This window comes from Peromyscus californicus, unplaced genomic scaffold, assembly GCF_007827085.1.
Source record: "Peromyscus californicus insignis strain IS unplaced genomic scaffold, ASM782708v3 Scaffold_3__1_contigs__length_106647218, whole genome shotgun sequence".
Lineage (NCBI taxonomy): Eukaryota > Metazoa > Chordata > Mammalia > Rodentia > Cricetidae > Peromyscus > Peromyscus californicus.
The window spans coordinates 104532065-104604153 of record NW_026294551.1 but is presented as its reverse complement, the minus strand read 5'-3'; the positions used below and the strand labels follow the sequence as shown (position 1 = coordinate 104604153).

At 42.6% G+C, this 72089-nt stretch overlaps 1 long non-coding RNA gene across 1 annotated transcript in view; it reads right to left on the bottom strand.

Moving 5' to 3' along the window:
* Positions 1-70034: 70034 nt before the first annotated feature.
* Positions 70035-72089, bottom strand: part of LOC128121934 (uncharacterized) — a 5873-nt gene continuing 3818 nt past the window's right edge. The window contains exon 2 of the long non-coding RNA XR_008222292.1: positions 70035-72089. This exon is cut by the window's right edge and continues 1891 nt beyond it. This is a non-coding gene — a long non-coding RNA (uncharacterized LOC128121934).

The following is a 72089-nucleotide window of genomic DNA, read 5'->3' as shown; positions in this document are numbered from 1 at the left end:
CACCTGAGGTTTCTCCGCAATGCTGGGGCATCATCTTCAGCCTATAGGCTTAACATATCTGACAGACTCATTTGTGAAGTAGGATGTACACAAGGTCAACAGTTCAACCTCACATTGGGTGAGAGCAGTCCATGTACCAGAAACACCTGAATTCCACTAGTGTCATGTCATGATTCAGGATTTTAAATTCTGGAAATTGTTGTTGGTTTTTTAATTCAGCTGTCCATTCTTCTTGGCTGTGTATATATGGCTTCAACTCAGCATCCCATTCTTCTCCACATCCCTCTATCAAATGCCAGTCTACTATTGAGAGGCATGAGCTTAGTTACTCTTCAAGAATATTGTCCTGGCCTCAGAAGATGCCTTTTGATAAAGCCATAACCACACTTGTTTTGGCAAGAATCAGTAGTCCTTTGTTTCATGTCCTGTCTGTCCATTTTGTCAGCAGTTGATTCGAGGACACTTTGCTGTCCAGTGGCTAACTTTTGCCACAATGAAAGTTAACTCCATATGCAGTTTCTTCAATGCCCATATTTTCTCTGAAGTAGATTGGTACTGCCAGGAGCCAACATGTCTCATAATCATAACAAAAAAGAAAAATTTTCTAAGTTATTAAAACATTTTAAATGCCATATTCTGTAGATCTCTGAAGGGTTTGAAGATGACCTTTCTAAAATATATCTGCTCAGTTTTTAAAACATATCTAATATGACTACAAGTTCTATTGTAATATCTAACTACTAACTCTCATTTCTTTATATCCTAATAGTTGGTAATAATAACATTCAAGGATCAGAAAATTGCATTGTTAAATGAACGGTATAAGTACAATTAGAAATATACATATAGCATTTTCTAACAATATCAATTTCAATATATATAATTTTTATACAATATAAAACAATCCAATCCAATGTAAAATATTTAAAACTAGTAACTGTCTTTTTCTTCTTCTTTCTTTCTCTTTTTTTTTAAACAAGAACCTTAAATCTAATCTCCTTTGCTTAGCTTTTTTCCTAACCCTTGACAACAACTTGTAACCAACCCCCTAAACAATGAAAATTATCCCAGACCCAAAACCCATTAAAAAGACCAAAAAACCACCCACCCCACACCACATCTTTGGGAATGTGGGCGCCGTATTCTTAAAATTGCTTCCTGCTGGGTATGGGCGAAGTTATCTTTATCCTGAAAGAAAAATTTTAGGTTAATTGTCAAATTCTAGGAAAGGTAACTATATCCTTCATTATCCAGTATGTGTATAATGCCAAAGTTCAGGGTTTATCTCAAGTCCTTATTCAAGTAGTCTTTGAGACTGGATCATCTCAGCTAGTCATCTCAAAATTGCTCTGAGCACCTTATAGTTCAAAGCTGATCTGTAGATGATGTTTGTCAGTTTAGTGATGTTATTATTGTTCACGTGGAATTGTTGTTGTTGTGGGGCCCCAACTTCTTCCTGGAGACTTCAGTTGATGTTAGACCTGGCCATGATTTCCTGCAGAAAACTGATAAGAGACTCGAACACAAAGACATATATATGCAGCTAATTGAAGCCTTTTTTCTAGAATTGATTAGTACTATATATGACCATTCATATCTTAATAAAGTTTAAAATGTATATATATCTATATATCTATATATATTAATCTTGTAAATTTTGATATAAAATTTATACTTTAAGAAAAGTTTTAAAGAATCAGAATTGAATCAAAGAGTTGAGATTAGTATTTGGTAAAAATATCCATTCCAATATAATATCTTCCCTCTGCATTAATATTCCTGTAGGAGAATGCCTAGAAGGTAAAATAACCAAAATGCAATCCAGCTTTGGATCAATACGATCCACGTGCCCTTCATGTACTTTCTTTTCTACCAAGGCCAATTCTTTCTCAGCTTCAGGTGATAATTCTCTTGGACTATTTAAGTCCTTGTCACCTTCCAAGGTTTTGAACAAATGCAGTTCATCATTTTTTACCCCAACAATAGTTCATAGATGAGAAATATCTCCAAATAATCTTTGAAAGTCATTAAGAGTCTGTAGTCTATCTCTCCTAATTTGCACCTTTTGGGGTCTAATTTTTTGTAGCTCTATTTTATATCCTAAATAATTAATAGAATCTCCTCTTTGTATCTTTTCAGGAGCAATTTGTAATCCCCAGCAAGGCAAAATTTTCTTTACTTCTTCAAACATTCTTTCTAAAGTATCTGCATTTGAGTCAGCTAGTAAAATATCATCCATATAATGATAAATTATAGATTTAGGAAATTTTTTACGCATCACTTCCAATGGCTGTTGTACAAAATATTGGCACAGTGTTGGGCTATTCAACATTCCTTGTGGGAGGACCCTCCACTGAAATCTTTTAACCGGTTGAGAATTATTATAAGTAGGCACTGTGAAAGCAAATCTTTCTCTGTCTTTTTCTTGTAAGGGTATTGAAAAGAAACAATCTTTTAAATCAATAACTATGAGAGGCCATCCTTTTGGTAACAGAGTAGGCAAAGGAATTCCAGATTGTAGAGAGCCCATTGGCTGAATTACTTTGTTAATTGCTCTAAGGTCTGTTACCATTCTCCATTTACCAGATTTCTTCTTAATAACAAATACAGGAGAATTCCAAGGGCTGGTTGATTCCTCTATATGCTAAGCATTTAACTGTTCTACCAGCTCTTCTAAAGCCTGACGTTTCTCTGTTGTTAAAGGCCATTGCTGGACCCATACAGGCTTGTCTGTTAACCTTTTATTTATTTATTTATTTTTTTTTGGTTTTTCGAGACAGGGTTTCTCTGTGTAGCTTTGCGCCTTTCCTGGAACTCTCTTTGGAGACCAGGCTGGCCTCGAACTCACAGAGATCCGCCTGGCTCTGCCTCCCGAGTGCTGGGATTAAAGGCGTGCGCCACCACCGCCCGGCTGTTAACCATTTTAAAGGTAGAGCTATTGGTGTTTTTGGAAGATCATCAGTTGTTGTGCCCTGTTCTTGTATAATATGGATGGCTGGTGACCACTCAGAATAATGCCTTCTAATATTTCTCTTAGAAACATGTGCTAGTTTATGATTTGTTTCTGAGATTGGAGGAATGTTAATCTGAGTATTCCATTGTTGCAGCAAGTCTCGACCCCACAGGTTCATAGCTATGTTAGCCACATATGGTTTTAATTTTCCTCTCTGTCCTTCTGGACCTATACATTCAAGCCATCTTGCACTCTGTTTCACTTGAGATAATGTCCCAATTCCTAACAGTTGAATGTTTACCTCCTGAAGAGGCCAAGTTGGATGCCAAAATTCTGGTGCAATTATGGTAACAACTGTGAGAAAGAAGGAAGTACCCCATATCCCAAAACTTATAAGTCAGAACTTGTGTGACTGTGCCCTGTTCCTCAGCCTATGGTAGGTCAGTCATTGGGAGGTTGGCCTCTCCTCCAGGTATTAGGAGACCTCTAGTATTGAGTCTGTCCTGGCTCTGTGACGAGAATTAGAGTGACTGATTGGCAGGTAGATCTAGGATGACATTAGAAGAACTTAACATTTTGAAACTTTGAAATGCTGGAGTGAGCAAGCAAGCTACCCATTACCCTGTCACCCCTTGCCTCAAAATACATCCCACCTCTAGATCCTTAGAAGTAAGTGACAGTTATGAAGATGTGTACTTTCCCCTCACACACTGGCATTTCCTTGAAACCAATTGAAAATAAAATTGCAACAGGAAAATAAAAAGGACTCTGTATAATTTCAAATCAAATCTTGGCAATATCAAAAATTATAGGCAAGCTTTATGATCATTAATATCATGATAATAACTACAATAGTGACAGATAACATTGATTGAACTATATATGCATCACCCTGCTTTGTGTACTGATTTTCCAGTGTGAATTATAAAACAATGGAAACTCATTTCTTCAGGTTCTGGAGATTGGGAGCTCCAGCAAGGCATTGGTGTGGTTGAGTCCTGGCAAAAGCTCTCGTCTGTATTGCTGATCTGGCATAGAAGAGGGAACTACATGTTCTCTCTTTCTTTTTCTCTCTCTCAAGATTTAGCTTTGTTATTCTTATTTCTGTGTTATGTATGTGTGAATACCAAAGATGTGCAGATGCTCTCACAGGCCAAAAAAAGGGCACCAAATACCCTGGAACTATAGTTGCAGGTTATTGCCTGATCCAGATGCTGGCACTTGAACTCTGGTCTTCTGCAAGAGCAGTGTGAGCTGCCAACAGCTGAGCCATCTCTATGGTCCTGAAACAGTATCCTCCTACAAGGGGGGACTGCATCCTCATGAGGTAATGGAGTCATACTACTCACTCCTCACAAGCCCCATCTTTTAAATCTATCACCTTGAGTGTGGGAGTAAGCTTTCAACCTCTGCATTTGGGAACATGCATACATTCAAGCTATAGTAGGTAGGGACCATTATCATTCTCCAGCACAGATGAAATTGAACTACTTTTGAAATATCACAAAGCAAGAAATAGAAAAACCAGGTATAAAATCCAGTCTTAGTGTTCCCAGAGTTGGTTTTTACCACCACCACTACCACCACCACCACCACCACCACCACCACCACCACCACCACCACCACCACCACAGTCACTACCACCATCACATCATCATCATCACTATCATCTATCTTCTTCATTATCACCATCATCATCATCATCACTGTCATCTATCTTCTTCTTCATCATCACTATCTTCTATCTTCATCATCATCACCATCATCTATCTTTATCATCATCACTGCGATTCTCAACCACTCCCCTTCATCAGTGTCAAAACTATAGCTTGACTTCTTCACATATCTGACATGAATTGGATTGAACATGAATAAAGCACTTTGTCAGAAGTCAAAGCTACAAGTCAAAGCTCACTAACAAAGACCTCTGTGCCCTACAGAAGCACCCTCCCTCAGCTGTGTTCTAACTTTTTGATGAGTGGCTTAATATCATGGCAACATTAACCCAAGCTTTCCCTTTTCTTTAATTTCCCCTTGCCTGATGGAATTTGAAATCAAGTGAGTAACAATTTGTGCTTATTATCTAAAGCCCCTCCCTTCAAAGTAGAACCCACATGATGTCCAATGCCTTTAACTATGCTGATTTAATTAGATCCTTTTGGCACCAGCTCTGGAGACCTGTCTTTCCTGTCAGACTTTTAAACTGTTCTCCCATCCTGAGATCTCCCAAACTGAGCTGCAAAGTAGCTCAGATGACACCAAGTTCTGGGGATGAGCCCTTTAGCTGTTTCTTTTATGGGACTCATTTGACAACTTATGCAGACATCAAAGCCTTGTGCAAGCCTGACTGGGGATGAGGGTTATAAGCATCCCTTCTATTCTCTTTTCAGGGTCTGTGGGACTTCCTGGAAGTCCCTGTATTGTTTCTATGCATCAATGGTTATTAAGAGTGCTCAGGTCTGCTTGCTCTTTTTTTAACCCCAGACTATGGGCCTTTTAGCTCCCCACCCCCAGCTTTCCTTCCTTCCCTTGATTCCCATTAATACTTCATATTTCCAGAGAAATTCTTCCCAAACATTTACAGTAAGTTTTTGATAGAGAAATCTGCTTATCTTATGCTACCTTCTTCCTTTTCTTCCTTCTCCTGTCCCTTTTTATTCTCTCCCTCTCTGCCATGAATCTTTCTTTTGGCATGTATTTATGTATGGATGCATGTATGTATGTATGTATGTATGTATGTATTTGGTGCACACATATATGTATGTTCAAATGTGTATGAACCTGTACCTTTGTATTAGCACACATGTGTGCACATGTGTGTAGAGCATAGGCTGCCATTAAGTCTCTTCCTCCATGATTCTTCATCTTATATTTTGTGGTAGAATCTCTCATTTCAACCCCAAACTCACAGATTTGGTCTGTCTTGCTAGCCAGACTGCTCAATTTACCTACTGTCCCCTTTATGTCCTTTTGGGACTCTCCAGATTCAAAACACCACCAATCAGGGCCCTCCCAGTCTGCCCATATGGTGCAGAAGTATAAGCAGGCTACCCATGCTCCCCTTTAGAGATCCTCTTCATTTAGATAACACCATGGCTGCCTGAAAGGGATTATTTTCACCTTGCAGCCCCATCTCCCACATTTTGAGACTCACCAGTTCTCAACCTACTTCCCACAAGGGGCTCTTGCCAACATGAATGGCTAGTAGATCTCCCCTACCACAGCCCTGCCAGCTGCCTGACATGGACCTACAGGCACACACACACACACACACACACACATACACACACACACACACACACACACACACACACACACACACACACACACACGCTTGCCCTATCTAGCCTTAAAACCCAGGACACTGCTACAGAAAACTTGTTCCAAGCTACTTGATCAAACTACTAAAGGCAACCTGAGTATAACTGAAAAGCAAAAAGATATGGGTAAAGGCTGTAGTCCCAAATACTAGACAAACAGAGAAAATTGGCATCCCAATTCTTCTATGAATTAGCCCTCCCTTCCTAAACACTGTAAACATCTCTGTTGAAATTCTAGATGTACAAATTCTAACACAGAAATAAAACAACATAAAAAAACACAATAGTACATCTCTGAAAAATACAAATCAAAGTTAATGAAATTGACATGAAAGAACTTCCAGACAAAGAATTCAAAAGAATGATTATGGCCATGGTCAAACAACTCAAAGAAGACAGAAACAAAAAGATAAATGAAATAAGAAAGCCAAGCCAAGACATGAAAATAAAGTATGAATTTTAAAGAAAACTCAAATTGAAAATTGTTAGAAATGAAATATGCAATGTTAATTAAAAACCACAGTGGGAAACTTCCCCAAAAGAATGGGTTGTATCAAAAAAAAAGAGTCAGGGGTAGAAGACAGAGGAGATCTGGATCAATCAAAGGCCAACAAGAAGTCTAAAATATATATAGGAACAGAATTCAGGAAAGTTCTAGGATATTCTGACAAATTATGGGTCTAGAAAAAGAAGGAGAAAACCATAGTGAAGGCATAGAGGCTATCTCCAGTAAAATCATAGAAGAAAATTTCCCAAACCTAGAGAAAGAGATGCCCATCCAGGTACAAAAGCCCACAGAACACCAAATAAACTTGAACAGAAAGAAAAATGTCCAAAAAGTACTATAGTTAAAACATTAAAAATGTAAGTTATAGAAAGGTCTATTTAACAAGAGAACTTTGGACAAATTAGTAGATTTTCTTTATATCAACAACAAACATATGAAAAAAGGAGATCATAGACACACTCCCTTCACAACAGCCTCAAAAAATTATCTAAGAATAAACCTAACCGAGAAAGTGAAGAACTTCTACAATGAAAAATTTTAAACCTCTGAAGAAAGGGATAAAGAGAGACACTAGAAAATGTGGAGACAACCCATGCTGATGGATTGGTAGAATACACCTTGTGAAAATGACCATTCTACTAAAAGACTGTTTACAATCCCAATCAAAACACCTATCTCATTTTTCACAAAAATAGAAAAAAGCCATTTTAAATTCATAAGGAACCACAAAGGATCACAGGTAGCCAAAACAATCCTGAACAAAAAGAATAATGCTGGAGGATTATAATTCCAGAGATACATTATAGAGCCATAGTATTAAAAGCCACAAGTAATGGCACAAAACAGACATAAAGATCAATGGAATATAACTGAAGACCCAAACATGAGCACATGTAACTTCAGCCACTTAATATTTGACAAATATGCTAAAGCAAACACTGGGGGAAAAAAAAGAAAACGTTTTTAACAAACGGTGCTGGGAAAACTGGATGGCCACGTGTAGAAGAATGAGATTAAACCCAAGTCTGTCACCTTGCATGAAATCTAATTCCAAATAAATAAAAAACCCAAATGAGAAATCTGAAACCACTAGAAGGAGACATAGGCAGTGCCCTACATGATACAGGTATAGGAAAGAACTTGCTGAATAGGACTCCATTTGCCCAAGAACTGAGGTCAACAATCAACAAGTGGGACTTCACAGAACCAAACGCACCTGCATGATTAAAGAACTAGTCACTGGGTACAGAGGAAACCCACAGAATGAGAGAATCTTTGCTAGCTATAGCTGACAGAGGGTTAGTATCCAGGATATACAAAGAATTCTAAAATCAAAGTAAAAAAATCAAATTACCTATTTGAAAAGTAGGCCTGGGGCTTGAATAGCAAGTTCTCAAAAGAAGAAAAAAATGACTAAGACATTTAAAAAAATATTGATCATCTCTAGAAATGAGGGAAATGCAGATCAAAACACCTTTGACATTTCATCTTACCCAAGTCAGAATGGCAGGATCAGTGGAACGGATGCAGGAAAAAGAGAACCCTCATTCACTCTTGGTGGGACTGCAAACTGGTACAGCCTCTATGGAAATCAGCATGGAGAATTCTCAAAAATGAATCCACCAAATGATGCAGCATTTGACATCCTGCTCCACAGATACTCGGCCGTGCTCATTGCTGCTGTAAACACAATAGCTAGGATGTGGAAACAATCCAAACGTCCTGCAACTGACAAATGAGTAATGAAAACATGGTCCCTACACAGTGTGGAATGCTATTCAGTTGTAAAGAAAAATGAAATCATGAACCTTGCAGGGAAATGCATGGAATTAGAAGAGATCATATTGAGTGAGGGACTCAGACATAGAAAGACAAGTGTCACATGCTCTCTCTTATTTGGGGCTCCTAGTTCCAAATCTTCAGATGTGGGTACATAACCTATAGTAACTTAAGAAAACAGAAAAGTAAAATGTGACCCTTGCCAGGATGGGGGGTTTGGGAAGCAATAGGGAAGTGGATTGCAGGGTATAAGAATCTGATCATGGAGATGAGAGAAGGGGCCTTAGGGAGGGAAGTAAATACAGGAGAAGGTGCAGAGAGGGTAAAGGCAAATGCAGAACACAAGTGTTCTGATAGGGAAAATGGGGAAAGGGGGTGCTCCTTAGGGAGTTGGGGAGGAGATAGGCACAGCAGAAGGAGGGCCTGGGATAAAATATCAATACAGATACCTGAAAAATCCACAAGGAATTTCACATCATGCACCCCAATTGAGCTCATTGTCCAGTTCCCCTATATCCTCCCCTCACCCCTGCAGTGCCCCCCAAAAGAAAACTAAAAACAAAACAATACAGCAAACAAACAAACAAAAACAAGAATACAACAAAAGAAAAAAAAAAACCTCTTTGCTTCTCCTTCTTTCCCGCCTCTCCAACACCTACCTCTTCCTTATCCTGGTGGCATAGGAAGCAATGTGTCAGTCACGTAGTGTACCCTTTTGTCCAATCAGCTTTACTAGCAAATGTCCATTGCAATGAATCATTGATCTGGTTCAAGGCCTCTGGATTCTGATCCTCACTGAAACTGGTGTATCCTGCAGTTGCCTGGAGTCATGGAGATCCAGTGGGTGTTATTCTACAGAACCAGCCCCTCAAGATCTCCAGCAGGTCCTAGATAAGGCAGATATTAGGGTGAGCCAACCCAAGGCCAGGCTGTGGGCCAGAGTGGTAGCTAAGCTGGTCAGTCCAGGCTACTGGGGCCACCCACCACAGGAGAGGGAGTGGAACCAGCCGCCCTATGCCCATGCTGTCATGGTCAGTTCTCCCTCACCTGTGGTGAGGGGTGGCCATGTCTCTGGAGTGCAGGGGTCAGCTCTCCATGAGGGTCAGGACCAGCTAGCTCTCTTGCTGCAGTGTCCATTGAGAGGCAGGTCCAGCAAAAGATGGCAGCTTAGCATGGCCCTCTGATTTCATCACACATGGTTATTATGGTCCCCTGGGGTAACACAGGCCACAGACGTCAACACAGATCTCAGCTGCAGCTGAACCATGGACAAAGACAGCAGCTCAGCCTGGATGACATTTGGCTCCGGTGACCACTCAGATCAGAATGGCTCTGCTGATTGATCAGCATGGCCCCCGGACACCAGCAAGGCCATAGGTTGTGGCTCCAACTCTAGGTTCTGTGTGACCTTTGGTGGCAATGTGGGCCTCAAACTTCAACACAGACCTCAGCCGCAGTAGGGCTTCAGACCCAGATATGGCCCCCAGCTTCAATCCTGGCCTGGGCATCACCATGGCACTGGGTATGTGCCACTCAGATCTATATGACACTGACTGCAGCCTGGTCCTTGGGCATCAGCAATGGTCCCAGGTGCTTGATCAGACCCCGGGCAACCACATAGCCTTTGGTTGCAACAGGAGCCACAGATGTTGACTCAGACCCTGGCTGCTGTAAGGCCATGGACCCAGACATGGACCTCAGAAGCAGCCTGGACCTGGACAACACCAGGGCTCTGGGTGGCAGCATAGGCCATATGTATATATTTTAATGAACTTTTCTCATCTGGGCTAATGGTGTACCCTCCAAGAATCAAAGACCACCTAATAAAATCCTCAAAACTAGACATGAGAAGCCTTCTTTTGAGTTCTTGGCCAGGGCTGCCTAAGAGACTCCCAAAACATACAGCCTATTGCTGTTGCCCTTGGTTACCTTACAGAGGTAGAAGGAAAATTCCTATTGCTGAAGACACCATATACTTCAGAAACAGAGCCCAAAGACCTTTAAGCTGGAACTGACCTGAGTAGCCCCTTCCCCGAGGACTAGCTTTCATGGTACCAGACACAATGCAAGCTTTCTTATGAGAGAATCAGCCAATAGTCCTACCCAGCCATGATGCCTCTAAACCACATCAATGCCCAGCATTGCACAATAACACTATGGATGCAGTAGTGGCACACATACCCTGTCTATAAGCAACTGTTTTCTAATGGACTTAACACCTGCTCAACAAAAGGGAAAACTGCCTGGTACCAGAAACCTAGCTAAAAGCTCAGTGCTAGTGAAGTCATGGTTATTGGAGGAGAATCTGCAACCACTAATCTACTAAATAAGCATAATTTCTAATAATAATATATGCACATTTGTCTTTATACCTACAGATAAGTGCAGTCTTCATCCCTCCTTGAGGAAGCTTCTATGCAACAGATGGTGTCTTAGTTATGGTTTCCATTTCCTTGAAGAGACACCATGACCACAGAAACTGTTATAAGGAAAACATTTAACTGGGCTGGCTTACAGTTGCAGAGGTTTAGTCCATTATCATCATTGTGGGACATGGCAGCATGCAGGCAGACATGGTGCTGGAGAAGATGCTGAGAGTTCTACACCTTGATCCACAGGTAGCAGAAGGAGTTTGTGTCCACACTGAGTGTAGCTTGAGCATAGGAAATCTCAAACCACACCCCCACAATTGCACACTTCCTCTAAAAGGGCCACACCTCCTAATAGTACCACTCCCTATGAGCTTATAGGGGCCAATTACATTCAAACCACCACAGACAGAGATTATGACAGAAAACCACAGCCAATCAAGATGCAGAGTTGTGGCCTAGTCCCAGTGGATACATCTATAAAACACCCCCACATCTATAGTAGAATAGGCCTATAGGGTCGAGGAAATTGGCTTAAACCAGTTGCCAAGGCATGCACATAACATACTTCCTTATGAGCCAACCTGGATTCGGCCTGAAGGCCTAGCACCAGACACTGTTAGAGTTCCTGACTGTGCCCAGCCAATGAGGGATGACCATGCAATGTTACCAGATTGGGACACAGCCTGGGTGCTGGAGAAGGGTATATAAGGCCTTCCCTGTTATTGAATAAACAAGTCTGCTGTTTGCCTTCAACTGCCTCCCAGTGTCTGTGTCATTGATGCTGCACCCCCCCCCCATGAGGGAGCCATTAGGATCCAGTAACACACATCCAAGGCTTAGGGAACAGGCTAGGAAGATTGTAAGAGCCAGAGTTTCACAGATTTGGCTGTGAAATTGTGTCCCCTGGTAACATCAGAAGCTATACCCATGAAGTCTCACCAATTTGACAACTCAAACGTGAGCTGAGCAAGCATGATGCTAACAAACATGCCAGATTGGACTGGGAAAAGCCTATGAGCCCTCAACACTACACAGAACTATAGGCAACGAGGAAAGCTGGGAGCAGCAGAGGTGTCTTCCCCAGGGAAGGGCCCAGTGCCAAATGGTCAGCCCTGAAAACATAATACAAGTAATAGTATATGGGTTTAATGGGTTATATTTAGGATATAAATATAAATACAAGAAATATCAATTAAAGAAAAAAGAGGCCAAAAGTTTGAAGAAGAGTGGAGAGAAGTATATGGGAGTATTTGGAGGGAGGAAAGAGAGGGGAAAATGTAATTAAATTAAACTCTCAAAAAATAAAATGAGAGAGAGAGAGAGAGAGAGAGAGAGAGAGAGAGAGAGAGAGAGAGAGAGAGAGAGAGACGGGGGGGGTCACATCACTTACAAGGCCAGGCCCATTAGAATATACTGGATTGCTCATCATAATGCTTTAAAGGCAGAAAGGCTTGGAAAGATAAATCCCAATCCTGAAAATCCACAGATGTCAACCCAGATTATTATACCCAGCAGATACATCTAAAAATATTCAGCCAGTACTGAAGTTGCCCTGAGCTGGAGAGATGACTTGGTGGCTAACAGCAGCTCTTGACACATAGTCCTGAGCATATAATTGAGATCCCAGCACCCACATAAGTCAGGCATCCCATGCATACCTACAACCCCAGCTCAATGGTTAAGAGTAACACTTGCTGCTCAGCTAGCCTGTGACCTATATTCAGGTGGAGACAGGGGCATGACTGGGATTTTCTGTTTTTTTAGCTGAGAAAATACAAGTCTTAAGTTCAAGAAAAGACTCTGCCTCGAAGTAAGCTGAAAGTGAGAGAGGAGGACAGGTGGGTGACACCCTCTCCTGGTCTCTGGGAATGCTCAAGGATATACACTCATACAAAGTGACACAACACACACAAATAAGTAAGCCTAGAATACTATACAGTGCCCTGATACAATGTTGAGGACTGTGCTGTGCTCTATTTATTCCTTTCAGTCTTATTTCTAAAGTTGATTTATTGTTCTTAACACTAATACAGTTTGGGGCCTTTGGGACATAGTTCTGGCATCTGACCCTTGGCTTAGGGTAGGTTTTTGCTACAGTCAAAATTTGGTGTGAAGAAGTCTGTCAAATGTTGCTGAAATCATAAGTGCTGTGCAGAAAACTCACCTGAAATCCACTTTCTGTAGCACTTAAGGAGATGAGTCAGGAGTGAATTAAGTCTGTACATGGCAGAAATGTAAGATTTTCTCTTAGGGAGTTCCCCCACCCCCGCCCATACCTATATATGACATCATTTCCAAGCCACCTCTCCAGTTGTCTAACAGAACACCCTGAGTTAATGTCAGACCCCCTACAGGTTGAAAGACTGTCCCTCAAGACTGCCTTGACTTCAGACACCAGTTGCAAGGATCCTGTCTCTAGTTAAACATGTGTTTTAGTTTCCACAGCCCTTTCTCCAGGCATAATAATTCCTGAGAATAGTTCACAAATCTCAAAGAAACACCTTGCATTCTTCTACTTATCTATCTTGAAAAGCACGACTCAGAAATGGCTAAATAGAAAAGCCATGCTGGTAGGGAAGTGAAGAACTGCCAGGGCCTCCTTAGGAAGCACTGCTGGGAGCCATTCCCTGGTGGTGGATGGGTCCGTCAAAGGATGTATGGAGTCCATGGGAGAATGAAGTGAGCCAGGCCATGGTGGTTGGGAGAATCTTGCAGCCTGACTGACTAGTAGCCAGAGTGTTTCTTTATTTATACAGAATTTAGTTAGCAGGGATACATTCATGATGTTCCAAAACATAGATCATATCATTTTTGTTTTTGGTCATGTGTTTCACTTCCTTTTGCCCATCTTTTAGTCATCATTAATAAACTATGACAGAACAAAGTTATCATCTCCAATCATTTTCCCTCAAGTTTTGACATCATTAATAAACAGAGTTATCATTCTTACTCATAAACCCCATAACCCAATTTTTGAGAATCTAGAGGCATATGACAGCCTGTGCTCAGGCTGGTTGTTTTGGTTGCTTCAAGGACATTAGACCAAAACAAAAATCTTCAACCACCCTGGGCATTTTGCCATGTCTCAAGCAATGTATTATTAACTCTTAGTGGTCAGAGTGCCCAGGAAAAATCCTCAGGCTAAAACTGCTGTAGTTATTATTCAAATTCTGGCATAATACAATCAATGTTCACATTTATATCCTTATAGAATTTGTCTATATGTCTAATCCTGGCATTCTGTTGTTCCTTGGTCATATGACATAGTGGCTCTACATGAGCTAACTTCTAAGAGAGGGAGGTCCTAATACCTCATACCTTTATCATCTTTCCACTCCATACTTTACTTATCAATATGTCTCTATGTAGGGTAGAGTTGTATGCCACGTAATTGTCTGAGTGTACAGTGGGAAGAGGATTGTAATCTGAACTGTGGCCAACTCCTCTAGCCAACCAGATCTTGTTGACCTTTTTAAATTTACTTTGTTTTGAATATCTTGTTCCTGTGTAAGTAGAGGGACAGATGTTTCAAGAATGTCTCATAGCCTCATGAAGAGACCTCTGGCTTCTTCTTTACGTGCCACAACCTCCAAGGCATAAGGAAGACCTTCAAGTAGATAAGGATATCTCCCTCAAAGTGTGTGTGGGGGAATAGTATGTTCAGGACTTTCCTGGATAGGCTTAGAAGCAACATTCCTGGGAGAAGCATAAATGATTCATAAGGAATTTTCCGTCAATCCAACATCCTCAAATTGTACAAACATTAAAAGTGCCCCAAGTATGTAACAGGTGGAGATGAAAACCAAAGGTGGCATAGCAGCCATCATGTGGCTCAGCCCTGCTGGATCTTTGTCAAGCAGCTGTGCTGGCTTTATAACTTCTGCCATTCCATTCAGATATGGCTGTGCCAAAGCACCATTCTCAGGAGCTGGGCCTGTGTGTCAACAGGTTGTTTAGCATTCTTAGAGGGGGCTCTACCCCTCTAAGATGTTTACGTGATCAAATCATCAGCCATCAGGGATTAGTTCTGTCTTTAGTCCTCCCTCTAGCTGGAGGGTGGGTTGTAATTTCCATTGCATCTGTTTTTTATACATGATGGTGCTACACAAGGACACTTCATACAAATATGCATGGTACACTAACCATGTTACCCCTGTACACTGTCTTCCCCTTTTCTGCCTTTTTGCCCCTTTCCACTATTCCCCCTCTGTTCCTAGACAGCATCACTTTCACTTTCTTGCCATAGGTACATATATACGGTTTTAAGTAGCTGCATGAAGTCTAAGAACAATATAGTAGAGAAAACGCACAATGTTTGTCTCAGACTGGCTTACTTCACTTGGTATGAGTATCTCTGACTGAATCCATTTTCCTACAGATGACCAAATTTCCATTGTGTATATGTAGCACATTTTAAAGCCCGGGTATTGGTTACTTCTAATTTAGGTTTTGTTTTTCTGGCAACCAGCCTCGACCTGAAGCTCCCTACACCACCTTCTCACTATGGAAGAAGATTCTCCTGTCACCTTGGTCACTTGTTAAACTCCAAAAGCTTTGGGAACACTAAGCCAGGACAAGGGCCAAAGGTCAAAGGTATTTATTTATTGATTGATTGATTTATTTATTTTGGTTTTTTGAGACAGGGTTTCTCTGTGTAGCTTTGCCCCTTTCTTCGAACTCACTCTGTAGCCCAGGCTGGCCTTGAAATCACAGAGATCCGCCTGGCTCTGCCTCCCAAGTGCTGGGATTAAAGGCATGTGCCACCACCACCTGGCTGCCAAAGTATTTTTATGATACTATAGTGTTGCTCTGGGTAAACATGGTAACCACTACCATTCATTTGGTGTCTATTGATCTTACACACTCCTCGGCAGTCATGGGTCAGGATTAAGCATGGCAATAAAGCTCTTCTCCTCTTCTTTGGGATCCAGTAAGTTCTATGATGAACATCAGCTGATGCTGTAGCAAACATTCATCATTTTCACCTACTCAATCACTGTTTCTCCTTCTGAAATTAAATGCCATGCTTTCCTCTTGAGAACCCCATATCCCTATTCTCAGTTTACTGATTTGGAAGGGATATATTTTAGTGTCACCATCAGCAGTGACCGAGAGATTCAGGTGTGAACAATCAGAGCCCAACATTTCCTCAGACTCACCAATTTATGGTGGGACATGTGAATTGATCTATTGACACCTTACTTAGGGCTTACTTACTTTGGCTTATAAAATAGCTTTTCTTTGCTTTCTTTTAGCAGTGCTCAGATTTTATAAGTTAAACCTGGAAGATCTGGTGGCTGCTACTGCCTCTTTATGGTGTTAACCTGAGAAATGGGGTCATTGAATGCTGACTCCCCAAAATATCATCAAAACCATCTTCGGATATGATCAAGTTGAGCCAATTTTTACCAAATGAAGAGACACTACTTTAATGGAATCTGTTCTGGTTTTCAGATGTGGTATGACCCAATTTAGATATGTGTTAATATTTTTAACTCTGATTTAAGGCTGGTTTCTGTTTCACTAGGTTTAGTACAGATTGCAATATAGTAGGTGATATGTGGTGGAGAGCTGCAATCTCAACTCAAGAGTCTGTGGGGTGAAGATTGTGAGTCTGAGGTTAGCATGGGCCACATAGGAAGACTGTGGACTGAACAGCACAACAACAGCAGAAAGAATGGGTACACAGAAAACAATCAATGATTTGAGATGAGATTAAATTGTCTTGGATATAAGCCGCTTAATGCTTTGGGTGCAAGAATTCCTGGGTCTTTTATGAAGTTGCTTGAATTAACTATGAGGTTAAATGCAACTTTTCTCTTTCTGGGCATGAGTTCTAGAAGAGTCAGATTATGATAATGAAGACATTAGAATAGGAGATTCCTATAAACATGGACAGAAAGCTATGAGTGTATATGATTTCAGGACTTGAAACAACATAGTAGAAAACCGAGAGAAGGAAGAGAGATCCTGCTTAGCATAATTTGAGTTAATGAATCCTGACACACTGAAGCCAGAATATGGGGCTGAATCATCCATTCCCTACATTAGAATTATATTCATAGAGGCTGGGGGAGGTCCTTATGAGCATAGGACATAAATGAATGAATGAATGAATGAATGAATGAATGAATGAACAAACAAACCCTAATCCCAAACTAAAAGCTGATGAAGGAGTGCACTCTGAAAATCCCCAAACCTGGGTATTCAGAGGCAGGAAGTTCCTTGGAGTTCACTGGCCAGCCACTCTTACTCAGTCAGTCAGCTCTAGGCCAGTGAGAAATTTCGTCACAAAACAATGTGGATGGTACCAAAAGAATACCACCCAGTGTGTCCTATATGCACCTATATGTACTATGGTGGTTGGAAAGAAAATGGCCCTGAAAGGGAGTGACAGTATTGGAGGTGCGGCCTTGTTGAAGTAGGTGTAGTCTTGTTGGAGGAAGTGTGTCACTCTAGGTGCAGGCTTTGAAGTCTCTTTTCTCAAGCTTTACTCAGTGTGACAGTCATTCGACTTCTTGCTGACTTTTGGTCAAGATCAAGATGTAGCCAGCACTACATCTGTCTACATGCCACCCTGCTCCCCATCATGATGATAATGGACTGAACCTATGAAACTGTAAGCTGCCACCTCAATTAAATGTTTTCTTTGTAAGAGTTGCAGTGGTCATGGTGTCTCTTCACGGCAATAAAAGCTCAAACTAAGACATGCATACTCAGTCATATGCAGCTGTACACACTCATATAACCAAACATACATGAAAACATACACAATTACACATCATGTCCATTTTCATTTAACCACAGCACCTCTCAATAAGCAGGGTAGGATGTACTATAGTGGCCTTAGTCACAAGGCCAGTGTGACTGATATCGCTGTGTTCAAGCATAATCTTCAAAGTGTCTGTGTTTCCTGCTGTGAGGTGGCTCTACTCCAGCTGCTGTGGACTTTTCATGTGGGTGCAGCTCTCAGAATCAACACAGGTTTTGAGTATATCAGACTCAGCCGATCTCATAGACCTCTAGGAAAGAAAGAAAGAAAGAAAGAAAGAAAGAAAGAAAGAAAGAAAGAAAGAAAGAAAGGAAGGAAGGAAGGAAGGAAGGAAGGAAGGAAGGAAGGAAGGAAGGAAGAAAGAAAACAGAATTAAAAGAATGTTTGTTGTTGAAAGCCACTAAGATTTGGAAGACATTTGTTTTAACTATTTAAAAGTTGGCTAATATTAAAAATTCCTCCCTAGACTGTGACATGTTTGACTCAGTACATTTTCTCTATTGCTTTAGTTGGTGCATGTGTTGCATTGTTATTACTTACAAGCGGCAGCAATTTCTATGTTAGCGTCTGGTTATGTGTCACTTCTTGTTCATACAAACGTCTCCTGTAGCCTCAGTCTTTGCCTGTGTTTGCATGTGTGCTTGCCAGAACTCAAAGCAGGTATATTCCTCCTGCTCTGCACCCAGAGTCTCTTTCTGAACCCGGAGTTCCCCTTTCAGCTAGGGTGGCTGGCCAGCAAGCACCAGGGGCCTCTTGTCTCTGCTTGCCCCCCCGGACTGGGCTTACAGATGTGCACCATCATGTCTGACTTTTTGCAGGGGTGTTTGGGATCTGAATTTAGGTCTTCATATTTGTGCAACAAGTACTTTACCAACTGAGCCATCTCTCCAGCTCTGATGATTTTTTTTTTTTTGCAAATTGATATTTAGACAAACCAATGCTTATCTTTTACCTTGTGCCTCATGTTCCAGTTTAGTGAGACCTTTTTCAATTTGATTTTTTCACTCTGAGATTAGCTGTTCCTTCAGTATTTTCAAACACAAATTGGTTCAGCACAACTAAGAGAGCCTCTTCTGAGCCCTTAATGGTGGTGGGATGATCTAGACTGACCCTCTCCCAAAGCACAGATAATCATGTTGATGGGGAGATTTTCTAGATGAGTATCCACAGGATGGAAGTAACTTTCAGCACATATTTGCTACCATCATGATCTTAAAGGCATTGTTGGAATCGGAATATTAAAAAGCAGTGGCTAGAAGCAAAGCCAATCATTCCCTAAGGGTGTGTGTGTGTGTGTGTGTGTGTGTGTGTGTGTGTGTGTGTGTCTGTCTGTCTGTCTGTCTGTCTGTCTGTGTCTGTGTGCGTGCATGCATGCACTCTCTCTCACACACACAGGTGCAAGTGAATCTGTATCCACATGAGTGTAGAAGCCAGAGGACAATCATTAACTTCTTTTTTTCCTAAAGGTAGTCTCTCTGTCACTGATCTGGAACTTGCCATGCAGGACAAGCTGGAAAGCAAGCATAATTCCCCAATGTTTAGATCCAAACATATGTTTTGAATGTGGGTCTCAGTGGTAAACTCCAAGCCCTCGAGCTTGCAAGGAAACACTTCACGGACTGAGCCATCTCTCCAGACCTTCCCTAATATTTTCCAAGTGACTTACTTTTTAAAAATACCATGTGAAATTAGTCTCTCCAGAATAATTCATATGTTCATTTCTGTGTGTGTATGGATGTATCTCTCTCAATGTATGTGATCATTCCTAAACAGTCATTCAAATTCAAAAGGAAAGTCTCAAGGGTTGTTAATCCCTATTCTCCCCAGAATGAGTCTGGACAAGGTTCCTTTAAAAACTTAGAGAGAAATATTTCCCATCAGCATTCATATAATTTGACTCATTGATTATCTGCTGTGCACCCTCCTACTTATGTTATGGCTTTGTTCTGTGTGCCTCTGGGACATTTGAAAGAAATTAAGAGCATGTTGTTATGAAAACACCTGACATCACGTTTGCACATAGTAGGCACCCAATAACTATCAGTTTGGTTGAATGAACAGAATTCAGTCTGTAACCCTGTGTGTGTGTGTGTGTGTGTGTGTGTGTGTGTGTGTGTGTGTGTGTGTGTGTGTGTGTGTGTGCATTTGTGCACAGCTGGATAATGTTCATCCATGCACAGCTGGATAATGTTCATCATTAGTCTGAAGCATTCGTTAATGTTAAATTTAAATTAAAATACACTCTTGGGTAGCTGCATCTTCAATTTCATGGTTGATTACTTTGTGACTGACTTATTAAGCAAAACTATGAATTGCAAACTAAACTACCTCAGGGTCTAGAAGGAAGGACGACAAACAAGTGAGGTTGGTTGGAAAACACCTAGTGTCTTTAGGTAGATGGATAAACAGTGTTTCTGGATGGTCTACTTTTTCATCTTTAAAACTTATCATTTTAAAATATGATTTAATGCATAAACATTCATCAATTTTAGGCTTCAAGACTTTGGAAAACTCCACAATTTCTAATGTATTGTGTGAATTAAATAAAACACATTTGCAGGATAGTTATCTGTTGTCAATCTGAGAAAGAAAACTAAATGTTTTACAGCTAAAATGGTATTTTGTTTGCAACAAACATTTAATTTACAATGAATAAGATTGATTAATACAAAGTACCACATTTCTTAGTGAGCAATCAAACCATACCACATTGACAGGGATTCTGTTAAGGTCTAATTTGGGAGCTTGATGTAAAACTTCAGTGGGAAACCTCATACTGTTCCCTGGATACCAATATGGAATTAGATCGCTCTGTAGCAAATTGGCTTAGTATTTTACCACAGAAAATAGATACCTTGTTTCCTGGTAACTGATGCATTTTAAGATTGAAATAACCAAATTAGTGTATCACCTTTGAAAAGCTCCTGCCACACCCTGTGGCCTTGTCCTCCCAAGTGCCAAAGGGTAGATGATAGTATTCATAAAGAGAAATGGGCCCCATAATTGCTTATGACTTGAACCCATCAATCACTGTCCTTAGTTCATACATTGGGATTCTCTGGTGCATTTCCCAAGACAAAAATCAGAATCTCTCCTCGAAAAAAAATTCATGTTTTAATCAAACCTTACAACTTCCAACAAGCAGAAATTCATTTGAGGGTTCTATTTTATTAACTATTAATTGAAAATCTAGTTTCATACTTGTGCCTAATTGACCCTAGACACTAAATTGATAAAATATCGTAAAGCATTTAAAAAAGCACAAGATATTAAAATAACTCTGAACATTGTCTAGCAGCCATTGAGGATGGGATCTTCCCTCCCTACAGGAATCTGAGGATGAGGGATTCTCAGTTTTTGAGAGAGCTGAGGCATGGGGAAGAGCAAGACAGAGATGACCCAGACAGAGGGGAACATGGAGCACTTGCTCACAGAAGATCTGCTCTCGTATAGTGCTGTTGACTTTACAGACAATAATAGGGACTGACAATGATTTTACCACCAAACACTAGCTCAAATGAGGGAAAGATCTGTAATCAATTGATAATGTCTACTACAGATTCAGGAATAAGAAATGGCCATATTCATGCCATGCATATGCCACTTGCTGCCCTAAGTAGAATAAATAACACTGAAAATTGTCATAGAATTTTTTTTTTCAGTTTCTGGTTTTTCTGGAACATTCTCAGTTTATACCTTTTTATCCTATTTTGCATCTCTGTTGCTATGACAATCACTGTCCAAAACCAACTTGGCTTACAGGTGCAGCCCATTATCAAGGGAAGCCACTGAGGGGACTTGGAAGCAGGATCTGAAGCAGAGACAAAAGAAAAATGCTGCAATTTTCCATTTCTTGCTCAGATACAACTTGTACAGCCCAGGCCCACCTGCCCAGGGGTGGCTCCACTCACAGTGGGTTGGGCTTTCCCACATAAATCATTAGTCAAGAAAATGACTTACAGACAGGGCCACAGGCCAATCTGGTGGAGATAATTCCTCAGTTGAAAGTCCCTCATACTTAGTATGTCCAGGCTGTGTTAAGTTGGCAGGAAAGTGACGCTGTTATAGAACTATTACTTCTCACAAACTATACACACAATTCCCATTATTTTAAGTGTCACAACTTAGTTGATAAATATTACATAACTACCCAGGGGAGTTTCCTGTGTAACCATCATTAGTCCATTTGGTTCTTCCTAAATGTTTCCAAATAACTGTTGAGTACTTAATCTGCCATAATTTTATGCCCTCTGGATCTGGGTTTTCTCCATATTCTACTTTAAACAACTTAATACAACACATCTTTTGTTTGTTTAAGGGCATGCATGATGTACACTTCCTTTCTAAAGCCCTTTCTAGAACACTTCGGACTCTCATGTGCAATCTCGGTCTTCACCATACAGAGTTCTGTGTCTCTGACAATCCTTCCTCTCCACAGTGGATAGCATTTAGAGTAGCAATGAAAACATGTAGCTTCTCTTTGGAATGATATTCAGCCACACAAGGTTTCCCATCTATGTTCTTCACATGCCTCATGAGAAAGAGACAGAAGGATGCAGCTGTTCAGATTTCCTCCAGCAGGGTCCTGAGTTAACATCTTTAACTCTTGCAGTGGAATAATCCTTTTGTATACTGTGAAGATATGTTGCTTTCACTGGTTTAATAAAGAGCCAACTGGCCAATAGCTCGACAGGAAGAGGTTAAGCAGGAGAACCAGACTGAAAGAACGGTGGGAAGAAGGAGATTGAGTCACCAGCCAGAACCAGAGGAAGTAGCATGTGTAGAAAATGAAGTAACAAGCCATGAGCCATGTGGCAACATGTAAATTAACAATTATGGGTTAAGATAAGTTGTAAGAGCTAGTTAGTAATAAGCCCAAGATATCAGCTGAGTATTAATAATTAATAGTAAGTCTCTATGCTATTTATTGGGGAGCTGGTGGTCCTGAAGAGAAACCCTGCCTACAAACTCTGTCTGAGTTTCCAGCTGGGTGCTCAATGGTGACACCTTCTAACATACCCCTTACAACCTAAGTTTCTAGCTATATATGATCTGAAAGCCATAACACTTACTTTGTATGACATGGCTAGTCTCCAGGGTAAGCCCTGGATCTGGGTTTTCTCCATATTCTACTTTAAACAACTTAATACTGAAGTTGTTTGAAGAGGCAGTGACACTCTAATTGAACCAATCCCTCTAATAGAGTAAATCTCCTCTTTGATTTTCATGATGTGGGATTGAACCTGGAGCCTTTGCAAATTTTTTTCTGCTTTTTTTATTGTTGTTTAAGACAAAAGTCTTCATAAGTTGTCCACACATCTTAAACTCATGGTGATCCTCCTTCCTCAACCTACTAAATAGATGGAGTTACAGACTTGAGTATGAGGTTGGTCTGGCTTGTTCTGTTGTTTGAGATGGGATCTCCTCTATGTAGCCCAGGCTGGCCTTAAACTTATGATGATTCTCCTGCCTTGCCAGCTTCCTTGAGTGCCACCATTGGACCATACTTGTTGTAGGGCTCATCCTACGTATTGTATTGTTGGGTATTTAGCATTTTGAACTCCACTCAGTAGAAACCAATAGCATTCCCTCTCTCCTAAGACAATGACAGAAAAAAGTCTTTTGATATCACCAACTATCCCCCAGGAAGATAAAATTCCAAAGGTTGAAGGCAAGGAATACTAGATAGATCCTTTATATATCAAGGAGAACAGAGTTTTCTACCTCTGAGCAAGTTGCATGGGGAACACATCAAAGAGTGATGATGAAAAACTCAAATTGTGATCCAAAGAGTCTGAAAAGTGCTCTGGGAGCCAAAGGAGAGGAGTGGGTGCTGTCTTCTTCCATGAGAGTCAAAGGAGGCCTTGCAGAGGATGTGCTGGGGGGCTGGTGTCCACCCAGGATGTCCAGGAGGGAGAGAAGGGAAGGGAATTCCAGATGAAGGGTGCATGTGCAAAGGTGCTGATCTGTGACAGAGTCAGGCTGCCAGAGCTGAGGTCCCGCCTCCTCCATTGGCTAGGATGTGGGGCTTTGCTTAAGCCTCTGTTCCTTCCTCTGCAAAATGAGTATGGCAGTCCTGTCTGCCCTGCTGCGTAGTTGAGTAGTTGTGTAGATCGAATGAATTCCTCTTTGTAGCATGCTTATCCAGGTGTAGATGAAGTTCATCAAATCAGTGCTCCTTTTGCATTGCAATGGGAGATGGGTGTGGGACCAATGGTAGGCACCTCAGTTTGCGAAAGATAATGAAACAATGGAGTAAGGAGTTTACAGTCATAGGAGGCTTGAGAGAAGATGATTAATTAATTCCCACTTGAATTAAGTTGATTTGGTAAGTTTAAATGTTCCAGGCTCCCAGCAGCTAGAGACTCAGTGCTCCAAACATCTTCACTGGAATTTCCTGCCACATCAATCTCCGGACAGTGCCATTACAGGCCATTCCCCCACCTGCTACCCCCTTGACAATATGGCCCTGCCATCTGAGAGTACGCTGTGCAGAAAGAATCAATTAGACAAGGAGCCCCCACTGGAGAATGTGTCTCGGTTTCCTTCTGTTTTCTGTTCCTTTCCACAGCGAGGAAATAATAGAGTGGAGAGTCATTAAGACAGCACTGATGGCTACCTTAGTGTCTGGAAGAGAGAAACAGCCCAGAGGATTTCGATTCTCTACCACTTTTCTGACCTCAATTTACAAGATAGAATTAAGTTCTAGAAACCACAGAACAGAACAAAATAACAGAACTATTGGCTTTTAATCACTGGTAGAATTGTGGGGAGTTGGCAGACCTCTAACCTTATCATTTAATTCTCTTCTTTAAAAGTGACTTCAACATCAAGGGCACCCAGCCTGGTGTGGATGCTCTGCTCTCCCATAAAAAAAAATGTACTCATTTGAAGAGATTTTTAAAGCACAAGTTATTGGTCACGTCAGTGTGAGGCAATGGTAAATAAGACAGAGACGACTCCATTTTCAGGGACCCAAGATGTTAGAGAGATTCAGAAAATAAAGAAACTATAGGAAAATGTGATAATTGTGTCTTTTTAAAAAGCACTAACTTCTTTTTACTTAGTCAAGAAAATGGATTGCCATTTAAAAAAATGATTTTCAATGTCTTTTCTGGGTTTGTAAGCATGAAGAAGATAGTTTGATATCTGCCTCTGAAAAATTTTGGAATTGACTTATGTTGACTGAGAGCCAGACATCTGTGTGCTTTCTTACCTGTCCAGGAAGTCTGGGCTCAGAAAGAAAGGGAGGAACCTCCTTTGTTCAGTTTTCCTGTGTCTGGATGAAGTTGGAAAGAACTTCAGTTGGCAGGATCCAAGTATAAGCAGGAACGTGGACCTCCACATAGATGTTCCAGGCTCAGATTGTCATCCTTTCTCATCATCTCTGTTTGTGACCTGGGATGGCTGTGAGAGCTGGAGGAGGTGGTGTCTAAAGTGGGCAGCGTCTGGTATACACACAAACACAGCATTGCAGATGGAGATGGAGTGATGGCTGTGTCGGGGTGTCAGGGTGTGGCGATTACTGGACATGTCTCTGAGCAGCAACCACTACAATATGGGAGCTTCATTGTTTCACTTCTTGCTGTGCCAGCCACTGGGCTGCTTTCATTTCCAGGCTCCACCATGTTCAGCCCCAACTGGTCTGGCTCATGATCGCACTAAGTACTAAGTACAGAAAAGACCAATGGGGCTGTCTTCTACTGCTCCTATCAGTCTCTTTGTGTCTCCCTGACTCTTGTAATGTCTCATGATCATCCTTGACTCTGCCTCTGGTCAGCCAGATCTGATAGTCTTGGGCCAGGTCCCAGGTCCAAAATTTATCCTTTGAGTTGAGAATTTGGCTGAGAGCACATAAATGGTCTTCCAGAGGCAAATCAAGATGTTCCAGAGGGTGGAGTAGATGATGCTGGTGCTCTGCTGTTGTGTTGTCTCAAAGTTACTGTTGCTTGGTTCATGATACACCCTTCTCTGAAGGATTAGCTACTTTCCCAGACATGCTTGGGGAAATAAAGACTTTTTACTTGGGGGTGGGGGTGCTAGCTCACATGAGGTTGCACAGCCAAGCTCTTTGCCCTCTGAGTAGGACACTCTATACCATGATCCAAGTTCTAAAGCATCTCGTGGAATCGGGTTTAGGCTGGACTTTCTCTGGCACTATTTCTGTGCACTCTCCCTGTTACGTCCTCTCCTATTGCCCTTTCTTCACTGCAGGTGAGTCCAGACAGCAGCTCCCTCAAGAAGTCATCTACACATGCATCTCTGCTGCAAGCTTTGCTTCTAGGCAACCCAATTCAAGGCAGACAAGAATGGTAAGAGCATGCTAAGCAGCAATTTAATTGACCCAGGTTATAATGATGTCATCATATAACAATGTGTAATATGTACTTGCCATGGTACTGAATGACAACCACCCCCTGCAATCCCTCTGCTCTGCCCCCTTTCTGCCATATTCCACTATGGTCTCAGAACATGGCCGCCATTAATCCCTATTTTGAGAAGAGGAAAGTGAAGTTTGGAGAAGGGCTCAGGCTGACCCACCTCTCATTGCCGGGAGTCAGCAAAGCTGCATCTGGCTGACCAGAGGCAGAGTCAAGGATGATCATGTGACATTACAAGAGTCAGGGAGACACAAAGAGACACAAAGCCCCATTGGTCTTTTCTGTACTTAGTACTTAGTGCGATCATGAGCCAGACAGTCCGGGCTGAACATGGGGCCTGGAAATGAAAGCGGCCCAGTGGCTGGCACAGCCAAGAAATGAAACAACGAAGCTCCCAATTCAGTCCTCAAATCAAGGCATGACTGAAGATTACACTACTCTTGCATTTTCATTTATGTGACAACCAGGTATCATGTAGTCCAGGCTGGCCTCAAACTTATTATGTAGCCAAGGATGACCTTGAATTTCTGATACTCTTGCCTCCACACCTGGAATGCCGGAATTGCAGGTGTGCACCAACATATCCAGTTTTGGCTTTATGTTTGTAATGCAAGTATGCCGACTGAGATACGGCTCCAGCTCCCTTTGTTATTTTGCTTGGTCCTTTGGCCTGAGAATTCTGGGTATTTGCAACACAGAGTCTAACTGATATCAAGACCATAATGGATCTAGAAGCAGTATGCAAATTAGGGCAGTCAATCAGTTTCTAGGAATACTGTTGTTATGTAAATACAATTTTCTTTTGACTGAGTGAACAGAAACTTCCAGGCTGGGGCAGATTTCCAAATTGAGTTTTATTCTCTGAGATGAAGACAAGGAATGTTAGGATGCTCTGAGGGAGCAGCCCCCCACCTCTGGCATGGAGGCTTTCCAGCCAGCTTTCCTGGATAACAGAGACCAAGGTGTGCCACAGCAAGAGAGGATGTCATACTAGTAGGAAAGGCACATGGGGAATGGAACTGCAAACCAATAATGCCTCGGGATGGACAGATTATTTTACGACAACACCAACCAGCTAGTCAGCCAAACCACCCTCTCAAGGTCAGGGAGATGGCTCCATGGGGAAAAGCCCTTGCTGCAGAAGCCTGGCAACCTGATGACTTTGATCCCTGGAGCCCACAGTAAAACTGAAAGGAGCAGGAGACAGATGTGGGAGCCGTGAACATCTGTAATCCTTGCACTCCTAGGGCAATGTGGGAGGCAGAGATGGGAGACTCTCCTAGGAGCTCCAGGGTGTGCTAACCTGGAATTTACACATAGCAGCACAACAGGAGACCAGTGTGAGCAAGGTACAAAGCAAAAGCCAAGCCCCAGAAGTTCTCCCCTGACCCCCTGACTTCCACATGCCTGCTGTGGCACACACATGCTGGTCTTCACAGGGCACACACACACACACACACACACACACACACACACACACACACACTGAAAAAAAATCCAAACCAAAACCATTTAATTCACACAAACTTTCCTACTGACCGGGTAAATTTTATTGACGATGTGGTTCTGAGCGTTTAGAAAGTTAGGTTTTGATCCGAATTTTTTCCCTTTTATGCCATTAGTGTTTTCTTCCTCTAATAACGGCTCGAGTTTCCACCTTAAACCTGAGAATATTTAATAACCAATTCTAAACAGAGCCAAAACCAGGTTCCTGCTTCATGTCTCATACAGACAGCTAGACTCCGCAAAACGTGGGTTTGTGCTACTGGCGGGTTCCTGGCGTTTGCGCTTGACCTGCAGTATGGCAGGAATGAGGCATCTGCAAGTGACACATTATGCTGCTGCTGTGTGGTGGATTAAGCCTTTGCTAGTACAAAACAAAAAGAGGTTTCTGGGCTACATGCTGCTTTGATAGAAACATAGACCTACTATTTCTGTGAGTTGATGGCTCCCAGAGCTGGCGGAAAATGTACCACCTCCATGTTGGGAAGCTGAAGTGGGTGGATCCAGCAGCCACAGCTGCTGCAGTTTAAAGCAATAGGTTCACAATAAGACTGATTCAGATGGAATAGTTTACAATGTATGTAAAAATGTACGTAGGCTTGAAAGAGAGAGAAAAAGGAATATATACAGTTATATAAACAAATAGATAGTTTTTAAAAATAAAGTCTTTAAAAAACAGTAAAGATAATAAGCCACGTAAAGATGGCTATCACACAGAGAATCTGGATTATGTTGTCTTTGATATTCGTAACTAAAGAAAAACATTTGATTGTAAAAGCTGTTGAGTTATGCCAAAATGTATACTTTAAAGGTAACTTGACTTCAAAATTTGGATGTAAGGATATGTTGCTTTGGAAAGGAGGCTCTGCTTTTGTTCCCACAGAAAGCCAGAGGCTATGGATTTGTTCCAGATTAAGATACATCAGGTTTGACCAGCCAAGACCACCTGAAAGGTCTCCGATGACACCATGGCCCAGATGATCCAACATCCAGAACTGTTTCAAGGCAACTGGCTCAGATGAGACACCCTCATGGACTATTCCATAATCCTAAAGTTTTCTTCATGTCCCCATAAGATACAGCACCCCCTTCCAGCAGAAACTAGTAAGAAAAGCTACGCCCAAATTCCCAAATATACCAAGCTGGCTTTGGAGATGGAATTGGCTCGTTCCCTCTCTAAACCCAGACATATTGCTAAAAAAAAAAAAAAAAAAAAAAAAAAAAAAAAAAAAAAAAAAAAAAAAAAAAAAAGGTTAAGAGATTCTTGTGTCCCAAATCAGAAGAGCCCTCTGGTGTGGAACATAAAAAAAACCCAACAACAATATTTTTATTTAAAACAGGTTGATTATAAATGTGATCTCTTTCTAAAAAAGAAAAGGGGATATGATATAGATATATAAGATATAGAGATGATAGGATAAAAGGGCAGATTAATGAACCTACTTTTAAAGAGCAACAACTTGTTTAAAATGTTTTACATTGGTATAGATTTTAGATTATGTTTAAAATGTTTTACATTGGTATAAATTTTAGTTTATTGATACAAACTTAAAGTTGATTTTGTTATACTGTGTGTACATTTCTACTCTTGTTTGAGGTATTATGTTTATGTAACTCATTTAAAATTGTAATGGATAATTAAGAAATAGATTAATAATTAGTCATCTATGATAATCATATTTGTAGCCATGTTAGTTAAGTCTTCTAGGTATACATAGATATATTTCAGATAGATAGATAATCTTCAAATACTTCAAAGACCTACAGAATATGGCATTTAAAATATTTTAAAAATTTAGACTTTCTAGACAGTGAGACATGTCTGCTCCTGGCAGCACCGATTTACTTCAGAGAGGAGGATGGACATCAAAGACACTCCATATGGAGTTTGTCTTCACCTTGCCAAAAATAGCCATTTGGGCAAGAAACTGTTCTTGCCTGGACTGCTTGATCAACTGGACATGCAGGACCCATAGGAAGGTGACCACTGAACTTTGCTTGACAAAGTGGTCCTTCAGGTTCCTGCTTTGAAGAGGAAACTGCCAGACATTCTACAGGACACAGAGAAAAGTGACTGAGAGACTCTAGGCCTGTGGGCTGAAGACAGATGCCCCAACTTTATAAGAGAACTTTGGATGTTGACGTGAGACACAATTGCTCCTGGCAGCACCAATTTGATCCTGAGAGAATGTTGGGCTTCTAAGACATTTCTATTTAGAAGTTTGTCTTCTTGGCACAAAATGGCCTACTGGGCAAAGAACTGCCCTTGCCTCGACTGCTGACAGTATGAGTGCTGTCCTTCTGGACAAGTGGGGCACAGGAAAGTGACCACTGTACTCTGCCAAGACAGGGTAAGATGGTCTTTCAGAATTCCTACTTCTGAAAATGGTCTGTCAGATACTCTAGTCCTGTAGCCAATTTCAATGCACAGAAACATTAGGTGACTGTCCAGGCTGTCAGCTGTCTCTGTCTACCCTGCAAAACTCCCGAAAGTTGCTTGCATCCATCTTCCATTTCTCAGGTAATATTATATCCTTCTGAGGTCTTTGATGTGGTTGAAGACCAGACACTTACAATTTTCCTTAGTTATGATAAAAGATAAGTTAGATATAAAACCTTAAACTCACAAATATAAGATAGATAGGATATCTTCTTTAATATTGTAACTGTAATTCTTGCTCGATAATTGTTTTGTTATATGTAATTTTACTATGTTAAAGTTAAAACTTTCCTTTCTGAAAAAGAAGAAAAGGGGAAGTGCTGTGGATATCGCTCTGTATAAATAAACACTGATTGGCCGGTAGCCAGACAGGAAGTATGGGTGGGACTAACAGAGAGGAGAATTGAGGGAACAGGAACGCAAAGGGAGAGACGGCAGGAGCCGCCCCCAGGACAAGGAAGATGTAAGGTACCGATAAGCCACGAGCCACGTGGCAAAGTATAGATTAATAGAAATGGGCTGAATATAAGAGTCAGAGCTAGACAATGATAGGCCTGAGCTAATGGCCAAACAGTTTAAATAACATAAGAGTCTGTGTGTTTATTTTATAAGTGGGCTCCGGAACTGGTGGGACTTGGCAGGAGCTGGAGAAAAATTCTCCAGCCACACACACACACTGAAAACAAAAAAATATCCAAACAAAAACCATTTAATTCACACAAACTTTCCTACTGACCGGGTAAATTTTATTGACGATGTGGTTCTGAGCGTTTAGAAAGTTAGGTTTTGATCCGAATTTTTTCCCTTTTATGCCATTAGCGTTTTCTTCCTCTAATATTGTTTTCTCATACAGTGTGCAGTGCTGTGGCTCCTGGCCTCAAATCCCCAGATTTCAAAACCACACCTGTGCATTTAAACATAGGCACCTGTGGAAACTTTTTCCAAAAACAAAAACAAAGCAAATCAAAACCCTGGTGCTGTGGGGCTGAGGAGAACAGTTGGTCAGGAAAGTGCTGCTGTGCACCTGGGGACCTGAGTTCAAGCCCCAGCACTGACAGTTTTGTTGTCTCATCACCATCTATAATTCCAGCCCCAGGCATCTGATGCCCTCTTCTGATCTTCAAGGGCACATACACATGTGTGCAAAAACACTCATGCACATAAAATAATAAAATGAATTTAAAATGTCTTTTGGTTATTTTAAAATGTAAGGTCATGAATGTAAGGGTTCCCCCACCCCTTTGCTATATCTTTGAAGCCAGAGCAGTCTGGCACATAGTAGAAGCTTATTTAATTTGCATTGAATTAGATTTTGTGACAAAGTAGTTATGCTAGCCACAGCAAGTCAGCAAGATTAGCTTCCCTTTTCATGATGACCCTCTTTATTCAATGTCATATGCTCACTTGGGATTTCTTTGAGTTAGTCTTGACCTTGTTATTGTTTGGAAGTAAAGTGCCCCTCACAGGCACATGTGTTTGAACACATGATCTGCAGCTTGTGGTGCTGTTTGGGAAGGGTGTGGAATCTTTGAGACATAGAGCTTAGCTAGCAGAAGTGAGTCCCTGGAGGCAGGCCTTGAGGATTGTATCCACCTCTGGTCCAGCATACACTGTATTCATCTTGATCACCAAGACTTGAGCAGCCTCCACCACAATAGGCTCGGTGAACTCTGCCATGCCATCTCCTTCTCAGTGAACCACACAGAGGCGGGATAAACCCACCCTCCCTTGAATTGCTTCTGACAGTTCTTTTTCAGTGATGATATAGCAAAGAGATGTGAACCTTTTCACCCGTCACTATTTTCAGTGATGATTCTGTTGGGTGACTTTCTATAAGGATACACAGAGAATAATATGCATACAAACTCAAACACCATCCTCCATGAGTCTGAGCCCCACTGCTCCTGAGCCCGACAATTGATGTTTGTGTTCATACTGTATCCCATCTCGCCCGCTGCTCAGATAAAGACTTTGCATAAGTAAAGCACACATTATGTTGTCATTGATCTTATCTGTCCCCTTCTTCTTCTTTTTTTTTTTTTTGTCCCATGTTTTCTCTTACTGCCTTAGTGAAGCTGCTAAGGGCTCCTGAGAAGCATGTTTCCTTCCCTGAAGGTGCATCAGAACCATCTGGGGAGTCTTCAATAACCCCACCAGTGACCAGTTGAGACACATGGAGTACCAGGCTTTTCAAAGGCCCCTGGACAGCCATGACTGAGGGCCTCTGTCCTAGTCCAATATCATCAGGTGTAAAACACCTGTTTAATGCCTGCATGATATTTCGTAGCAAGGACAGTCAACATTTACCCACATAATTCTGCATTTATGTACATTCCAACTGCACCAGATTTATTTCCTTTGTGCCCATGTTGACTGAGGAAGTTTCATTACTATAGTATTTTTGCCAAGGATTAACATCTTGTATCCTTCTATGATCCCTCATTTCGAAGAATTTGTGCTTTTGGCCTTGAATTATTTCTTCTTCTTTTTATTATTAAATTTTAAAATTTATTTTACTTACCAACCACAGTTTCCCCTCCCTCCTCTCTTTCTGTTCCCTCCCCCAACCTCCTTTCTACCCCTTGCCATCCACTTCTCAGAAAGTGTTAGGCCTCCCATGGGAGTCAACAACACATGGCATATCAAGTTGAGGCAGGACCAAGCTCCTTCCCCTGCATCAAGGCTGAGCAAGGCATCCCACCATAGGGAATAGGTTCTAAAAAGCCAGCTCATGCACTAAGGATAGATCCTGGTCTCATTGCTAGGGGCCCCACAAACAGACCACTGTCACCCACATGCAGAAGGCCTAGGCCGGCCCTATGCAGGCTCCCTAGCTGTCAGTCTAGTGTCTGTGAACTCCCAAGAGCTCAGATCAGCCATCTCTGTGGGTTTCCCCATCATGATCTTGACCTCACTGGCTCCTACAATCCTTCCTCCCTCTCAGTCCAATCTCAGTCGAATGTTTAACTGTGAATCTCCGCATCTGCTTCCATCAGTTACTGGATGAAGGTTCTACGATGATGATTAGAGTAGTCACCACTCTGATTACAGGAGAAAGCAGTTCAGGCACCCTCTCCACTATTGCTAGGAGTCTTAGCTGGGGTCATCCTGGTGGATTCCTGGGATTTTCCCTGGTACCAGGTTTCTCCCTAACCCCGTAATGGCCCCCTCTATCCAGATAACTTTTGTTACTTTCCCTCTCTGTCCCTCCCCCAACTCAATCATCCCAATACCTCATGTTCCAATCCCCCATCACCTCCCCTTTACCCACCCCCACCCCCAGTTTACCCAGGAGATTTCATCTATTTCCCCTTCCCAGGGCAATCCATGCATCCCTTTTAGGGTCCTCCTTGTTACCTAGTTTCTCTAGCGCTGTGGATTATAGCCTGGTTATCCTTTGCTTTACATCTACTATCCACTTATGAGTGAATACATACCGTGTTTGTCTTTCTAGGTCTGGGTTACCTCAGTCAGGATGATTTTTTTTCTAGTTCCATCATTTGCCTGCAAATTTCATGATGTCATTGTGTTTTTTATAGCTGAGTAATATTCTATTGTGTAAATGAACCACATTTTCTTCATTCATTCTTTGATTGAGGGGCACCTAGGTTCTGGCTATTACATATAATGCTGTTATGAACATAGTTGAGCAAGTGTCCTTGTGGTATGATTGAGCATCCTTTGATTATATGCCCAAGAGTGGTATCACTGAGTCTTGAGGTAGACTTATTCCCAATTTTCTGAGAAACTACCATACTGATTTCCAAAGTAGCTGTACAAGTTTGCACTCCCACCAGCAGTGGAGGAATGTTCCCCTTACTTGCTTACTTGAATTATTTCTATGTGATGGTTCTGTCACTACTCATGCTTCCTATGACAGTGCCTTTGCTGAATGTGCCTTTATTTGCTTCCTGTTTACTTACCCACAGTTCATTTGCTCACTTCTTTTAAGTATAAGAACACATATTTGGAATTTTTTGAAAGTCTTTGTCTTTTGATAGGAGCACTAGTATTTTTTCAGAGAATATCTAAAAAGAGGGGCTGACGAGGTGGCTTAGTGGTTAAAATGCTGTCATTCACATAAAAGGCAGGAGGAGTGGTGACCCCCTGAAATCCCAGTACTCAGAAAGCAGAGTCAGGTGATCTCTGAGGCAAACTGGCCTGACTAGAAATGGACTCTAGGCTCAGCAAGAAACTTTGCTGTAGAGGGTACTGTAGACAAAATTCTGAACAGTCTTATTAAATAAGAAACACAGAGTTAAAAGCCCAAGAGATCAGAGCACTATCGAAGAGCTAAGACTACCTTTAGCTTACCACTCACTGCCATCCTTCATCTGAGAGAGAGCTTCTCCCTGTGTGACTTTTATTGCTTTCCTGTTCTGCCTTCTCATTGGCTCTAAGCCCAGCCACATGACTTCCTCATCACTGCCTGTCTATGCAGACCTCCTGGTCTCTATGATTGGTACTGGGATTAAAGACTGGGGTCACAAGCTTGGCTGTGTCCTTGACTATACAGAGACTCTGCCTGCCATGTGATCGGATTAAGGGTGTGTGCTACCACCCCTGGACTTCTGCTTAATGGCTCGCTTTTACCTCTGATCTCCAGGCAACTTTATTTATTAACATACAAATAAAATAACATTTCAGCACAAATAAAATATCACCATAGGGTACAAGCTCGAAGATAAGTACTAGGGAAAACAGGAATATTAAACACACATACTTGTCTCTTCAACAGAAGGAATGTGTACTTGTTTCTTACCCAGAAGCCTGGGAGTGGATGCGATTGTTAGCTTGGTGATCTGGTGTAGGGCCAGCCCACATCTGAGTCCCCAGAGTGTCCCAGAGTCTCCCTAGACCTTTATCTTGAGCATTGGTTCTTAGTCAGTGAATCCATCCTTGGGGAGATGTCACATGTACTTTATAGCCTAGTGATCTCTACACTATCTCCATCAGAGACCATACCAGATCCTAGTCCCTTAAGCTGTAGAACCAATCTTCATGGTAGATTGTACTTTGTGGTACATGTACTTTGCAAAAGAGTTTCGATATAGTCACATCCTAAGCTTTATCGTGCACACAGGATTGAGACAATTGTTATCAGAGAACTTTTTCTCAAAGTTGTACTGTATTTAAATGTGTTTGAAATAAAATGCCTGGTGTCAGACTCCAGAGGTTTGAGCCAGCCAGGCTAAGGAAGTTGTGATGGATGTGATTTCCTTCTTGTCTCTTATAGTTCAGTTCCCTGATGGTTGATGGTCATAGTATTTCCAGGAGCCCTCACACCTGCCTCAGTAAATAACATGGGGAGTAATTGAAGAAGACACCTGCCATCAACTTCTTGCCTCAACATGCACACTCAGGTACATACACATGTGAACACTCATACTCACATGCATATAAACTATACACACATACACTAAATACTAAAAATAATTTTAAGCCACGTTTTGAAAATTTCAAAAAAGACTAGGATTCAAGTAAAAGTATTTGTGGAGTGGCAGGCACAGTGCCAGCCTGACAGGACAGTGGGATGACTGACCCTGCCCTATGTCCCCACTCTCTCAAGCCCTGATCATGCAGCTGTCACATAGGCCACTTCTTACTGCGGATGCAAGTTGCAAGTGCACACCAGCACGTTCTTACTTCCATCACTCCTTCCCTCCTCATTTGCAGCAGGCTTAAATGATTAAGTCTTCAAAACAATGCAACTTCTGGTGTGTCTGTGCAAGTGTTGCTGTGACTTCCAAGTGACATCGACATCACCCTGAAAACACCACTCCAGAGCACCCACTCTGTCGTGGGCATTGTTCAGAGAGACCCACAGCAATAACACATTCATAAAAGTGAAAATTGAAAAGCCAATTGCACATTTCATTTCTAAGTCTAGAACTCTCAAAACTGTCTTCCTTAGTTATTTGATGTATCTCTTGACTGGGGTGGGAATGGGCAGGCCAGAAGAGGTCTTCAATGGGAGTGGAAGGACTGAATTTCTTAAGAGAAATCTTTAAAAATCATTCAATGCAAGGCACAGCCAGTGTCTGTATTTGTCCCCTGCATGAAAATAACTGGGTAAACAACTTAAAGGAAAGGCCGTTCATTGGGCTCATGGTTTCAGGGCTGAAGCTGGTGGTTGTTTGTCCCCAACATCTTGGATCTGAGCATCTTGGCAGAGGGTACATGATAGAACAAAGGACCTTGCCTCATGTCTCTTGGAAGCAAAGAGTAAGGGAGGGATCTGGGGCAAGCATATGCTTCATGGGCATGCCCCAGGGACCTACTCTTCCAATTAGGCCCCATCTCTTGGTTTCCACTATCTCTCAAGAATGTCACCAAATTATGAATCCATGGATGGATGACTCCACTGATTAGGTCAGAACCCGCACTATCAACCACTCTTCCCAAGACCTGCCTCTGCAACTTGTACTGGGGATCAAATCTTCAACACTCCCAGTTTGTGGGGGACATACTATATTCAAACCAAGACAACATCTGAACACAGTTCTGTGTGATAATTCCTGCTACTTTCCCACTCTACAGATGGGAAAATTGAGGCCCACAGAAGTCATGTCATTTGCCCATGGTGAGTCAGCAAGTTACATAAGATTCAGGGACTGGCCTCCAGATCTCCATGGTGCTGGAGCTCACTTCCTTAACTCACTATGGAAACAGGATTCAACATGGAATGTAGGACTTTCATGATCTGTCCTCTGCCAACTTCATCATCTAGATTCCCCAGACCTCCTTACAATCTGTGTTCCAGCCATACATACTTCACTACTTCCTGATATACTTTGCTGTTTATGCCTCTACAGCATCCCAAGCTTGTACATCTCATCTGAGCCTCCATAGAATGTGAGCTCTCTGAGGGTGAGCATTCAGTGCAGAGCCTGGCACACAGCAGATGTTCAGTGACAGACTGTGTGGTCTCACCTCAATGACCCTCACACTGTGAAGGTAAGTCCTGCTCTACCATTTCATTCCTTTCCAGGGGTGTCTGAGGTTTTTCTATCTCTGAATTAGCTCTCTCTGTGTTATTGTTCTTAGACACTGGTTGTTTGATGCATGGGCTGCATTTTCTCTCTATTTTCCTTTTTAAGTACTATGGATCAAACCCCGTACCCCGGGGAATCATAAACCAGCACTCTACCACCAGGCTACATCCTTTGCCTCTGCATTTCCTGTCCAGAAATTAGGGAGACCAGCAGGATTTGTGTGTCCCCAAGCCAGTTCCATATGTTCCTTTACAATCCTTCCTGAAGATTCAGTCATATGCCAATGTCAGAAAGACAGGTGACTTCCTTCTCAGAGTTTGGGTTTCATCTCCTCCTCTTCCTTCCCATGTATAGAAAAAGGAGTGATTCACCATGGATTCTGTGCTGGGCCCTGGGGAATATGTCAGTGTCTTAGTTAGGGTTTCTATTGCTGTGCTGAAACACCGTGACTAAAGCAACTTGGGGAGAAAAGGGTTTATTTGGTTTCCATTTCCATATCACTGTTCATCACCAGAAGAGGTCAGGACAAGAACTAAAACAGGGCAGGAACCTGGAGGCAGGAGCTGAGGCAGAAGCCATGGAGGGTGCTGCTTACTGGCTTGCTCATCATGGCTTGCTCAGCCTGCTTTCTTATAAAACCCAAGGCCCCATCCACAATGGGCTGGGTTGTCCCTCATGAATCACTAATTGAGAAAATGCCCCACAAGCTTGCCTGCAGCCCAGTATTATGGAGGCATTTTTTCAACTGGGGTTCCCTCCTCCTATAAGACTCTAGCCTGTGTCAAGTTGACATAAAATTGGACAGCACAGTCAATGACAAGGAGGAACAGCCCCCAGCACTCATAACAGAGTCTGCAAGCTCAAGTATCCAAAAGGGCAAAGAAGCACACATAAGTAAGGAAGATGATCCAGGAAGGGACAGGGAAGATGAAGAAGGCCACTGTGGTCCAGGGTGTGGGCTTCTTCTCACATCAACAAGGTGTTGCCATGTGGGGATCCTGGTCTATTGACTTCATAACTTTCAACATTTCAAGGCTAGTGAGAAATCTGGGTTTGGGCTAGAGAGCTGGCTCAGTGGCTCAGAGGACCCAGGCAGCCATGTTGAACAGCTCACAACCACCTGTAACCCCAGGGGATCTGATGGCCTCTTTTGGACTCCAGGAGTACCTGCACACACACATGCACACAGAAGAAATTAGGGCCTGTGTAAAAAATAATTTAATGATGGTTGAAGTTCTAATTCTTTTTTTTAATTGTGGTGCAAATTAAAATCATCTTTTGGCATGATCTTGCCAGTTTTTTTCTTTTTTGGGGGGTGGGTGTTAGGTCTTTAATCCAGGATGATGAAGTATACCGATCTAGACTGGAATTCTAATATTACCATTTTCCCTGGCCTTGGGATGTTGGTAAACATCTCAGCTCTGGGCTCTTCATCTGTAGATGAAGCCTCACCCTAAATCTTCTTAATCTTAGCCCATGTAAACTCACTTATAGCAACCATTTATGCCCAGCACAAAGGAGGTCCTCCACAGTGGTGCTGGGAAGAGTGCATTGCTGTGATATTCTGTCTCCAGTGTAGAAGATGTGTTGAGCAGAATTCAGGTGGTACCATGGACAAGAATTGAACAGAAATACCCATGAACCAATTAGAATGCATATGTTTGCAAGTAACAAGCCTAACTCACATGGCTTGAAGGCCTCAGGGGGAGTCCCATTCTGCTCAGGGTTTCAGATGTGGATTGTCCTAGCTCCTCTTGTGTAGCCACATTTCCCTTTGTGGTGAAAATCAAACGTGGTCTCACTGCGTGGAGGCAAGATGCTGCCTGATTATTTTAAGATGTTTTCAAGATTAACCTCCTGTTTTCATTTTCTAATCTGGTCAATTCTTCCGAAACTATACAAATTTACACCTGGGAGGGAGTGGTTCCTTCCAGAGGGAAGAAAGAAAATATGCTTGTGACGTGCAAGTCTGCTTTGGAGTCCACGTCAAAATACAGCAGACATGTACTTCCGTGGGTACTACTAAGCCTCTTAATGGTGCTGAAGATGGAGATGGCTACAGAGCAGCAAATACCAGCTGCATATCTCCCACCTTACATCAGGCCTAGGGCTTCTGTGGCTCAAAGCTAATGATGCAAAGGGTATTTCTGAATCTCTTTCCAGAGATGCTGCAAAACACAGAAGAAAATTTAATCTTATCATCAAGTAGTCACAGTGCACACTGGGCACTTTAAAATGCACTTCCATTTGATCTCTTCTAATGCAGGGTGTCCAGGTGTTTGGCATGACCTAAATCCTTCATGAGGTTGCTGAGACAGGAGCTGCACCTTCAGAGTGTGGCAGCCCAGAATGTCAAGAGCGAGGGACTAATTATTCTAGTTCCTTGAGACCATGTGCACCCTGGCTGGCTTCCATATCCATGCACTCAAGTACAGATAAGCTAGCAGCTGCTGATGTGTTTTAAGGGACTCTGAGGACCCAGGGGAGGCCTCCTGAAGTTGATCTGTGGTGAAATGTCCTCTTCTGGGGCTGCTCTGTCCATCCCAATATGCTCCTGCAGCTTCTAGGAGCAGATGCATGCCCTCTGGCTGGGTTTGGGGGAGGTGGCTGAAAGTCTGAATTTTGATTAGTAAGAACAGAGTCCCATTTTGTCTTTTGTGAAACTCAAGTTAGTTTTCTGTTTTCTCAAGAAGATGGAAGTGGGCTAGAGATGAGAGCATGTGGACATTTGACTTGAGTGCTGGCGGCCCTAACTTTATTGTCTGGATGATGGAAGTTATTTACTTCACACACACACTAACATTAGTGTGCTAATACAGCAGTTACACTGGAGCACATCGGAGGAGGGTGCTGAGTCTCATGTCCTGCAAGCTCCAGGTGGTACCACCACTGCTGCCTCCTGAGCCACCTCTGCACAGGGGAGACAGCAGTCCTCCTAACTGCTTCCACTCTAGAGTCATCTGGGGGAGGTGTTAGAAAAAAAAAATCAAGAAGTCAAACTACACTTAGGCAGGCCAAAGCAGAATGTTGCGGTGGCACCAGAATCAGTCTCATTGGAAGATGTCTTGGACAATTCTAATGTATGGCCTGGTTGAGAACCAGTCCTGGTGACTGCACATTATAACAAGCTGGGAATCTAATCAGTCCAATGCCTGGCCCCACCCAGGATGGATCTCTTGAGATGTGTGTGCTTGGGGGTTGTACAGAAGAATTCTGGATTTAAAAACCTTCCAGGCTAATGGTCTATGATGAGGCTACTCAAGGGTGTGGAGGGAACCAACCCCCTGCTGTTGCCTCCCACCCTGGGGTCTTAGGAATCTCTACTGTTGTCTTTAGGGATAGAATTATCATTTGAGGGCTTAGTTCTGTATCTTACAAGACTCATATGCCTGGGAACCTTAATTTTGTGAGTGTTTGTGTGCCTGTCTGTGTGTCTGTGTGCCTCTACATATACATGCAGTAGTCAGAAGAGGACATCTGAACTCCTGTCAGTTTGCCCAATCCCCTTGAAAGAGGGTCTCCTGCTCAACCAGAAGCTCAGATGTGGGCTAGGCTGGCTGGCTAGTGAGCTCCCACAACCCACTGTCCTAGCACTAATCCAAGCTGTCCTGTGCTGCAGGCTTTTTCCAGGAGGAAGGATGTTCAGGCTGCTCAGTCTTTTACTTTCCACATTGTCCTGAAATTAACACTGAATGTTGATATCTCTTCTAAATCTTTTATTATGTTATTTTTTGTTTTGTTTGAGACAGTTTCCTTGTGCTTCCCAGGGCAGCCTGGAGATCCTTTTCCCTCGACCTTCCACGTTCTGCAATTACAGGCACTCACCAAGATCCTCATTTCAAATATCCAGATTCAGGCTTGCTGATGTCGTCATTGCTATTGGTGTCCTCCTCCTCCTTCGACTTATATTCTTCCAGCCTCTCGTGGGTGTGTCTACCTTATTTCCTTGAGACAGGGTGTCTCACTGACCTGGAAGCTCCCCTCCTCAGCTAGGCAGCTGGACAGTGAATTCTTGGGGTCCTCCTGTCTTTGACCTCTGAGGCTGGGGTCACACAGCTATGCCAGCTTCCCATGTGGGCACTGGGGATTTGAACTCAGGTCTTCGCACTTACACAGCATGTGCTCTTACTCACTAAGCCATCTCCCTAGTCCTTCTTCCAGTCTCTTTTATTTTGAAAAACTGAAATTGTTTAATAGGCTTTTTATCCCTTTCAATGTATCAAAAATCACTTCCTTGTATCTTTTTTGAGAAATACATTTATTAATGATTACAGATTATTATGATTCATTGAACAGTTTCTTTCTTTTGATAAATATTTGGATTGCTTCTGACTCTTACAATTTAGGCAAACTCAGATGTGGAAAGCAGGCTAGAGAGTAGGAACACCTCCTTAGGAGAGCAGACGCCTGTTGTCTGTTACGACTTCACAGCTACAGTGCGCTTTACACACCCAGTGCCGTGCACAATCCAGTGCAGTGCACACTCCAGTGCCGTGCACACTCCAGTGCCGTGCACACTCCAGTGCCGTGCACACTCCAGTGCCATGCACACTCCAGTGCCATGCGCAATCCAGTGCCGTGCACAATCCAGTGCCGTGCACAATCCAGTGCCAAGCACACCATGATTGTGTAATAGGTGAGTGAACAAAGTGAGGCACTGCCACCCTGGCATTTAACAGGGCAGTTGATGTGCAGTCAGTGGACTCTGAAGAATACATTAAAAAATACTTAGCTGCGGCTGGGATATGCCAGGAGGCTGGCTCTAAAACATAATTTACTTCTTCCTGATGCAAGAAGCCAGGCTCTACTGCCTAGAAATACTTCACAAAGTGAGGGCTAACGTCATAATTTGCTCTCAGTATGGTTTCAGGAAATTAATTGTTCCATTTCTTAAGACCTTTTTCTGTGCAGTAATTAAAGAAAAAACCCTCCACCATAGCAATTATCTATAATTACTAATGAAAACAGGTGTCTCAAATGCCTTTTCAAATTGAGACATGAATGGTTCATTATCGTCACAGGCAACTACCAATATCCAATTTTCAATGAGATATTGAAATCAAACATAAGGTGGAGGATGGTCCGGGAGAACAAAGGGAACAGGCGCTTCCTGGATCCTGCTCACTAGAGGAAGCTTGGCAGAGGGCAGGGTTTGACGAGCATTCAGATAAGAAGCAGGGAGCTGCTTGAGAAGGCAGCAACAGTGTGGTTGAGAAAAGTATGAGGCAGAGCAGTGTAGAGGGCAAAAACCTCACACTGCAATGCCTTTCTTGGAGTGAGGTTAATGCAGTCAAGTTGTTTTCTCTAAGCTTTGTCTCTCTGTTGAGTAATTGAGAAAGAACTGAAGTTATTAGCTTCAGAACTTCTGTGTGTGCCATTAAAGGCCATTGGGAAACAACTGAATGAGTGAATGGGAAGGTGTTAGCAGTACGCAGCTTGTGCCTGGAGGTCAAGATTAATGAGGCCCCTTTCCAGCCTGTCAAATCATCTTCCCACACTATATCTTCATTGGTAAAAGTGCCCTATTTTTCCTTCATAGTTTTTCTCAGTTCTTAATTTCCATGAACTTTCAATAATAGAACAGGGTTGTTGTTGTTTATTTCTGCTCTTTTTGGGGGCCTGCTACCCAGATCCCAAATAAATCACACACAGAGGCTCACATTTAATTATAAATGCCCAGCCTTTGTTTGACTCAGTTTCTAGCCAGTTTTCCTTAACTTAAATTATTCTGTTTACCTTTTGCCTCTCAGCTTTCTTATTCTCTTACTTCTGTAAATCTTACTCTTATTCCATGGCTTAACTTCAGAATGGAAGTCAGGCAAGGTATTGCATTGGGAGAGATGTAATGCCTTTGTTTCCACAGGAAATGAAAAGCTATGGAAATTAATAAGGATAAGATTTGACCAGGGGAGATCTCCTAAAAATTGTAACTACAGACATGAAGGAAGAAACTAAGAAAAACTACAAGACAGGTGGTGAATATGCTGATCCCTCTACATGGGAACAGTTCTGTGACTGGATGAGACATGATTAATCTTGTTGGCTGTGGAGTCCTCATGACTTATTATTATATGCCATTCTTCCATATGGCATGGATGAATATTACAGTTTGGTTATTTAGTCCAAATGGACTTATAAAGTTGACAGATGCCTTTCACATGCTCAAACATGGAACAGAAAATCATCTTTAGATGACTTGTGTACACCCCACATTCTGTACTTGTGTTAATGCAGATATGTATGTTACCTTTAAAAGTTTGTGTGTTTTCAGAAAAAAAAGAACCAGCACCAATGAAGGCAAGACAAGTAGCCTAAGTGATCTAGCCTCACAAAGTGCCTCCATTGCTGTTTCCTCAAAAATCTGCTCAGAACAACTTCAAAGTGGCTAGCTAAGATGGTCCAGCCTAATAGACTACTCCAGCCAAGACTTCACATGAGACCTACACTTTCCTATCACACACAGACTGGACAACAAATGATACAGCGAGCTGTCCCAGAACTTGACAATTACCCCAATTTTCTCAGGGTCCGCTAAAGGTATCATCATCCCCAGACATCAAGAAGTAATTTTAAGAACATTATGCCCACATTCCTGAAAGGGGGTGGTGGTTTTTGGTCATTCAGTGATTATGGATGTTTCTCTTTATTTACGGGGGTTGGTTGCAAGTTGTTACTGGTCATGGTCAGGAAGAAAACTAAGCAAAGGAGATTAGATCCAGAGATCTCTTTCTGAAGAGAAAAAAGGGGGATATAGGAATGATAGGATAAACGGGTAGATTATTGAATCTATTTTTTTTTAAAGATTTATTTATTTATTATATATACAGTATTCTGCCTGCACATATGTCTGCAGGCCAGAAGAGGGCACCAGATCTCATTACAGATGGTTGTGAGCCACCATGTGGTTGCTGGGAATTGAACTCAGGACCTCTGGAAGAGTAGTCAGTGCTCTTAACCTCTGAGCTATCTCTCTAGCCCTTGAATCTACTTTTAAACTAAAAAGCAACTACTTAAATATTTTAAATTGGTATGGATTTTTATATATTGATACAAATTTAAGGTTATTTTTGTTGTAACATACTGTATTGTACCTATGCAGCTCATTTAAAAATGTAATGTAAAGTTCTAGTCCTTGAAAACTATTATTACAACCTTTTTATAATAATTAAGAAATGTGGGTTAGTAGTAGTTTGTCATCTATAACAATCAAACTTATAGTCATGTTAGGTATGTTTTCAAGGTTAAACAGAGATATATTTTAGATAGATAGGTGGTCTTCAAACACTTCAGAGATCCACAGAATATGGCATTTAAAATATTTTAAGGTTTTTTATGACAGTGAAATACATCTACTCCTGGCAGCACCAATCTAATTCAAAGAATATGATGGGCATTGAAGTTTGCTTCTTAAGTTTGCTTTCAATGTGATAAGCTATCCAATGGGCAAGAAATTTCTCTTACCTTGACTGCTGACAGTATGCTGTCCAAATTGGACAGGCAGAAAACAAAGGAAATGGATGCCAACCTTTGCCAAGGTGGGCCAGTCCTTCAAAATTCCTGCTTCATAGAAAAGTCTGTCAGATATTCTAGGCCTACAGGCTGAAGATGGATGCCCCAATGCTACAGAGGAAACTTGGGTGACTGTCCAGCTAGCCAGATGTCTGTGTCATTTCTATAGTTTTTGAAGTTGCTTGCTTTGCACTACCTGTTTACTCAGGTAATAGTTTATCCTTCTCAGGTCTCTGATTGTGTTGATGACTAGATAGTTATAGTTTTACAGTTTTCCTTGTTACCAAGTTCAGAAAGGAAACTCACAGAGGAAATGTAAAGTTTATGAGGTTGAGAGACATAAAAGTTTAAGTTGTTTATCTAAAAAAATGTTTTAAGGTCTAATTTATTTTTAGGTTGGTAATACAAGTTATGATTGAAAGTGATTTAGGTACAAAACTTTGGACCCAACAAGATAGGATGGATTATAATAGAGTACTTTCTCCAAAGTTGCCAAATACAAATGGATGGGACATTGTGAATGTAATTTTTATCTGATAATTGTAGGGAAAACGGGCTGGCTGAAGAAACCCACCCTGACCCTGGAGCCCAGAATTAGGGAAGGATGGCTCAGATAAGGCCAGTGAGAGAAACACAGTTTAGCTCAGATCAGAGCCATCTCTGCCCCTGTCCAACTGACTTGTGAAATCAACCAATCACAGAGCAGGACAGCAGAATCCTGGCCCTAGGGCCCAGGACCAGGGAAAGAAACACAGCCTGGGTCTGGAACCTGAGCCACAGAAATGAACACTTTATCCCCAAACCCAGAAACTAGAAAATGTGCCCTGACTCTGAAACTAGTACCAAAATAACACTCTTGGCCCCTAGAATCAGAGTCAGTGAAAGAAATGTGCCCTGGCCTTAGAATTAGTGTCAAAAAGCCAAGAAAGGCCAGTGAAAGAAACATAGTTTGGCCATGAAATCAGGGCCATCTCTGTCCCTTGCCCACAAAACTGGCCAATCCCTGGGCAGAAAATAAACTAATCAATCACAGTTGGCTCTGCCCCCAGACATCCTATATAAACCACCCTGCCCAGTCAGTTGTGAGGTGTTCTCTCCACCCTGGTAGAGGCAGCTACTCTCTTGGACTCCTCCTTCCCAAATAAACCTCTTTCTCAAAAGAGTTTTGGGTGAAGACCCTCAGTCACTGGTGCACAGAAGAACCTTGCTAAGACATCCCATAGTGGACTGAGCAAGGGGGAGCTGAACAGAAGAACCTTGCTAAGATGTCTCATAGTGGACTGAGCAAGAGAGAGCTGGTAATACTGAGCCAGAGATTGTGGCTCTCCAGGAGAGGAGCAGGATTGCTGTGTCCTGTGGGGAGACCATCCCCCATCACACCAGGTATATCCTGACTTTCCCGAAGAGTCAGGATACCCTTCCTTGCTGAAGCAGTTCCAGGCCTGACTCTCCTGAGAAGTCAGAAAAATTTCCTTTCCAAGGCTGGGCTATTTCTTTGCAGTCCCAGCCATCAGAGCTGTGCTAAACAGCTCCAGGTGTCCGGGACACCTTCAAGGCAGAGTTCTTATTCTAAGTAGCTCGAGGTGTCCAGGATACCTCGCCCTCTAGGGCTGAACTGTCTCCTTGCAGTTTCAGCCATCAATTTACTAACATTTTGGTGCTGAAACCCGGGACACCAAACCCAGAGTTTTTGTAGTTTACTTACAATAATTGTTCTTATTGTATATAGTTTTACTGTGTTAGAGTTAAAACCTTTCCTTTTTATTTAGACAAAAAGGGGGAAATGTTGTTGGTTGTCTGATCACACTGTGTACAAATGTGTCACTGTTTGACCTCACCTACCTAAGGCACATTCTGCTTGGTTTAATAAAGAGCTAATCAGGAGAGGATAGGTGGGACTTCCAGGCAGAGATAGGAACTGTTGGAAGAATCTGAAAGGCAGGTGATTCACCAGCCAGATGTGGAGGAAGTTAGATATACAGTACCAAGGAAAGGTAATGAGACATATGACAGAAGATAGACTAAAATAAATAGGTTAATTTAAGTTTTGTTTGTTTGGTTTTTTGAGACAGGGTTTCTCTGTGTATAGACCAGGCTGTACTAGAACCCACTTTGTAGACCAGGCTGGCCTTGAACTCACAAAGATTTGTCTGCCTCTGTCTCCCGAGTGCTGGGAATAAAGGTATGTACCACTACCATCTGGCAATTAATTTAAGTTTTAAGAGCTAGTTGGAAACAAGTGTAAGCTAAGGCCAAGCTTTCATAATTAATAAAAAGTCTTCTTGACATTATTTGGGAGCTGGCAGTTGGAAGAAAGTCCAACTACATTAGTGTTTGAGTCAGAGCCTCTTCCTGAACCTGGAGCTCATTGATTTGGTTAGATGGCTGGCCCATGAGCTTTAGGGATCTGCCTGGCTCTGCCCTCTGAATTCTGGAGTAACAGACCTATACTGCTATACCTGACTTTTAAGAGGATGCTGGGGACTTGAACTCAGGTCCTCTTGCTTGTACGGCAGGCACTTGCCAATTGTGCCATCTTCATAGCCTCTTGTGGGAATGTTTATAAAGCACTGGCTTGTAATTCTATTTTTCTCCAGTTTCTCCATCAATGTTTGAGTTCTTCTGGATCCAGAAGCATGTTAATGAGAAACCAAACCAAAGGGAAATTTTGTTTTTGTCCATCCATTTATCTATCCTCTTCCCTAGCAGGTGAGCTTGACAAATTTCCATTCCCAGAACCCTCCTCTGGCTTCCATTTTAAGATACCAGCTAAGATACAAGGCAAGCATTTGAGCTTGAATTTCAGAAAGAGGATTAATCAGTTTTTAGTTCACTCTGCATCATATTTCTATCTGCTATTGGACAACCTTAATACTGTGGTGCATGTGCACTCCAAGACCTGTCAATCATGGAATCAATGCCTTTGGCTCAGACTGTGTGTACCAGAAATTGGAAGCCTACCCAAGCCAGGTCAGTCAGAGAGCTCCCTGTGCAATTCCCAATTCAGTGTGGGAGGAAAGGCATTGCTTTTCATGTTACTAAGCTGAAAGACTGGTAGTGACCAGGAACAACAGTTTCTCCTTTCACTTGGATAAAGGCTGTCTGTGGAAGATGACGATAAGGCCACCCCTTCAGAAAAGCAAAGAGAGGGAGAGAGCACACTCATCTCCTCAGTGATGTCCCTGGATCCACTCCTACATGGAAGCAGGCCTATCTTTAACTTGCCAGAGCCAGCAGCCAGTGCATCTGTCTTTTGCAGTTTTTTTCCCTTGAGCTAATTTGAGTTGCAACCAATAAATAAAGCATATCTGGCACTCATTCACTCCACTGTGTTTCTTTGTCACTTGACACTTACCATCCACTCTATTCCAAGATGTGTGCCAAGAGAAATTGCATTAGCTTAGCCCTTGCCCTGAAGGCTCCTCTCATCATTGCCTTGAGCTTCATTATACAGCAAACTCATGGGAGCAGTACTTTCTCTGGGACCCTTTCCTCCAACCCCAAGCTCCCCACATCTCATCACTGATGTGTTGCTGGATCATTGGCACCTGAGTTTAAACAGAGTCCCAAAGACTTCATGCACTTCAGCACAGACCCCAGAAAAACACATGAGGCGAGGGTTTGCAAGCCTCCCCACCCCACACCCCACCCCCTGCCTCCTCCCTGCCGGGCAGCTGTCAGTATAGTTAGGGGAGGCTCTTGCTCAGGGCACTTTCTTCCCTTGAGGGCTTAGCACTGGGGGAACTGTCTGACCACAGCAAGAGAAGAGAGTCATGGAGATTTTTTTCCTCCAGTATTGTGGATGTGAGGCTCATTCTTCCAGTTTAAGACCCTGTACATTTTGAAAGAAACTGCATACTGGCTGATAGAGAAGGCCACTGACTCAGGTGAGATCTCAGGACTATAGTGCTTGATTTGCAAACATGAGGACATGGGTTGAATCCCACGGAACCCAAATGAGGAAAAGCAGGGGGGTGGTGGGGATTCCAAGCACCTGTGATTTCAGTGCTGGGGAAGTGGGCAGAGGACAGGTGTGTTCCTGGCACTTTTTGGCTGGTCAGTGTATCCTACCTACAAAGGTCTAGGGGAATAAGAGACTTTGCCTCAAAAGCCAAAATAAACAACACTGAATAACAATACCCAAGGTTGTCTTCTGGCCTTCATAACCACAGAACCATGTGGGAGACATATCGACACCACACATAAGCACACATATATACATGCAAAGACACTCACTAAGAAACTGTGTATTTATTGATGAGCTCATGTAACACTGCAGGGTTTTCTCCTCTCTCTCTCTCTCTCTCTCTCTCTCTCTCTCTCTCTCTCTCTCTCCCTCCCTCCCTCCCTCCCTCCCTCTCTCTCTCTCTCTCTCTCTGCTCTCTCTCTCTCTCTCTCTCTCTCTCTCTCTGTGTGTGTGTGTGTGTGTGTGTGTGTGTGTGTGTGTGTATGTGTGTGTTTGAGACAGAGAGATTCAGAAAGATGTAGCAAAGAGAAAGGGAGGTGGGGTGGTGCTGTTTCCCCAGCTTTCTTTCCCTCTTCCGTGTGTCATAAGATCCAGCTGTTGTGAGTTATCCCTGAACTTTATTGTGGATTGTGAATCAGGAGTTTTTCACTGCCTCGAGACTTGGTCGAAAACGTCTATAGGGAAACAAATTTTACTTAAGGATAGCAGTTTCTCAAACTCTGTTCCTACATTGGAGTCTCTGGAGGTCCTCAACCCATCTCTGTGTGTTCTACAGTAGAAACTAAGTTTAGCTAGGATCCATTTCCTGTCCCCTCTTAAAACTAGCCCTAAATATTGACAGATGTTTTTAGATATTAACACCATATCTGGATCCATGGTTATAACATGTGACCCAGCCAGCCAATGAGCAGCGTCTAGCCTCCTGACTGTGGTGATGGATTCAGGGATGGCTTTATGACAGAAGCTGATCCAATCATAGGAATCTCCAGGTCTTTGGTAGAAACCCTGGACCACTGGGATCTTTCCATATCTCTGCAGACAGTCTGCTGCTATGAGGGAAGTCATTCTGCAGACACAGTGGCTAGAATTGCAAGAAGTGGAACCTCGGTACTACAGACTCAATGGTTGTGATCTTAGGAAACCACACCTGAAATATGCCCTCAGCCTGGACTTTTCTGTTGCATGGGGTGATGAATTCACTCTTGTTCACCTTAGAGCCAATCTGAATTTACTTTTTCACTATTTAGGGTGTATAAAGTCTTCACTGATGCACAGAGCTCCACTTTATCCTCCTGTGAACCTTTCCCAGTGAGAACCACTACTTAAAATCAAGTCAGTCATTCCAATTGGTGTGACTGAGTTTGGCTGAAGGCACATCTGCCTCTTTCTCTTCTGGGAGTACCTCCTACCTGTTCTGCAATCCAGCCTGTCAGTACTTATTGAACACTAACTTTGTTCTGAGCAAGGAGCCAGATGCTCAAAGACGTCCCAATAACAGCAAAGACGGAGTTGGCCAGGTGCTTGTAGTAGAATGAAATGGAAGGAACCTTGAGTTCTCTGTTTCCCACTGCTGTGAGACCCTGGCTACTCACCATGCCTCTCTGAGTTTTGCTTCTCATCTGCAGTGTGAGGGGGATGGCTGACAATTCTCCATAATCCTCCCCATGGCTAACGTTCTACGTCTCTGTACATATAAGTCTGTTCAAACCATACAACTGAAGGCTTCCTTCTGTGGCCAACTTTGCTAAGCACCTCCTGTGCTCTCATTGCTATAGACACAAGTAACAGAACAGAGAGGGGCACATTTGGGGATGGCTTAGAAGACATAACATCATTCTTATTGTTTGCAGCTTTCATATTAGAAAATTACTTGCTGAGTTATTTGTATGCCTCAGATCAATACAAACAGTTGCATTTGTTGTTGTCATGGCCTTTTATAGACCTAGAAAAACTGTGGGTCTTTATGCACAGATTCTCACTGATGCTTAGCCATCTGATGCCTGCCCTCATGCTTCAATGATAGTGCTTCAAACAGGTGTTCTTTTGTGGTCTGTTTAGAGCCATGTCTTTTAGGCACATGTGGTGTGTGTATGTGTGTGATTGGTGAGTTTTCTGTTTAAATTTACACCCAAGCATAGTGCTAAAAGCCATCTAATGTCTTTATTTCCTTTTAAATTATGTGTCTCATATGAATGCAGGTGCACACAGATGGAGGCGCTGAGTCCCCCTGGAGCTGGAGTTGCAGGTAGTTGTGAGCCACCAGACATGGGTGATGATGGTTCACCACAGAGCCATCTCTCCTGCCATCTGGCAAAGAAGCACACGCTTCTGAGTAGGCTGCTCAGATATGTGTTCTAGTGCCTTTGGCCATGGTCCAAAGCCTGTGAACCACAAATATTAAATAATCTTTAAATAGAAACACGTAAGATCCAAGGTGAGAGTTGATTGACTGATAACATTCTTGTGACCGGAAGCTGAACAGAACCATTCAGGGTTTACCTTTATTTGCTAAAAGTAGTGGTTTGGAATTTGCTGACTGAGATCCTGTGGCCACTTTTCTGATGATAACAAGAAGTGGCCATGCATTGTGTCAGATGCGGCCAGAGACTCACAGGGAAGCAAAGCAGAAGAGCCAGAAAGGCAGTCTGCACTTAAAAGCTCACGGGAAATAAGCAGGTTCCAGCAAAGGGCAAGAAAGAGATCCTGCGGGACGGCCCCAGGAAAGTGAGCAGGGAGTGCATTGAGAGGTGAGGAGGCTGAAGAAGTAGTGAGAGTCCTGACTGGAAGGGCTTTGTGGGTTCTGGCAAAGCATTGCTTTACCTTGAGTGAAATGTGAAATGAAAACTGGTGAAGGGTTTTGATAGAAAAAGTTCACGGTCTGAGTCTGTGTGTGTGTGTGTGTGTGTGTGTGTGTGTGTGTGTGTGTGTGTGTGTATGTACATGAGTATACATGAAGGAGCACATGTATGCACGTGTGTGTGCAGGCCAGAGGGCAGCTTCATGCATCACTTCACAGGATCATCTACTTTGGCATGGTTGTCTCGTTTTTTGAGACTGGGTTTTTTCAAGGGGGTCTGGAACTCACTGATTCACCTATATTGGCAGCCACTAAGACCTAAGGATCTTTTGCTCCACCCCCCCAACCTTGGGATTTCAAATGCGAGCCACCACATCAGACTTCCTGGGTTCTAAGGATTGAATTCTGGCCCGAACTCTACCTCCCCAACCTCCCAAGTCAGTCTTAATGGGGGTTCCCAGTTGTGGCTGGAGGGGTGAGAGTCAGGGGACAGACAAAAAGGAAGAGGATTAGTGAGGGGCTGCTATCATAACATGCAGGCTCAAGCTGATCTGAATCCCAAAAGACAGCCTTGAACAGCTGCCATTAGCCTCCTCCCTCAACAGAGGTTTCTGGGAGTTTGAAAGACTCTCTGTTATTGCAAACTCCTTGAACTTGAGCAGTAAATTATCCTCAAAGTTCCATTAGTGCACCTTGTATGGTTCTGTCCTCAGTGCCCCATGCCCTGCTCCTTCTGAGAAGTGGCTATAAATAACACAAAATTCAGCTCTTCAGGGCAACAGTGCCTGGAGTCTTCTCTGGGCAATTTCACATCCAGCCTCTCCTCACCCCCAAGTTAATCTTGTTATAGCCTGCTCTATCTGGGTATCTTCTAATCATCATTTAACTGCAACACTCAAACATCCTGTTCATCACCAGGCTGAGCCCTCCTTAGTGGTCTCAAAGGAGCTTTGAGTTCAGATGAAATTCCAGCCAAATGTCTTTCTAGAAAAATCCGTTGAACTGACATATGGGAATGTATTTTTATCTTATCTGAATTCATCTTCATGGATGAATTGTGTGCAACCCTGGTCCCATGTTGCTGACTCAAGAAGAAGGTAAAAAGTTTGTATTCTGGTTTCACTAAATCCTTATGGCTAGAGGTGTAAGTAAATTTGTTGCAACTCTGTGGGTTTGGTCCCAGATTTTGGCACCAAAACATGAGTTTTGCAACTCTGGGAAAGGGTATCCTGACCACTTGGGAGTCCGGTGACGGCTGGAGCTGCCATGAGACAGCAGCCAGGGAGGGCAAGGTGGCTGCTTAGAACAGCTGACAGCTGGAAGACAAGGTATCCTGGAAGCTATGTGCCGCTTAGGACAGCTCTGCTCTGGAGGGGAAATTTTTTTGACTGTTGGGGAGAGTCAGACCTGGGACTGCTTCATCCAGGAAGGGTATCCTGACTGTTCAGGAGAGTCAGGCAATACCTGGTGTGATGGGGGATGGTCTCCCCACAGGATATAGCAATCCTACTCTTCTTCTGGAGAGCTGCTACAACTGGGCTTTTTCAGCCCCCACTTAAGGGGGCTTTCTAGCAGAGTTCTGCTTCTTGGGCCTAAGATGTTGCTTCTTTTGCTTCACTCTGCAAAAGGGGAAACCCCTGCAGAAATACAACAATCTCTTCTGACTCCAGAGGAGATTTTTCAGCTCTCTCTTGCTCTGTCCACTGAGGGACATCTCAGCAAGGATCTTCTCTACACCAGTGAATGAAGATCTTCACACCCAAAACGCTTTTGAGAAAGAGATTTATTTGGGAAGGAGCAGTCTAGGAGAGTAGCTGCCTCTACCAGGGTGGAGAGAACAGCTCACAACTGACCAGGCAGGGTGGTTTATATAGGATATCTTGGGGGTGGAGTAAACCAGTGATTGGTTAGTTATTTTTCTGCCCAGGGATTGGCCAGTTTTGTGGGTGAGGGACAGAGATGGTCCTGATTTCATGGCCAAACTGTGTTTCTTTCATTGACCTTACTTGGTTTTTTGACACTAATTCTAAGGCCAGGGTACATTTCTTTCACTGACTCTGATTCTAGGGACCAAGAGTGTCTCTTTGGTACTGGTTTCAGAGTCAGAGCATGTTTCCTTGGTTCTGAGTTTGGGGATAAAGTGTTCATTTCTGTGGCTCAGGTTCCAGACCCAGGCTGTGTTTCTTTCCCTGGTCCTGGGCCCCAGGGCCAGGGTTCTACTGTCCTGCTCTGTAATTGGTTGGTTTCACAAGTCAGTTGGCCAGGAGCAGAGATGGCTCTGATCTGAGCCAAACTGTGTTTCTTTAACTGGCTTTATCTGGGTCATCTTTCCCTAGTTCTGGGCTCCAGGGTCAGGGTGGGTTTCTTTAGCCACCCCCTTTTCCCTACAAGAGGATTGGAGAAGGATCTGTTGAGCACATATGTGTTCAATTATTCATTATTAATATTTATTGAATAACTACTATATGCCAGCCATTGTTTCACATACTGAGAAAGAGTTGAATAACAAGTGATAGACTCCCAAGACAGACATACACTGGTCACTTACATGACAAGTGGGATGATATACTGGTTGAGATACACACTCTGGAACCTGGCTTTATTCAAATGTTTTCCTGGTGCCTAGAGGTTGTGTGACTTTAGACAAGTCATTTAACCACCCCCTCTGGCAGGGTCCTGATCAGTAAAAGAGATAATGCAAGCACCGGGTTACAATGCATCTAGTTAAACATCAGCAGTTTGTATGTGTGATTTGGGTCTGGTTGAAGTGCTTAGTGAGTGCAGTGAATGCTCACATATGCCAAGTAGACACAAAGGAGGACCTGACTGTAAAGGGGCCTAGCCAGGTGCAGTGAGCCTTCATCTAGACCTCTGCAAAAACTTGAGAAATGATTGCATTCCTCTTAGTTCTTGGAAAAAGTGGAAAACATGAGAACCAGGAGTGCTGGGTTGCTTCTCACTCATGAGCTCATCGACAGGTCTGAACCTAGAGAAAGAGACTGAACCCAGCTAGATTCGATTGCACTTTGACTAGTTGCTTCTCTGATGAGGTCTGCAGGCTGCACTAGCTAATATGTCTATAGGGATAAGAATTTAGAGGGCAGTTTGATACTATGTCCATTTAACAAAATAATGATAGTAGGTTTGGCCATAGGGACTATAGGCTCCCAAACCTTGGATTCTTTGCCAGATTTATAATACCAGGTATATACTTCCTCTTATGAAAAAGACCTTGAGTCCAATTAGAAAGCAGTTTTATTTATTACCCTATAATATTTGTGCCAGTGTTGAATCCATGAATGTATCTTGTCCTGCTAGTCCTGTTCACAGCTGGGTGACACTGTTGATTGCCCCCACCGCAGTGACCTGTGTAGCACCAGTACTATGAAAGATGGCCAGTAGGAAGGAAGCTTCCTGGACAGGGCCATCCTGATTTTTTTCCATGTCCTATAACTAAAGTATGTGGTGTTTTCAGTGATTGGATCTTATTACCAAGTTCTGGTGGGTACCCAAGAGCAATGCTAATCATCTGTATGGTTTTGGGGATTCTAAGAACACTTCTTACCAATGACTCAAAGTGGAGATGTTGTACATATGCTGTTTGCTTTTTTACTTGGAAACCAGTGACTCTGGGAGGAGCATTATCCCCTGTGGAGGGCAACTTCAATTAAACACTGTTAATGCTGTGAGTCTTTAGATAAATTTCCTTCCTTAGTTTCCTTATCTGTAAAGTGGCAACAGACACACGTGGTTCAGGACTGTTTGAAGACTAAGAGAGTCATGGGTACATGCTTCTGCCATGAGCACGTTCATGAAGTCACATCTCATTCTTTCCTAAAACCATAGGATATGGTGATAAATCCCTTTCTTAGCTGATAGGAATTTGATTCCAGAAACTATGTTTAAAATTACTAGAAAATCCAATTCAAGTTACTTTCAGCCACAGAAGATATTTACAGACTCTCCTCTATTTGAGCTGGGAAAACGTCTTAACCAACCTATAGTAAGAAGAAATATCACAAGATAAAACTGCATTAATGCCACACCATCTACCAAACACAACAAGGTAAGGGCAGTTGTATCAGGCACTGTAAGTTCATCTTGCTGCCCCCAGTGAAAGTCTCATTCTGCGTAGTACTAGCTTGGGGACAGAACCATATCTGAGAGACTCAAAGTCTGAAGCACTGTTTCCACTGAATGTGTTTCAGTTTCACACCATTGGGGGAAAAAAGTCAAGCCATTTTAAGTTGGGAATCATCCATACTGAGTAAAGCTGCGTCTTCCATGAGGAGGTCTGTCTTCAAGTGGTGCTCAGTGGTGTCACAACTTGTTCTTCATGTCTCCTCGCCACCATCCCTCTGACCCATCGTCATTATGAGTCAATGTGGCTGGTGAGAGTAGAAGTCAGTGCTTCCTTGTCCTCATGCTCTCTGTCCTAGGGCAGCAGAGATTCCCCCTCCAGCAAACAGGCCTTTCTCCTCTTACCTTATTGGGTCAAATGATATCAACTGGCTAAATGAATCACAGTGGCTCCCAAGAGTGTGGAGACTGGTTCAAGCCAGTTGGAGCCCACCATGGAGATCTGAGCAAGACTGTGGATGTTACAAGAGGACAATACTCAGTTCAAAGTGAGTTTAATTACCCAGAAAAAAGGGGATAGATGCCAATTGTATTTATTTTTCTTGTTTCTTCTTTTTAAACCTTCAACTTTCCCTGGAAGAGAGTGTGTTCCGTGGAATACTTGAAGTTTTGGTCTTGCACAATTTTAGAGGACCTGGAACATAATGGATTTGAACAGAATGTTTTTTAATCTTTAATAGTCCAGGTTCATCTATTCAATGTCACAAAGAGATGAAAGTCAACATCTGGTTGAATGCCAAGACCTCTGTGCTTCCCCACGATCCCTGTAGTAATGAAAAATGTGCTCAGCTGTAAGAGAGTTAATTGGCACTAACTAAAGGATAGATAACGGGTTGGTGGTGATTCAAAGGGAAATCATGGTTAATTCTCAACCATAGGGACACAGGAAATTATTTGCTTTCAAATCTTGTTACACCATTTCTCATGCACATGTATGAGATGGCAGAAGATGATGGAGAGATGGATAATTGAACCTGTGCGGAATAGTCTATTCTCTCAGAGATTGCTGTTTGAGTGTGAAATGTCTCCCACAGGCACATGGATTTGAACACTTGGTCCCTAGATAGTGGTGGCACTGTTTGGGAAGGCTGTGGAACCCATGGGGAGGTGGAGCTTTGGTAGAGAAAATGGGTTACTTCTGATGGCATGCTTTGAGAAGGTACAGCCTGGTTCCACTTCTGTTCACTTCTGCTTCCCAACTGTGGATGTCTTGTGACCCAAGAGCCTGCTGTCCCTGTGGCCATGCCTTCTCTACGCTGACCAACCTGATTCTCTCAAGGTGTAAGCCAGCACAAGCCCTTCCTCTCTGGAGTTGCTTTTTATGAGGTGTTTTGCCACTCAGTTTCGCTCCCAGAAGAATGAGTATTATAGGAACCACTCCACAGAACAGTTGGGAGAAAAAGTGCATTGAATATACCTTATGATGCTTGGCACAGAGTAGGCTCACGAATGTGTAGTCCAGTGATTCACAAGCAGGGATAGTTTTGTCTTCCAAGGGCTGTCTAGCACTATCTAGAGACACCTTTGATTGCCACAGCTGATGGAGGTGTGCAGTTGTCTGTCATTGGTGTGCAGAGGCTAGGGATACAACGTAATATCTCATAAGTATAGGTCAGATCCTACAAAGGATCATTTGAACCCAAAGTGTCAATAGTGCTATGGTGGAGAGCTGCTGCACTCAATAACCTCAGTGTCTGTCCTCTGATCCTTTGTGAAGTCTCCTTCCTGTGGAGAGCTGTAACAGGACAAAAGCCAATAGGCAGTAGCAAAGAGAGCCTGGCCAGCCTTGTGAAGTGGGTTTGGTTATACTCAATCAAAACAGACTGTTAAAAACACAAGGCTTAAAAATAACACTCCAGCCTTCACCACCCCCTGAGCCTGTCTTTCCAAAGCTGAGCTAGATTCAAATATCAGCACATTAGTCATGACCCTGAGCAACTTATTACTGATCTTACCCTCACTTTATCTGTCTGCAGATTGGCAGTGGTAATATGTTTATTTCTTTGGGTTTTTGCAAAGAATGAACTGAGTGCAGGCAGCAAGGCCAGGCACCTCAAATTGTACAACTGTTGATGACTACACCTTAGTGGTTGTTGCCTCTTATGCAACTTGCCCTTCCCACCTTCACTGAGACCTAAGTATATAAAGAACATAGATAGCAGATATCTCCAACCCAAAGCCAAAGGATGTATGGATGTATTAATGCATGGATGCCATTAATATTGATCTAGGGATTCTGAAGAGCAACTGGGAGACTCCTTCTGTAGGAGTCCATGAATTTTAAGAGCACAAAACCAGCTCCCTGTGGAGCATGAACTCACACTCTCTTCTTTGCAGAGATGACACCAGACCTCTGATTTCATTCCAAGATGTGTGCGTCTTATTTTCCTGTCTATTTCACCTATTCCACTACAGGTGATTTTCTGAATCATAGCAGAAAAGTCCAAAGTAGAAGCAAAATGCAGGGTCAACCCTTTACTAAACATGTTTCTTTTGACTTGCTAATTCAGGGAATGACACGAAAGCCCCCTGGTATGTGTTCTTATGTATGTGAATGCTTTGTGTGAGAGGGTGTGTGTTTTGTGACTATTTCTAATTTCTTATGCACATGAGTATATATTCACGCATCCACCCACGGTTGCATTTGCAATCCTGTGGTGTGTGTTTAGTTGTCCTATGCCATTTCATGTATGCGCATCTCAGGGTTTATGCTTCAACCTATATCTATGTAATTTATTACTTATACATAAGTTGTGTGTATATAGATGGTTTCCTATTTGAATTTGCATGTTTGTGAGTGTGTGAATTCATAGAGCTGATCTGCTTATGCATTATTACTACTGTGCTCAGAGCACTAAATTCCTTATGCATATGTTTGTCAGCATGCATGAATATGATATCTGTGAATTTACTGAATACTGGAACTTAAGTTCATGCTGGTGCTTGTGTGTCTTCAGTGAATGTTATCAATGCTGTGCACCTAATACATTTGTGTATGTTTGTAGGGATGTGTGTGTATATGTGTGAATGCATATATGTGTGTATCAAAGAAAGAAGAAGCAAAGCTTTTCAGTGGACATTTATCTTTGTCCCATTGCTGCTTAGGCCAAATGTGTGCTCCCCACAAGCCACATTGGAAAAGAAGCAAGGATGAAGACCATCTGAACTCTGGAAGTAAATATCTTGCTAGTAAATTTGCCCCTCCTTACTGTTTCACACTGAACACTTATTGGTACTTTTAAAATGAGAGATTTTTGTAAAGTAGTTAGGTAACTATTTTTAAAAGCTTTCTAGTAAATCTGACATCCCCAAAAGGCCTGGAGTCACAGGAGCTGGATTCTTACTCACAGAGTCTTGCTGTGTCTACATTCAGAATTGAATATCCTAAAGAATGTGCTGGAAATCACCAGCCTAACTATGTGTTTGCTGATCCATGTATAAGACTTGCCACTTGACAGACTTAAAAATACCAATGAGGTAGGTATTTTGCTGGAGGGAGCAGTGCATTTTAACCATGTTTTCAGGAGTACTTGCAATGGGCAAAGACATATGCCACCTAGCCTAAAATTTACACTGCACAGATGAAGAAACTTGAGGCCCAGGGAAGGAAACTCTCCAAAGGCTAGAGATAGAACTATAAACAAGGTGGGTCTGGTTGCCATGGAGCTTAACAATCATACAGGAAGGTGTGAATGCCTGGCCTCTCCTCTCTGGTTCAGCCATGCTGACCTCTTTCTGTTCCTCCAAGTCCTCTCCTGCTGGGGATTTTGCACTTGCTGTTCCCTCTTCCTGGAATATTCTAGCTCTTCCTGTGATTCATTCTTTCTCCTCACTTCCATTCAGTGTTAATCCTTATAATATTATTTATATGCCATCCTTACATACACCATCAGAATTATTTCTCATCCCACACTCTTTTCCTGGGAGGCCAGCCCATTTTATTGCCCTTTACCTATGATGGTTAATTTTATGCATCAACTCAATAGCCGCTAAAGCATTGTTTCTGGATGTGTCTGTGAGCTTTTTCCAGAAGAGATTAGACCTAGAATCAAATGGAGGACAGATTCCTTCTCACCCACGTGGGTAGACATCCAACACTCCACTGAGCACGTGAATAGAACACAAAGGCAGAGAGGAAATGCTTTCTTTTCTTGCGATGAGCTTTGGCCTATTCCTGTCCTTAGATGGCAGAGCTGGTCCTCAGCTCTGAATTACGGTATGGGTACAAAAGTAAGTGGTAAAAAATAGGCCAGAGCTCCAGGTGCACCTATGACAGGCTATAGCATGACGATTCCTGTTGGTTAGGTGGCTGGATCCTAGGAGAGACACATAAATGCACTGGAGAAATGGGGACTGTAAGTGACAGTGGTGTGTGAAACAATGGATGCTTCCAGAACTAGCTGCTTCCCTCTTAGGGTAAGGGAAGAGCTATTAACTGTCTGTAGGTCTCTAGTACCTAGGGTAATGGCCATGAACAAGACTCTCACTTGTTTCAGTACACAGGCTTAAAGAGATGTGCTCCTCTGCACATCTTTCCCAGGTGAAGAGATCACATTCAGTAGGATTCTGGCATTTCCCCTTATTTTCTTTGATTTAAAGAGGTATTTATTTGCTTCCATAGCAATGATACCATCTGGTAAAGCAAGAATGTACTTAATACTATGTCCTAAGTACTGTGGATTCGAGTAGATTGTGAAGTCACTTCTCCTTATTATTCTCCATGTGTGTGGTCTTTGGCAAATTCTTCGGCTTTTCTGACCCTGTTTACTCAATGACAAAACAGAGGTAGATATCACCTAGATCGCAGAATCACTGTGAAGAGGAAAGTGGAATATAAACACATAGCACATGACTTAGGGCCCAGCATTGGCCGGGTCGTTTACTAGTGGCCCTAGTGGTATTGTAATGATGCGGTAAGTTAGGAGAATTACGAGGACAGTGACAATGACAACAAAGGGCTAATTTGCAGACAGTATCAGCCTTCTATTCTGAAGGGCACCAAAGTCATATCTAAAAATGTGGTAACTATGAGCAGCTGAGGCAGGATGATTTCTGGGAGTTCCAAGACCAGCCTAGACTACTTAGCAAGATCCTGTCTCAAAACAAGCAAACATGTGTGCCTGTCCTTCGTTTGTTCCCTTTGCATAGTGGCTAGTGAAAGGTCTCAGCCAGACACTGATGTTTCAGTCACAGTTGTGTTAGCTCTCTTGGAGTTTTAGAGTCACTGATGGAAACAGCAAAGGTACTGTGGCCAATGCTACTGCTGGAAGGGAAAAAATGTCATAGCATTCAGCCTCTGCTGTGCTGTCAAAGCCCGGCTTTACACTGGCAGGTTGGGTGGCCTGAGATGCATTGTCTAATTTTGCTGACACCCAGTTTATTCAGTGATGAAATGGGAATCAGAATGAACGTACACGTGAGTCTTTCAAATATCTGTTACGTCTTTCATGACAGCTCCTCACAAAGCGACGGCAGAGTGAATGCATGCACCACACTTGTGCAGTGAACACGCGGGCAAAGTGTGGGCAGTTGTTATGCAACAGTGAGACGCACAGGCAGAAGCTTTGTAATTAGCCTGTGCTGTTAAGTTGGTAGGATGCCTGTCCACTGTAAGGGGTTTGCCTACACGTGCATGTGTGCACATGGATTGCTTTTCTCGTTTCTGTGGCAAAATATCTGCATTTCATCAAGACAGTGTTATTTTGAGGACACACTGTCTATTGTTGCAGGGAAATCATCTGACCATAGTTATTACATGAGCTCTCAGGAAGCAGAGAGTGAATAGGAAGTAGGGTGGGACTATAAAATCTAAAAGCTCACCCCAGTGACTCACTTTTCAGTAAGGTTCCACCTCCTGAAGATTGTAGAACCTCCTGGAACAGCTCCACCTACTAGAGACTGAGTGTTTGATCACATGAACTTATAAGGGTCATTTCTCATTCAAGCCACTCCATTTGTATATATGCCTATTATGTATATACACATGTGAACATAAAGGCATGCTGTATACCTCTACACTGGATATTGAGTTGAAGAAAGGCCTTTGAATTGTCTTCCAGGCCTCTGTCACACTCCAACAGCAACAGGAAGTTTGTTTAGTAGGCTTGTCCCAGCAGGTAATGTCTTCTAATCCTACCAGGATGCCAGAAACCCTCAACAACATTTAGAGCAAGGCTCTTGAGTGGTCAAGTTCCAAAGTTTTGCTAAAGTTCCAGCTTTGAAATAAATGAACATTTTATCTGTCCTTTTCCTCTGTCCTTTCACATAGTTCACATCCAATGATTTTTTTTTAATTCCCCAAAAGATTGTGTTATTAAAGTCTTTGTAAGGAGCTGTGATTGCCACACTTAGACCTCAAGATGCAATCAGGGGAGAGAATCAATGCCTAATAACCCCATGAACGGATGTGCTCCCCCCATAATTTCTTCAGTAATAACTTGTGTAAACTGTGTGTTTCTGTAATTGAAACTCCATGGTGTGGGGGTGGTTTGTAAAGGTCTGTAATTTATGATCACTTTTCCATATTGTTTCCTGATTCCTGTGCTTGTCCTCATTAGAATGTTGTCCCACCACCTCCACTTCAGTCCATCACCACCATTTAGTTTAGAAGGCAAAAACATATGGTGCAGTTGGGAAGGAAGCTTCCCACAGACATAGACAAACTTTAAAATCCATTTTTTTGCCAAAGGACAAATATTGTTATTGTCGTTTGCCATGTATTTTCTGACAGTATCTAAGATGTGATTTGTGAAATGGTTGTGAAGAGATTTGTACTTCAAGTGTCTGGTAATAGCACCATTTTTCTCTTGTGACCACCAGATTTTATGTGTTTCACAGTTACAAAAGCCTGGCAGAGGGGCAAGGACTGGGATGCATAGTTTGCTCTCAGAGGGCGCTCCATCACAGGGCCATCTGAAAGAAAAGATGTGCCTTCTGCCCCGAGGAATTATCCAAAAGTGAGTGGCTTTTTCAGGATTTGCACTGAGTGTAGGCTCAGGAACCCCAATGAGTGCCAATGTGCTGTTCTCTTTCCCACCATTTCTTCTGCAGCAGAAAACAAGCAAAGCCTCCAGGTATGATGTGCAGCTCTCAACTGAGTGGTCAGGAGGCTGAGGCAGGGGGTTGCTGTGCAACTGAGACCAGCTTGGGCCACATAGTGAGTGTCCAGCCAGTCCAGGGTGCAAAGTGAGACCGTATCTGAACAGACAGAGGATTGAAGTCAAGCACCATACAGCATTTGAACAATTCTAAACTCAAAGATGATTGAAATAAACTTTAGAGAAACTTCTGTAATCTAATGTATTTGTCTGTTTATTTGGGTATATTCATTGTATGATGTGATGAATTCCATTATAACATTTTCATATGGGTGTATTATAGACTTTGTTCTTATTTACACCCTAATACCTTTGGTTCTTCCTGCCCCCCCCCACTGGTCCCCGTCTTCTTCTCAAGTAGTCCCTTCTATACCTAGAGCAGGAGCTCAAAAGTTACTCTTGATTGCGGACCAGAGTGGATTGAGAGCTGTCTAGAAGATTATGGAAGCACACCCTTGAGTGTGTCAGGGAGGGTTTTCCAGTGGGGATTAGATAAGGAGGGCTCTGGCCTCCTCAATGGTTTGAATAGGCTGTTTGGAGGTGGTGAAGAGTCCAGGTGAAGGAAGCAGCTTGCTCAGAGATGTGCCTTTTAAATGTGTGTTTTAGCCCTTGGCCCCGTCCTGCTCTTCTCTGCTTTCTAGCTGCTGTGCTGTTGGCAGTTACCCCACTGTGGTCAACTGCCCTTTTATTACTACGCACTATGTCACCATGGAGCCAGCTGACCATGGACCAGAACCTCTGAAAACATGAGCTAAGATGAATTTCCCCTGTTAAGTAATTTCTCACATGTATTTGTACAGCAATAGATAGTCTACCTAACTCAAATGGAGAAGAGAAGAGAGAAAAGGGAGCTCAGGCTAGTGGGCAGCCTTGAAGCACGCAAGCATTTAGAGATCAGCACATAGTGAATATTCAGCAAAAGAGGAGCTTCCAGATGTGAGGATGACATCTCCCAAGGCAGGGAGACAACACAAGCTAGGGTGGTTAAATTCATCAGAGAATGCTCAGGATTCTTGTACAAGGATTGAAAATTGACCATTGATTTCAACAGTGTGAAAGTTATTGGTGACCTTAGTAGGAACAGACTTTGTGAAGTGGAGTGGATAAGAGATATATGGTAATAGAATAGGGTATTTTACTATAAATTGGAAAAATAAATGAGATGGTGTCTTAGGGTTTTATTGCTGTGAAGAGACACCATGACCACAGCAATTCCTATAAAGGAAAACATTTCATTGGGGCTGGCTTACAGTTTCAGAGGTTTAGTCCATTATTGTCATGGTGAGAAACATGGTGGCATGCTGGCAGAAATGGTGCTAGAGACGGAGCTGAGAGTTTTACATCTTCATCTGCAGGCAGCAGAAGGGGACTGTATGCCACACAGGGTGTAGGTTGAGCATATGAGACCTCAAAGCCTCCCCCTACAGTGACACACTTCCTCCAACGAGGCCACACCTAGTCCAACAAGGCCACACCTCCTAATAGGTCACTCCCTATGGGCCAAGCATTGAAGCACATGAGTCTATAGGGGGCCATGTCTTTTCAAACCACCACAGATGGTAATTAGAGGGACATAACACATCAAGGAAAGTATTCTTAAAATTTTGCATGTTAGGGGAAATGGCTTAGTGGGTAAGAGCACATGTGCATGCATGAGGACCTGAGTTCAGATCCCAGCACCCACAAGAAAAGCTGCACATGGTTGAGTGTGCCTGTAACTCCTGCACGGTATGGGACAGAGGTAAGAGGGTTGCTGGGGCTTGTTGGCAGCCAGTCTAGCTCCAGGTTCAGAAAGAGATCCTGTCTCAAAGATATAGAGTAGAAAGTGATACAGCAGACGCCTTATGTCCCCTCTGACCTCTGTAAGCATGAACATAGTAGTCACATGCATACACACACACACACACACACAGAGAGAGAGAGAGAGAGAGAGAGAGAGAGAGAGAGAGAGAGAGAGAGAGAGAGAGAGAGCGAGCTACAGCATGACTGTGCACTCATGGAAATGCTCCACAAAGAGAGCAGCACTAATAGAGAGGGTTGGGACAACTGCAGCAGCAGTGCTCTTGTAGAAGAAAGCAGGAGGAAGTGCAGAAGTGCAGGACCTGGCCTTTGATAGTAACCTGTGTAACGGGGAGCCCAGGCTGAGTGCTGATGCTTGCGTTTGGGGTGATGGAAGTAGGATGCTGAGGTAGTTTCTAGGAATGCTACTTATCAATGAAACAATAGAGAAAGTTCACCAGGTTTCCAAGGATAAATGAGGAGGCATTGGAAGTTAGGAGAGATTTTTATTAACTTTATTGGAAAAATAGAAAAGGCAAACTTTCCAAGGAAACACAGTAGTATTTTTTTCTGTGTGACTCTATGCTTTTAGAGTAAATTGAGGTCAGTCATCTTGGCATACACTTTCTTTAACCGTGCTGGGCTATTAGGCTTCAGGCCCATCATAGGTGACTTCTGGCCTTGCCTTGGCTAGAGAAGCAAATTAGGAAGAGAAGAAGTAAGAAAATTCATGGCATTCCCCAAATGATATGATCCAGTTCTTGATCATGAATTTCAGCTGTTTGAAGAAGGCAGTAAAGGTGAATAAAGAGTGACCACTGACAGCGAAGCATTAGGGAGAGGTCTCACTGTTGAATTACTGAATTAGGGAGTTCACAAAAGGTGAATTGTAAGAACAAGAGAGTGTTCACAGAGGTCTTGAATCAAGTTTGAGGTCTTGAATCTAGGGCAGAAACCGTGTAACTGGGCCGAGGTAGGGTAGAACAGATTTGTGGAAGTACAGTGATCCTGAGAAAAAATTGATAATATGTAGATGGAAGTCACAGGAAGGAGGCAGGAACCATGGTGGAAAGCATGTTCCATGTGGTAGAATACTCAGCGAATGAGAGAGATCAGCAGAAGTCTGAAAAGAAAAGGTTTTGTGTAGTCAGGATTGCCAAGATGTCGTAGGTTATTATTTTAAGATACGTTACTTTTGTTTATGTTGCATTTTTTAACTCTGTGAAGCTGTGTCATTTTGCCTGTCTAAAACACCTGATGGTCTAATAAAGAACTGAACAGCCAATAGCAAGGCAGGGGAGAGAAATAGGCAGGTCTGGTAGGCAGAGAGGACAAAGAGAAGGAGAAATCTGGGAAGAAAAGGGATGTAGGAAGGAAAAAAGGAGGCCAGAGTAGGAGGAGGACCCCAGGGGCCAGCCACCCAGCTACACAGCAAGCCACGGAGAAAGAGTAAGATTTACAGAAATAAGAGAAAAGGAAAAGCCCAGAAGCAAAAGATAGATGGAATAATTTAAGTTAAGGAAAGCTGGCAAGCAACTAGCCAAGCTATGGCTAGGTATTCATAATTAAGAATGAGCCTCCGTGTGTGATTTGGGAGCTGGGTGGTGGTCCTCCCTCAAAAAAGCGAAAAAACAAACAACTACACCAAAGGGGTTGGGAAGGTGGGGCTGGGAAAGTGTTTGCTGTGCAAACATGAAGACCTGACTTGAGTCCCTCAAGCCAATGCAGAAAGGTGGTCTTCACGGCATGTGCTTGTAACCCAGGTGCTGGGGAGATGAAAACAGGTGCATCCCAGCCAGCGTAAACTCTTTGGTCTCAATGAGAGACCCTGACTAAAAATACAAGGTGGATGACTCCTAAGGAGTAGCATCCAAGGTTGACCTACACACACACACACACACACACACACACACACACACACACACACACACATACACACACACACACACACACACACACACACACACACACACACACACACCAATTTGGCATGGGCTTGAAAGAAGCTGAAAGTTTGGATTCAGAAAGGAAGGGAGACACAGCTAGAAAGCAGCTGCTAGACGAATGGAGGGCATTTTCCTACGTAAGAGAAATATTGATTAGCATCTGTACACATAAACACACAAACATTCTTGTACACAAACACACATAGAGTCATGTGTTGCATAAAGACCTTTTGGTTAACAACAAACCACATATTTGATGGTGGTCTGTAAGAGTCTATCTTGTCAGATATCCCCACTGTCTTAGTTTATGAATGTATACCCTACGAAAATCACACAATAATGAAATCTACTAATGCCTTTCTAAAAACTTATCGTAGTGTGTGATGGTATACACATGTATTTGTACACACATGTTATTCATATATAACTACACATATATAAATAAAATCACCCCATTCTGTATGCTAAGTGAACTTACACAACCTAGCCTGTCCACAGGGAAGCTCTTAGATGCTGGTCCAGGTGATCTGCTTTGTTTTGCATCCTGTCTAGTTCACTGTGACCAAACCTGGGTACCATGCTCTGTTTGGTTCTACAATGGGTTGCTTCCTTCGACAATGTTTCCTTAGTAGTGGCCTCAAGCTTCCTCCTCAAAGCTCACCACCCGAACTTGTCTGGAAGGAACTAAGGGTCTTCCATCTGTTGAGTGGGGGGGTCATCCAAGAATCCTTGAACTTTGCCTGCAAGGTTAATAACCCATGTACTAGGGAATTCACCCTTGACTTCTCAGTCCAGATTCTATTCAGAGCAGGGATAAGTCAGTAATGACAGCTGACTTTCATTCTCCTGGTGCCTATGGGGAGATAATGAGTCAAACTGACCCTGCTTATGAAATGGAACCTGGAAGGGAATTAACAAACTCCTCAGTGAGGACAGCAGAGAAGGGAATTTAAATTAAAGAGGTAACAACTGATTTGGTTGGCATTCATACAATTTCCTGAAGTACTTCTTCTTCTTTGTGTCATCCCTAGATGAGACAGAGCAGACAACTGGTAAGGAAGAGGAAGGCGAGGCAGCAAAGCTCTGTGATCGCTCTTCTTCAGTAGTGCCTGTATGGGCTCTGCAAAGCTACTGGACTTGCACCATTCTGCTCAGTTCTCAGAATAATCCCTCAGGAAGGGAATGATCCTTCTTCTACCTCCAATTTGTGTGTGTGTGTGTGTGTGTGTGTGTGTGTGTGTGTGTGTGTGTGTGTGTTCATGTGCAAGGGTGTGTATGAACCTGTAAGAACATGAGTGAACAGACGTCAACTTCAGGTGTCATCTTTAGATGATGCCGTCTGCCTTTTTTTTGAACTAGTATTTTTGAGAATTTTGTCCAATGTACTTTGATGACACTCACCCCCCCCCACTCCTCCCAGAACAATGAGACGATCCCACCCACCCAACTCTGTCTCCTTTATGTGCTTAACCTATCGAGTCCAACTTGTGCTTCCACATAGTTTTAGATATGTAGCCCTCCACTGGAGTGTGGTTCATTTATCAGGGGCTGCAGTTTTAAAGAATAGCTACTCTCCCCATCCCGGCAGGTATCAATTGCCAATGGTTCCTTGGTTAGGGGTTGAGCTTTGAGTCCATTTCCTCTGTCCATGCTGTGTTTTGGTCCAGCTTAAACTTGTACAGGTCTTGTGTATGTTGTCATTATCTGTGTGAGCTCATATGTACAACAGCTTCCTGTATCCTGAAGACATTTTTCCCTGTGACTACTGCTGCTTTTGGTTTTTACACTCTTTCTTTCTCTCCCACAGTGATCCTTGAGCTCTGGGACAGCAGGAGGTGGTGTGTGTGTGTGTGTGTGTGTGTGTGTGTGTGTGTGTGTGTGTGTGTCCTATTTAGGGCTAGGCATTCCTAGTCTCTTATTCTCTACACTTTGGCCAGTTGTGGGTGTTGGTGTCATTTACCATCTAATGCAAGCAGAAGTTTCTCTGATGAGGCTTGAGAGATACACCAATCCATGATAATTTACTAGGAGTTGGTATATTATTATGTCCATTTAGCAGAGTAATAGTAGTAGGTTTTCCCCTAGGGCTTATACACAGGTTCTTGGCCCAATAATGGTGCTAGGTATGTATGTTCTCTTCCAGAGTGGATTTAATAATCAATCAGAAAGCAGTTAGCTATTCCCACAATGTTCATGCCACTATTACAGCAGTATGCATGTCTTGTCAGGTCATTCATTATTGTGGCGCTCTCAGTTCATAGCTGCATAAGACTGATGATTCGTTTTCTATACTAGTGTTGTGCACAACCCCTTCCAGAACTATGAAAGATATCTGCAGAGATGAAGTCTCCAGGTTAGTACCAGATTGACTTCTTTGTGTTCTATGACTCAAATGTGACTGAAGATGTGATGTCTTGCTGTTGAATTCTAACAATCCACTAGGATTGTCAACGGTTGTAATGTTTGGGGGGATCTATGGAAATTCAATGACCAGCAATTCTAAAAGAGGTAACCCATTCCTGTTACTGGGATTTTTATCTGTTAGCCTGTGATGCCTAGTAGGTGCATTGTTCCCTCATCATAGAGTAACTTCATTTAAACTATCATCTGTCATCTATCAATCATCCATCTGTCTCTATCTATCTATCTATCTATCTATCTATCTATCTATCTATCTATCTATCATCTATCTGTCTATTACCTACCTACCCATCTGGAATCTTCGACAGTATTAGGTTTCCATATGACTTTTTGAAAGGTTTTTAATGTTATTCATTCTTCCTCTACCATACCCTTCTATCCCCACTGAATTTCCATTCCATTACTCCCTTTTAACTCTTCAACCACTCTTTTGAAACCTTCCACCCTAAGGGTCCTCACTAATTTCCTGACCTTTTGGGGTATTCCAAATGAAACACACATATCTGAAGATTCAAAGCTAACATTCATTTTAGTCAAGGTTTGGAGCTCAATGATTCAGTTAGACTGTTGGCTAAGGAACCCCAGAGATTTGCATACATCCACTTCCCCACCACATGGTCTGGATTTTCTTCTTTAAAAGTGGTTTCTGGGGATTAAATTCAAGTCCTCATTCTTGTGTGTTAGGCACACTTTGATAACGGAGTCATATCCCCAGCCCTCTTAAGTGTAGGCAATTTAGTGTCAGTGTGATTATGCATCTTACTCAGGTCATGAAAGCACACCTGACTCCCATACCACCCCACCTTCCATCTTTTGGTTAGCGCTTCCTCAGAACCCTTATTCACCTGCCTTGGCTTTACTTAGCAGCTGGTAAGAAAAGGCCGCATCAGGAAGCCAATCAACTTTCTTGTGGTTCTCCTCCCTCTGTGTCACAGAGCTGAGCTGCTGGGTTTAACTATCACCTGCCAGCTGTGTGCCCTTAGGGAAATTACTTGGTCCCTCTGCACCTCATTTTCCCCATCTGGAAGATTGGGATGATTATAACTTTTATCTTATGGGGCTGTTGTGAAGATTAAATAATTTAAATATGTTAAGCATTTACAACTGTGGCTGGCACAGAGGAAGTGGTCGATGTTATTTTTGTAGCTGTGGCAGTTGTTTTTATTGTGAGGAGCTATGTGACTAGTAATGATGATGATCATGATGAAGGCGTCAATGATAAGATATAATCATTTGTTTTGCCTTTACTGGGGTGCCAGGGTTGACTGGGACAAGTGATTTAACACGTGTAGTATCGTAATTAACCCTCATCAGCTAGGATACTTTTGGATGCAACGACAGAAATTGCAACTGCAGCTGGTTGAAATGACAGGTCATTTATTATTGCCAGGAACAGGAAACTCAGTCTAAGGCAGGTTTCAGTATGGGTTGATTGAGGGATAAATGACCATACACGTCCCCAGGATCTTTTGACGTGCCTTCTCTGCTTTTCTTGGTTGTTGGCTTCATCCACAGTCTGTCCTGAAGATTTGTAATCCTAGGCAGCAGAGGCAGAGCAGGCAAGAAGAGATGTGTAAGAGAGGCCTGGAAGAAGGAACAAAGACCTTCCCAGAAGTCTGCAGCACACACCCGAGGGCCCCCCCACCCCCGTTTCCTTGGCCAGAGCAGTGTCCTACAGCGGTCTCTGAGATAGTGGACTGAACACTATTTCCCCATGCCATTTAGGTCAGCCTTGGAAATGAATAGTGAAACTGTGCTCCTGTGCAGAAGGAAGAGGAACTGGGTGAGTGAGAGTCATCAGGGTCTCTCTCATGTGGGTGTTGTCATTGCCTTTTTATTGAGAAAGAAATGAGAGTCTGAAAGGAGAATGATGTCATAGCATTGTCAAAGTAGAAGGGGTATTCAAAGCCAGCCCTGTCTGGTCGCAGAGTACATGTTCTTATGGGCCACACCGAATCTGTGTGTTTGGGACAGGAGAGGCGACTAATTTCATTGAACATATATGGTAAGCACATTGTAGACATATGACAACAAACTAATTAATTAACTTACTTATGTGTAAGGGTACATATGCACATGTATGTATGAATGCCAAAGTGAAACTTCTGCTTTCGTCCCTCAGGTGCAAACCACCTTTTCTCTGAGACAGTCTCTCATTGGCTTAGAGCTGGCTAAGTAGTCTAGATGGGATTGGCAGCAAGCCCGAGGGTCCCATTCTCTCTGCCTGCACAAAGCTGGGGTTACACTGCTTGCCAATACACTTGGTACTTTGAAGTGTGTTCTAGGGATTGAACTCATATCCTTATGCTTGCACAGTTGAGTCATCTCCCCAGCCCAAATTTATTAATTAAATGTATTATGCATTTTAGGATGCTTTACTATGAGAGAGAGAATCAGAGGTACATGAATGGAAACCACTGACCTAACAAAGCCCCACCTTGAACTCAGGTCTGTCTACTTTCAAAGGCCCAACTTTTTCTATGATCTCCCCCAAAATAGAATGTTCTCACATTCCTGTATTTTTGGGGATCCATATGAGGAAAACTAAACTTTTAATGAGGATCCTGATGCATTTCAACTCAATGACCCAGTTTTTTTTATTAAATCATTTTTTATTTTAGAATAAGGTACTTTCAAAGCACATGCCCTAGTGAACTTTTTCCTTTTTTGCACCTGGAGTTCTGTGACCTGTTCTTCCCACCTGCCTTCACTGAACACTTTGAGGATAAAACATCCTAATTGGCTGCTCTGATACCCCCTGGACTGCATGGAGTCAGGAGTATAGAAATTGCCTCTTTGGGTGACCGGATGGCAGCCTTCCTCTTCTCTCATGGCCACGAACAAGGAGAGAGGTGAGGTGATTTTGATCACATGAAACCCAGGTCATGCCCAGTCTTGGGTGATACGCCCTCGGAAATCACCTCTGTGCTTTCACAAATCTCTTCCAAGTTGAATACAGGGGTGGGGATTATGATTAGTGGTGACCCCACCAAAGTACCACGTTATATTAGTGTTTAATTTTCACAGATCAAACCCCTGTGATCCACAGTAGTAAAATGCCCATCAAGATGCCATGGCTATTGAGTGTGGCGTTGGAGTTGACCTGCACCTTGTATTTCCTGGGTTGTAAATTTCTGATTGGTACTTGTCAGAGTTTTATACCTTTTTGAACACCTTCCTCATATTGCACACACAGTCATATTGATTTACATTATTTTGATTGCTGGTAATAGAGACCTACTCAGATTAACATATGAAAAGGGGAGACTGTTGTACATTGTTGAGGTTTTCCCAGAGTTCAAGGGCAAATGTGTCAGAAGTGAACAGAAGCAGCTGAGATGTTGAGTGCCATGGAGACTTCCTCTCCACCTATCACATGAGCTACATAATTGATTCATTTTTCTTGCCCG